The sequence below is a fragment of the Theobroma cacao genome, chromosome 2 (genome assembly GCF_000208745.1).
Source record: "Theobroma cacao cultivar B97-61/B2 chromosome 2, Criollo_cocoa_genome_V2, whole genome shotgun sequence".
NCBI classification, from domain to species: Eukaryota; Viridiplantae; Streptophyta; class Magnoliopsida; order Malvales; family Malvaceae; genus Theobroma; species Theobroma cacao.
In genome coordinates, this window is record NC_030851.1 from 23,987,722 (window position 1) to 24,059,810 (window position 72,089).

Consider the following 72,089-nt stretch of genomic DNA (forward strand, 5'->3'; position numbering starts at 1 on the left):
CCCCCATTATATATTTGCATGAGAGATATGATATGTATGCATCATTAGTGGATATGTGTAGCAATTATCCTTGCGCATTTACAACTGTTTTATGCTCCCACTCACTAAGTACTAGTGTGACTCTACCATTTCAGTTGTATTATGCATATAAATGGATAAGAAGGATCGATGGCTAGCGTTGTCATTTAGACAGACATACGATTGTGACAGCTAATAGGTTTTCCGCTAATGAATACTCCGCTGTGTCATAGTCTGTGTCATAGTTATGTACACTTCCACTATGTATATAAAGTACGTTATAAAAGTAAATATGACGGCACGAAGTTGCCTTGTGATATGTAATGAGATGTTTAATGACTTAGTGAATTATCCAATGTATAGCTACGTGCATGTTATGTTTAAGTCCTGAATGTTATTACGAGCCCAGAAGCTAATGATGAATGCCAAGAGATTTAAGTTTAATGAAATGATGTTGGCTATGAGGCCTTATTATTATGATATATGTTTATCAACACTTAATTATGAAGGCTTGCTCGGGTTTAGTGGGCTTGCCTGTTGGGCTTGTGCGTTGATCATGGTCCTCAGGTTTGGGTCGTGACACTAGCCTAGGCACATACATCTAGGCAAACATATATACATATATATAATCTATTCTAGTACCATGGTAGTGCCTCTAACAAGTGTCATGCATCATATGCATTTTAACTTAACCCATTCATAGTGAGAAAATGGAGATGCTCCCACCACCAAGCTCAACTTCAGCCTCCAATCATCCTCTAGCTCTCCAACGAGTCAAATAACTCTTATTTTCCCTTTAAAACACATCAAAACATCAAATTATTAATCAAATCAGGCTTTCGAAAAATGTCAAATTTTCTAAAAATAACTAAACTCTTAGCAATCCAACATATAAGCTCAAATCCTTTAATAATGAGCTAAACCCATACCTTTGAAGCTGGATTGCATGAATCTAAAGTCCAAATACCAACAAAATTAGGGGAGATTCACCAAAGCTGAAAAAATGGGATTTCTATGTATTTAACCAATTAAATTGAAAATCAATCAATGAAAACATGTAATCTTACCTTTAGAGGAGATTCCTAAGCGTCAATTAGCTCCAAATTGCTCCAAAACTCCATTTGGGACTTAGGGTTTTTAGAGGGTATAGAGAGAGAGAGAGTTAGGGTTTTTACTTAAATGGGTCGATAACCTGAAACCCCTTTTTATTTTGTCCCATACCCAAGAATGTATTGATACATTTGGGAATGTATCGATACATTTACACGTATTTTGACCAAATTTATAGATACATCATGTAAATGTATCGATAAATTTTAGGCAAAATGCTCACTGCCTTAAATGTATCAATACACAAGGGATATTTATCGATAATTTTTTTCCTTGGGTGCTCTTTGCTTCAAATCTATTGATATATTTGGACAATGTATTGATAGATGTTCTTCTTTATTCAAATCTATCAATACATTCTTGAATGTATTGATAGAAAATTTGTTATACGCCTTACATTGTTCATACATTGGGGATGTATCGATACATTTGCCCTTATAGGTAGATTTTCAGCTTTCCTAACTTCCAAAAATCCAAATCTAACACTCTAAATCATCACCTTGCTTAATCCACACCTCAAGGCATCCATTTAACTTAAATCCATATATGTACATCCTCAAATATAATGTCAAATACAAATCAAAACCTCGAATCATAGGATTTAATCACATATTTCTTAATAAAATTACCTAAGTGTCAATATTTTCACTCTTAAACACTTGGCATACATAACATATCATCAAAGTCCTTAAGACTCAATATATTTCATAAATCATTCTCAATTAACTTAGTTCATATTGAAAATCAAAGGTGTTACACTTATGTTTTGGTTGACCTTTGACCTATGGCTACTTATCTGTTTAACATGCAAATTTTATATCTACTATATGGTACATTGCATGAGCGACTCTCAATCTGATGTAACACATGTTTAGATAGTTTTAACAAGTGTAATCTCTTATTTATGCTTTTAATGACTCATTTTATTTATTGAATGACCAGTAATGAAAAATGTTGGGTGAGAGTGAACTAAGAAATAAAAGCTCTATGTTTGCCTCTGTTTCTTATACCAAAAACAAACCTGGTTCTTTATTATTGTGTTATTTCACAACATGTTATCAGAGCAACAAACCAAACCTAAACCACTTATAAAACCCTAATAGTAATCCCAAATACTCTTCACTTTACCTATCAAAAGTAATTCCTCGTAAAAGATGTCAACTTCAATCATTACTCAACAAGCTCCACCAATACTATTTGGGCTGTCAAGATGAAGGCATTCTTGAAAAGTTATAACCTCTAAAATGTAGTTGAAAAGAGATTGAACCACCAACATTAAGAGACAATGCTCCACCAACATAAGTGAAGCAATATGAAAAGGATATAGCAAAGAGATATAGAGCCTTATTCTTCTTACACTCAGTTGTGTTTGAATCGATCGTTAGCAAAATAATAAAGTGTGAGAAGCAAAGCAAGCTTGGAATAAGCTTAAGGAGGAGCTCATAGGGTTTGCTAGGACAAAGCAAATCATATTGTAGATTCTTAAAGGAGAATTTGAACTTCTGACAATGAAAGAAAACCAATCAGTGATAGAGTATACTGATGTGTTGATGAAACTTGTAACACCCCCAATTTCTGATGTAAATTAAGTGAACTAAAGATGATTTATGAAATATTTTAAGTCTTGAACACTTTGATGATATGCTATGTATGCCAAGTGTTTGAGAGTGCATATATTGACACTTTAGCAAATTTTTGAGGAAATCTTTGATAAATCCCATAGTTGGAGGTTTTGATCTAAGGTTGATGTTATGTTTTTGAATTTATGTGTATGGGATTAAGTTAAATGAGTGATTTGAGATGTAATTTAACAAGGAATGATTTTGAGGTGTTAAACATGGACTTTTGGAAGTTTTGCAAGTTTAAAACCACCTACAAGGGAAGATGTATCGATACATCCCTTCAAATATCGATACATTCTTGGCAAGAAGAATAACATGGGGTGTTCTAAAGGAATTCTATCGATACATGTAAGAATGTATCGATAGATTTGGCCAAAGATGAACATGTATTGATACATTGTCCAAATGCATCGATACATTTAAAGTAGAGAGTACTTAGAGAAAAAGTATCAATACATTTCCTTTATGTATCGATACATAGTTGGGCAGTGAGCATTCTATTTGAAATGTATTGATACATTACCTCATTGTATCAATACAGTTACTCGAAATTAAGGCAAATATATCAATACATTGCCAAATGCATTGATACATCACTAAGGAAAGGCAAGAATAAAAAGGTGATCTAGGCCATTCGACCATTTAAAACAAAACCTCTAACTCTTTCTCTCTTTACCATCTTAAATCCCTAAGGCCCTAAATGGATTCTTAGAGCTAATATAAGTTTGGGGAAACGTTATTGAGGTAAAATTAAATGTTTTTATCAATTACTTTTCAATTTAATCAGTTAAATTATAAAAAATCTAATTTTTCCAACTTTGGTGAATCTCTCATGATTCGGCTAGAATTTGAATCTAAAATTCATGCAATCCGGCTTACAAGGTATGGGTTTAGCTCATTATTAAAAGATTTGAGCTTAAATAGTTGGATTGCTAAGATTTGGTTAATTATGGAAAAGCTAGCATTTTTCAAAAGCCAAGATTTATTAACAATTGGATGTTTTGATGTGTTCTAAGGAGGAAATGAAGTAATTTGATGCACTGGTGAGCTAGAGGACAATTGAAGGCCAAAGTTGAGCTTGGCAGTGGGATTACCTCCACTTTGTCACTGTGCGTGGGTTTGAATTAAAATGCATGTGATGCATGACTCCTTGATGAGGGCGCTACCATGGTATTAACATGTGTGTATGTATATATATATGCATATATATGATTGCCTAGATGTAAATGCCTAGGCTAAAGATTTAAATTATGGAATGGGTGTTTGTGTGCTGTGATGTGAGTCACATGGGTGGTCTATGCTGTGTGTACCTAGACTAGGATGTTTAGAGGCTACAATAAACCCTAGGAGTATATTTCCCTAAGTGAAGAATATGTTAAGAAAATTTGATCCAATGATGCCTTGGAGATTTAAAGGCACTTAGAACCTAACCAAGCTAACCAATCTTAAAGACAATTAAAGCTCGATAAATGTGAATTGAGGTTCAATAAGGAAAATGTTAATGATAAAGGCATGATGGCCTTATTTGTGGATTTGTGTTTCCGTTCGAGGGATGATTTTCGAACATTGATCTGATTTGTCGTTGGGTGCAGTTTATTCTCCTGTGACTATGTGTGTGCCTATAGGGATGGTGGCACTAATCTCGCCTATGATTCCCACCTGCAGTGCTTTGATGCCATCAGTTGAGATTACTTCGGGTCATGCCAACCGTCAAAAGATTACTCCAGTCGATGACTTTGATTTGCTGCTAGCTACTTCGGCACTGTGCGAGATTTGTTCTATTCCCATTGCTTCAGCACATGCATGATCTATTCTCTATCAGTGACTTTGCACTGAGCATGATTTGATTCTTGATCGATTGGCCACCGAGAGTGATTTGACTCTATCTAGGGGAGGACCATTTATTGATTTGATTTGTATATGACATGAAATAGCCGTGGAAAGGCTTAGATAAATATTAGATGAACCTGATGCAATGCTTTGGCAACTAGAGTGTGCCGTGGAGAATAATTTGAATAACTTTGATTGGCTTCAAGAGCAAGCCTAATGATGTGCAATAATCATTAGAGATATTAAGGATGGTGATATGCCCTCACATTGAAGACTCTAGGGATAATGATATGCCTTGTATTTGGAGATGTTTGCTAAAACATTTAGATGCTCAAACAGTGCATATGTTTTATATATGTGTTTAATTTATATGATTTTGTTTATCTGCACCACTCACTGAGTATTATAGTACTCACCCATTTGTGTACCATGTGCAGATAAATAGGCCATAATGTTGTGTGGTAAAGGTCATCCAGGGACAGATTGATTTTTGCATCTAGTAGGTTTCCACCTGTTATGTCACTCTGCAGCATCAGTCACGAGCTTTCACTTCACACTTAGTTTGTTGTGTTCGTAATATTTGGTTTTATTACAAATATTTGATTATTAAATCCACTGGATTTGTGTTCTATGATTTTGAATTCTAAGACTTGCTTAAGTCTAGTGGGCTTGCCTGTTGGGCTCATGCGCCAATCACAGACCCCCAGGTAAGGTCATGACAAAGTTGGTATTAGAGTGCCTAGGTTAGAGAGTCCTAGGTAAAATTATGTCTATCAGCAGTGTGTTAGGACTAATGTAGAGTCTTGTTCATAGTTTGTGATTGCAGCACAACTTATGTGCAAAAGGCTACACAAGCTCCCAAGTTCTATTGCGGAACTCAGCAAATTCATGAGCCAAACTTTGTAGCCTTACTACCAAATCTTTTAAAGTGACACCTCCTCTTGTAGGGTAGTCATCCCTAACTCCCACATTCTCATTACCGATGTACATATAACTTGGTTTTGCATTTTGAGTGTATCTCGTTTGTCTACTCCTACCATGACTCCTTGACGCGAATACTCATGGTGGTTCCATAGGCTCATTCAGGGCATCTTGCTCTCCCGTGTCCTTTGAGGTAGCTCTCATCTTAGACGGAATCTTGTATCAAGACGAAGCAATACCAAGTTCAAAATTCAAAATTTCAATAAGTTCAAAAAGTAAGTTAGACGTTACGCCTGCACATGTAACAAAATGAATTTCGAAAGGCTTAGTGGATTAATGTTTCATTCAAAAACAATATTTGCAATATTATTAATGAGCCTACCTCGCACACTCGTCTTTCTTGAAAGCTTCGTATGCTTCCACCATTGAGTTCTTCAAATCCCGACGGCTCACTGACTGGTTGACGTACGGGCTTGCCATGTATTTGCTAGCCATTTTGACTTGTGCCTGTTCAGTTAGGTCTAAAATGAGTGCTTCACCATGATGGACATTAGGTAACTCTAGTGACGACAACTGTGACACGATTCCTTCAAGAGTGTTCTGAGGAACATGGTCCCCTTCAGCCTGAACTAATGCAAGGTTCCCATCCTCTCCTATAGCTGCCTCGACTACTGCATTGGCTTGAGGAACATGGTCTCCTTCAACCTCAACTAAGTGAAGGTCCCCCTCCCCTCCCGTAAATGCATCAACAACCGCATCGGCCTGAGGAACATGCCTCCTTCAACATCAACTGATTGAAAGGTCACATCTCCTGCCACAACATCATCAAGAACGTCATCGACATGAGTTACATTCTCTCCATCAACACTAACAACGTCATGGTGAAAGTGAACACCAGGTTCATCATATTGCCCATCATCAACATCATCGTGGTGCTCACCATCATGGTGAGATGAAGCATCGCTCTACAAAATGAGCAAATGAAAAAATTCGTTAACTCATAAAATACCATAAACCATAAATCGAGAATAGAAAATAGGGCTACACCCCCTAAACATAACCCATCAATATATAAGCGAAGATAGAATAACGTACTTGTGATTTTAAGCCATCCAAAATCTGACCAATAACACAATCCTCAAATCTCTACATTACAAGAGTCAATGACTAGATTGAAGCCTTCAGCTCCAACATGTCTTTTTTATGCTTAAGCATAATCCGTCGCAGCTGACGTTTGGTGACTACATTGTCATTGACTCTTGTCGAATGGGTCAACTTCAATAACATATATTACTATGTTATTCAATAATCATGTATGGAATTGTTGAACATGTACCGTTAGAACTTTAATATCCTTACCGGTGGCTCGTTAGCACTGTGCAGTTGAGCAGGATCAGTCGGTGGTTGAGGAGCTGTCGTCTCCTCCGTCAACTGTAATAACAAAAATTAATGTGTTATTCGATAAACATATGTGGAAATGTTGGTGTAACACCCCGTACCTTTGTATGGAAGCCAATACAACCTTATCAACAAGACGAAAGGTCGATTGACGTAAATCTAAGTGCTAAAGAGCGGTGAAGGGAGAAAGGAATACTTTGAAATAAAATATTTCACACACGAGAAAATAGTAATTAAATAATAATATTTTATCAAGGATGAATTAACAAGTTAAAAAGGTGATTCGGAAGTGAATCGGGACAAAGTGAGACATTTTAGGTCCCAAGGAGACAAGTGGAAAATTTTAAAATAAAATAATAATTTTTGAATAAAATAATATTAAAATAATACTAATGTCAAACTGGTTATATTACACGAAGAATGTGTAATTTGTACAATTTGTCTAAGTGGGAGAGTGGAAGTAAGGAAGAATTTTGAAAAAAAAATGACATTAGTGGGGCCCGTGTGTCTTTATTAAATAAAGTTAGAGCGGGTAAGTATATTTTTAAATATTATGGTAACACCTTGGTGAAGTGCAAAGTTGATATTTTATTTGTACAAGTGCAAAGGAAGAAAGATAGAAGGAAATTGGAATTTAAAAGAAATGATTGAAGGACCAAATTGTAACGGATGAAAAGTATGGAGGATCGAATGGTAAATAAGGAAAAGTTGAAGACTTGTGTGCAATTATAATATTTAAAGCTAAATGGACATTAATTAACCAAGGAAAGTTAGACTTTGTGGGATAATGAATTGTGCATGTAAATTCACTATTACATGCAAGTGATAGCATTTAAAAAAGAGAAAGTTAGTGGGGAACATGTGGGACCCCCACCATGTAAAGTACAAAGAAAAATAAGCTTAAATCTATTTGCATGTAAAGAGATTGGTGCATTAGGTAGCCAAATGAGAAATAAGATGAGAGAATGCATGAAGGACCATTGGTTGGCAAAGTGGTCAAATGAATAAAGGAAGATTGGTGCATGTGTTATGATTGGTTTCAAAGGGTGGCCAAATGAAAACAAAAGAAAATTTGTGCTTGAAATGTGATTGGTTCCAATGGGCGGCCATATAAATACTAAGTTGCAAGAGTGAAAGAGAAAAGTGAAGAGGAGTTTGGTGAGACTTGAGGGCTAGCCATTTAGAGAAGAAAAGAAAGGAAAGGAAGCTTGAGAGGTTCCACACGAAAGGAAGAAAAAGAAGAAAGAAAAGAGAGAAAGGAAGGAAAGGCTCGATTTTGCACAAAATCAAAAGGAACCGTGAGGTTTCTTCCCTCATCTTGTAGATTTGTGCTATTTGATCTCTCAAGGAGTCTTCAATACTCACAAGAGAAGCCATGGAGTGTTGATGGAGGTGTAAAGCTCGGTTTTGTGATTCAAGCAAGGAAAGGTAAGGATTGTGGTTTTAGCTTGAATAATCTTTGAAAATGAGTTGGTGACTATAAGAAATGTCTTGTCGTAGCAAAGATTAGCTTGATTAGAGAGGATTTAGTGACATGCAAAGCTATCAAAACCATGGGTGCATGATGGATTCAAAGTGGAAAAGAAAGGGTAAGCATAATATTGTGTTTTAAGGTCACGGTTGGCAAAAATCTTTAAAGGAATAATTTGTGAATTATGTTGGCAACTTGATGATTAATGTTTTGAAGGAACATTGGAGTGCATGCACAGGTCAAGCAACCATAAAGGTAAAAACGAATGATGTTTTAAGTATAGTTGAAGAGAAATCTTGAGAATGGCTATTGTTGTGTGGTTGAAATCTTGAGAGGTGCATTGTGAGGAATAATGGTTGTTAAAAGAATCTAAAATGCTTGAGCTAGATGGACATGTTAAGTTTGCTTGTTATGTTGTTTGAAAGAAATGAAAAAGGAATAATGTGGATGAAGAATTGGGAAATAAAGCATTGAAAGTTAGATAGACAATTATGCATGTAAACTTGGAAATAATTGAGTGAAATTGAGAACGATTGTTACTGCCATATATGTGGTTTATGTTGTAAAAATATAAGACGGATTTGAATGAAAATTGCTCGAAAAGGTTGAAGTGGGCACTTAATGTTATAAATAAGATGCTGATACATATAGTATAAAGAATTATGCAAATAAATACCTTTAGTAAAAATGTGTCAAGAGATGTCTATGAATATGCAAGGTTAAGTGAGAAAGAATGGTGATTCTAGCAACATGTAAGTCATTAAAACGATGATTGATGTTTAAATAAGAAACAAAAATGGGAATGATGAACACTAAGTATATTAAGCTTGGTTTATTGCTAGGAAGTGTGCAAGTGGAAAAGAATACCGTGGCGATTAACTAAAGGAGGAAACATAACTGGATAAGTGGCGAAGTGATATCTCACCATTGTAAGGTAAGTAGAGGGTGTCTTCTAACACCCTGTACTTTGATATGTTGGCTAATAAGACTCATCGAATGCCAATTGAGGTTAATTAGAGTGTTTAAAAGTGATGAAGGGTGAAAGGCATAGTTAGGAGTAAAATATTTCGCACGTGAAGCAATAGTAATTAAGTAATAATATTTTTATTGAGGATGAATTAACGATATAATAATATTTTTATTGAGGATGAATTAACGATATAAAAAGTAATTCGGAAGTGAATCAGGGCATAATAAGACATTTTGGGTGCCAAGGAGATAAGTAGAAAATTTTAGAATAAAATAATATTTTATTCAATGTCAAAATTTTCCATGAAGGAGTATATGGTCAATCCAAGTGGGGGAGATGAAGAACAAGGAAATTTCAGAGAAAAATAATGTTAATGGGGCTCGCGTGTCTTTATTAAATAAAGTTAGCACGGGTAAGTAAATATTTAAATATTACGATGATACCACGTTGAAGCATAAACTTGATATTTTATTGATACAAGTGTCAACGAAGAAAAATGGAAAGAAATTTGAATTAAAAGATTGTGGGAGGATACAATTAAATATGGTGAAATCCTTGGAGGGCAAAATGATAATTTTGCCATTAGTTTGGTCAAAGCTTCCTTTGGAAGCTTTGACTCTTCATCCTTATCCCATGGCTGGTTCTTATCTCCACCCACAAGATATTTTCTTCTTCTCTTCCATGCTCCCAATGCCATTTTCATGCTCCCATGCCATTTCACCTTGCCACCATGCATTTGAAAAGAAAAATGGCTTTGTTTTGCAAGGAAAACCGTACTCTTGGAAAGAAAATAGATGAAATCAGTTGGAAGAAAGGAGAAAGAAAAAGAGAGAACGAAATAAAAAGCTTGGTTTTGGTGATTCAAGCAAGGAAAGGTAAAAATTCTTGTTTTTAGCTTGAGCAATCTTTGAAAATGAGTTAGTGGCTAAGAAATTGGCTTGATTGGAGAAAATTTGGTGACATACAAGCCAATAAACTAGTGGGTACATGATGGACTCAAAGTGGAAAAGGAAAGTGGTAAGCTTAACACTATGTTTCAAAGCCTACGATTAGTTGAATATTGTGAGGAAATAATTGTGCAAATGTGTGCAGCATATGAGTGTAAATTGTGGTGCATGTAAACTTAGGAAATGCTTGATGAAATTAGATTTATAATTGCTGCCATATATGTGGTTTATGTTGAGAAAACATATGACGAATTTGAATAAAAATCGTTGGAAAGGTTGAAATGGGCACTTGATGTTATAAACAAGTTGCTGATACTTATAATCTAAAGAATTACGCAAGCAAAGGATATGAGGAACCTTAGCAAAAACATGTCAAGATGCAAGTTAGTAGAACGAGGATTCATGATTGAATGAGAAAGAGAAGTGGAAATGATATACACTAAACGTATTAAGTTTAATTTGTTGCCAGAAAAGTTTGTCGTGGTGGCGTATCGGGCGAGGTAATAAGTGATCAGCAAGTAGAAATAGTAAGATACACACCTGAATCAATAGCGATGAAGTGTCCCACTATTGTAAGGTGAGTGGGGGGTGCCTATTTCAAAATTTCCATAGCTATATAATGTTATATGTTTTATAAACGTTGCCGAATTTCATTAAATGCAATTGTGGAAAGCATGAGCTGTTAGCCTCGATAGGCAATTTTTAAATGGATTTATATTGATTTATAAACTGTTATTGTGGAAAGCATGGGCTGGTAGAACTCATAGGTAATTGTGGATGCAAGTTGTTTTGAAAATTGTTTTGGATATATTTATAGATGAGCTATATACGTAAAGTGTTTTTGAAACAGAGAAACAAGCCTTTTATACTATTATGTATTCAAAATATGTGCCTTGTATTTTTGTGGGATATGCATAGTTTAAATGCAATTGTTAAATGATTTAAAGTGCAAGTTTGGAGCACCGGTTTTAGTCCGATCTTGTATAAGAGAATACACCATGCCTTTTTAGGTGAAAAGAAATTTGAAAGCTTATTGAACCTTGCTTTCAAATGGGTTTAAGCAAAAGACTTAGAAACCTCGATTTGATTTTTGAAAATGGTTTTGACAAACCAAGTGCGTTGAGAGTAAGTCGGTTATCACTTCGGTTAATTGTGACCCTCGTGCACGAGTGAGCTCTAGCTAGAGAACCTTTGGGTCACCGACCGGCGGTTAGGCGTGGCGGGGGCCATGACCTGTGATATGTATACGTGGCTAGGCCACAAGTGATCCGGTAGAGTGAGACTCCCGGATGTGCACTGTAGCGACCACTTGATTCTCTGATGTTGGCCAACATCGTGGAAATTGCCATGGCTATAGGAATCCGATGGAGTAAGGCTCCCGGATTGTTATTACATGGAAATGGGTCCACGTGTTGATATTATACTTTCCTACTCGAGAGCCTTGTGAGTTTTCAACGCGTGCTCTCTTGCATAGTGAAGAGTTAAGATTTTCTCTACAGCTCCCATTGTTTAAATAAAAGCTTTCAGTGCTTACTTGACAAACATGAGTTGATTTAGGTGGCCGTACACTTTGATTTCTTTACATGCCACACATTTTGGGAGAGTACTTACCTTTATACTGTATTTCATATTTTGGTGGCAATGATATTTTCGGTGATTAAAACTTTTTCTGTTACACTTATTTTTGGTACTATTTGCCAAAGAAAGCATTGTATTATGACTTTACGATATGATTTTTACAAGGCACAAATATCCTTCTTGTGGTTTGGTTTATAAGATTTGCATTTCGTATTCTTGTTTTATCTTTCAAATGATCTGATTTTTACTTGTTTCCCATCTTCTCCCTACTCACAGAGCTGATGATCACTAAGTTTGTGAGACTCACCCCTTTATTTCCCTTTTGTAGATAGTGATCGGCCTAGCGTGAAATCATCAGCACTTACTGTCCATTGCAGATAGGTAAAGGCATCTCATAGCATTTCATTCCAAGTGACTCCGCTGCTAGAGGTCGAGTCATTATACTTTGTTTTCTTTTGTAAATGAGTACTGGTCTTATTATAAATGTTTAATTGGAGATTCTAGACTATGATGTATTTACATATGATCACATGGATTAAAAGTCAAAATGATTTGTTATGCCTATTGTTCAAATCATGTTCCGAGAGTATATTGTTTAAAGCAATAACATGGATTGGTGAATGAGTATAGTGAATTATCGGGGATCTCTAATAAGGCTTGTTCGAGACTTGGCGGGTTCTTTTGAAGGTCTCAAACGCTAGTAACGGTTGAGGAGCGGTCATTACATGTCTATTTCAAAATCTCCTTACTATATATATGGATTACATTAATAAACGTTATTGGTTAATTGCAATTGTGGATAGCATGAGCTATTAGCCTTGATAGGCAATTTTAAAATGGATTTACAATGATTTGTATATTGTTATTGTGGAAAGCATGGGCTGCTAGAAATGCTAGGCAAATTTGCGGATGCCATGATATTTGAAATTGTTTTGGATATATATATATATATATAGGTAAGCTATATATATGTAAAGTATTTTAGAAACTGGGAAACAAGCCTTTTGTACTATTTTGCATCAAAAATCTGTGCCTTCTACTTTTATGTGATATGCATAGTTAAATGCATTTGCTAAATGATTTATATGTAAGTTTTCGAGAGCCGATTTTAGTCCGATTTTTATACAAGTATTTACACCATGCCTTTTTAATGCAAAAATCAATTTGAATGGTTATCGAACCTTATTTCAACTTATTTAAACAAAGTATTGAAAAAACATGGATTTGGTTTCAAAATCGGTTTTGACAAACTGAGAGTGTCGAGAGTAGGCCGAATGTCACATCGAGATAGTGTGACCTTATGCACGATGAGCTCTAGCTTTAGAACCTTTGGGTTACAGACAGGCTGTTAGACATAGTTGGGGCCATGGTCTGTGATTATACGTGGCAAGGCCATGGGTTATTATATGTGGCTAGGCCACAAGTTGTTATATGCGATTGCAACCGCTTGATTTCTCCAATTTCGGCCAACATCATCAAGACTACCATGGCTGTGGGAATCCGGTGGAATAGAGCTCCCGGATTGTTATTACGTCGAAAAGGGTCCACAGATTGATTATGAATCATTACCTACTCAAGAGCCTTGTGAGTTTTTTGACGCGTACTCTTTTGCATGGTGGAAAGTTAAGGTTTCTCTATAGCTCCTCTTGTTTGAATAAAAGCTTTCAATGCTTAATTGACGATCATCAGTTGGTTTATGTGGGTGTACACGTTGATTTCTTTACATGCCACACATTTTAGGAGTGTGCATACTTTTATACTGTTATTCGTATTTTTATGGAAAGTGATGCTTTCAACGTTTGAAATCTAATTTTGATACATTTGTTTTTGGCATCTTTTGCCAAGTGAAATATTGCATTATGATTTTATGACATTATTTTTACGAGGCACAAACACCCTACTTGCGATTTGATTTTTCTAAGATTATCATTGTTTTTATTCTGGTTTTACTATTCAAAAGATCTACTTAAGCTTGTTTCTCATCTACACCCTACTCACAAAGCCGATGATCACTGAGTCTGTGAGACTCACCCTTTTTTTTCCCTTTTGCAGATAGTAATCGGCCCAGCTTGCAATCATCGGCACTTATGGTCCACCGCGAATAGATAAAGGCATCTCATAGCACTTTCTTCCGAATCGCTCCACTGTTAAAGGTCGAGTCGATCATAGTATAAGCTAATTGTAAATAGTGACAATGTAAATGTGCAGTTGAATATTATAGACTTTAATGTGTCCTTACGATTATGGTGAATAAAGAATAATATGGCTTATTATGATTTATGTCCAAATCTTATTACAAGAGTTATATGGCTCAAGGTAATTTCACAGATTGATGGCATGAATATGAAGTCATAACATGGATTGGTGAACGAGTATAGTGAATTAACGAGAATTTCTAATAAAGCTTGTTCGGGACTTGACGGGTTTTTTCCTGAAGGTCTCGGGTGCCAGTAGCAATCGAGGAGCAATCATTACAGTTGAACACAAACCGTTAAAACCAATCTTACCGACGACTCATTAGCATTGTGCATCTGAAAAGGATCTCTCGGTGGTTGAGGAGCTGTCGTTGCATGGTTCAACTGTAAACACAAATATGTTATTCAAGAATCACATATGGAATTGTTGAACACAAACCATTAGAACCGTCCTTACCAGCTATTCACTAACATTGCCATGGTCGTCCCTTTCCTCCATCAACTTAGGGCCCGACAGCTCATCGTCTCTAAAAGCAATGTTGTGCCTTCGCTTAATAGAACTAGCAGCTCTTTTCTCCTTCAGGTTTTTCCCCCTCGAACCTAAACCTTTGTCTGCCCGACCCTCCATGTGCTCTATTGACACGTACTAGTGCCCCTCAAATAAGGGGACATTGATGTCCACGAAATACTCCATTGTGGCCTCATCTAGGGTGGGCTCCAAGGTTTCGAGTGACCACAACTGCAAAATAGGTATTTTGATTAAATTTTATGATAATTATTCACAACACAAATTAGTAGCTATTCACTCACATGCTAAGATGACTTCAACTTCTCAACCACCTTGCAAAAGTCTTTCGACTTCTAATTGCATTGCCTTTTGCACATACGTGGGTAGACTTTTTCTTTCTGAGCAAATGGGGCAACTATTTTTCAGAAGGCAGGAATCTCTTCCATTGCCTAGAACTGCAAGTCAAATGTAATTGTTATCAGATCGTAAATGATAAACGAGTGCAACCATAAATTATTATGTCAAAAGGAAATTGAAAAATGTTACGTGACAATACCTGTACCACCCACACGAATCCATAAATGTTGTAGCATAAACGATTATCCTTCTGTAAGTTTGGGGCAAGTGTTTTGAACCCTTTTAATAAGTAGTCCTTAATTAGCCTCCAAACATAGTGACCCCAAGGGAAGACATTCCAAGCATCAATGTCCTTCACCAATGACAAGAGCTAAGGCATCACCCGTCTACAGTAGTCTTGACCAAATAAAATGTTATTCGCAATCAAAAAGAGTGCCATCTTGGTCGCGTCTCCTAGTCGTTAAAAGTTGCCTCCTCAGAACATATCATGCAACGCCTGTAGCTTAACGCTTTACTGCCCGTTCTAGTATCTCGCATGAATTTCGTCAGGAACAATCTCGTATGGTCATGTGAATACATCGAGCATTTGGCCAAACTTGAGTCCTTGATAAAGAATAACTCCTGCTTCAATATACGCACCTTGCTCTTGCCAATGGTAAACCACAGCTCATGGTCCATTGACTTTGTCTTAGTGATTCGACGAATCATGATGTTCTGCAGGAGACTAACGCAAAAGTAGCCTAGTGGATATGCGTCCAGCAGCATTCCGAAGCACGTACGCTTAACTACATCGTACTATCCTTTCTCTTAAAGAATCTTGTTGATGTAATGCAATTGTGACCACTTACAATGGGTGTTAATGTAGACCTTGAATGCCCACTTCTCCCTTGGCACAACAAGCAAACTGTTAAGATCATCGTACTATCTGAACTACATCTGCAAAACATGGCACACATGCACAAGTGAGTTAACCCATAATGTGCAACACGGTATACTGAAGAAAGAAATAAATGTTGTTACACGCTATGTATACCACGTAAAATGTTGTTACACACTATGCATACCAAGTAAAATGTTATTACACGCCATGCATACCAAGTAAAATGTTGTTACATGCTAAGCATACCAGGTCAAATATTGTTACACGCTAAGCATATCAAGTCAAATGTTGTTGCATGCCAACGTTGAGAAATGTGGTGACACGTCAACCATGTTATGTCATGACACATCAATCACTATAATTACTGTCTCGTTACATGAATTGCCCTAAAATACCCAATATATTGACATGCCAACCATGTCATGTCGTGACACGCTAATCAATATAATTATTGACTCGTTACATGAACTGTCCTAAAATAGCCAACGTGGTGACACACTAAAAACCCCAAAAACCAGTTAACCCATTACATGCCAGATCAAATATTGTAGTTCGTGTTACACGATATACAGACATAGACCCCCTTCAAAACTTTGTTACAACCATAAATCATGTCAGCAAAAACAATGTTGTAGTTCTCTCTCTCCACAATTTACCCAAAAACCATAAAACCAGGAAGAAAACAGTTAAAACATAACAAATGCAAAAGACACGAACATATCTCAGCAACCTAGCCAAAAATGAACTAACATAAGTAAGTTTTAATTTGAAATTGATTAACCTCTTCACTGATAACCAACATTGTTGCTGTGATGTCATTAAGCTTGCAAAGAACGAAGTCGAACACTCTAGCCCCTTTGGGAATGAGGAATGAATCAAACTCTCTTAGTTCCTTCACATAGACATTTGCAAATTTTGAAAAATATATAATAAAATGCGATGGCTTTATAATATTCATTCAGTGGACGTTCAATCGGTTTCCTTGTTGTTTGGCTGCATTTTTTTTCTATTTCAAACCATGGTGCGTCACATATTCAAGCCATGAAGTGTCACATATGCTCAAAATGTCGTGTCACAAGATTCCAACATGCCTTGTCACAAATTCGCATCATGTTGTGTCACATATTCCCATCATGGCATGTCACAAACTCTAAACCTTGTCATGTCACAGCCATGCCACATATTCTCATCGTGTCGTCTCACACTTTCTCACCTTACAGTGTCACAGATTCTTTCCACGGCGTTTCAAAAACTCTGAATCCTACCATGTTACAAACTCTAAATCCTGCAGTGTCACAGTCATGTCACATATGCTCACCATGATGTCTCACATATTCTCACCATGGCGTGTCACATATTCACACAATGGCGTGTTACATTCTCACACTCGCATGTCACATATTCTCAACATGTCGTCTCACATATTCCCTCCAAGTCGTGTCACATAGTTCACCCTGTCGTGTCACATATTCGCTCTATGGCATGTCACAAACTCTAAACCCTGCCCTGTCACCATTGTGTCACATATTCTCACCATGCCATGTCACACATTCCCACCATGCCATGTCATACATTCCCACCATGCTGTGTCACACATTCCCACCATGGCATTTCACAAACTCTAAACCCTGACGTGACACAGCCATGTCACGTATGGCCTATTGTAACATGACCATTTGGTGCTTTCGATTCACATCTTCCTCCTTTCGATTCACCACTGTATCATGGATTTCTGATTTCATATCATTCACGAAGCTTTGGATTCATCACGGCCGGTTCCTGTTTTGATTTAATATCACCCTTCTCGTATGATCTGAAAGCCATGTCCGAAGTATCTGAAAAACTATCTCCTGTAACATGATTTTGTTTGTTTTGTTTCGCACAAGCTTCCTGGAAACAAAAATGGATGTTTTGCACAAAATTAGAGGGAACAAATTCTTTTCAGATTTATTTTGAATTTTCCCCGATATGTGTGTCTATGAAAGTGTGCATCAATGAAGATGTCTCATGAAGGGCATTTTTGTCCCAAAATATCTTCTCTTGACTTGAAACAATTAAAATTATCTAAAGGGTTATTTCCAAAAACACTTTATATTTTAGGGCTAAAAGAAATTTTCACCCTTTTCTTTTTGGGAAATGGTAATTTCTCATGGAACTCTCGAAAGCAAGAAATTGTTGAAATTGTTGCATAATCGTCTGTAGAAGCTAAATATATTTCAGCTGCCGCAGTGACCAATCATGCCATCTGGATTAGGAAAATCCTTGAAGATCTTGCAATGAAACCTGAAAGAGCAACCAAATTTAAGTTGATAATAAGTCAGCGATAGCCATAGCTATGAATGAGAGCACCAAATGTTGAGGACCAAACCCCTGAAGATCGGACCTAATGTCACGAGTAAGGAGCCTCGATGTGATGACTAATGGCTTGTATGACAATGAATGGTGAGAATGGCGCCAAAGTTCATCCAACGTGCCCTCTATGAGGGAAAGAGTCCTTTTAAATATGAAAAACTAAACTATTTGTATCGGTCACAAATCTCTAGGTGTGAAACACTAACGGCATAGATTGTAGCACGTGTTTTATTCTCAAAGGGATGTAAATCCATCCCTAAGAATGTGCTTTTAAATTATGTCAGAAGAGCAAAGTCTTTTGAAGATTAATTAACTATTATTAACAGAAATCTGGATCAAACATTTAAGCAGGTTGCAGAAAGTCATGGTTTGCTAGAAAATGACCGAAGTGTATGACATTGCTTACTTGAAGCAACGACGTTTCGAATGCCAAGTGCTTAAGAATTTTTTTATTTTTTTTACAGCCGCTTGGTGAATGAAGGCTGTGGGAAGAATTTTACCTATTCAGGGTAGAGGATTATCCATCCTCGTAGAAGTGTCATTATCAAAACCAAACTATGGGACTCTAAAACCAAAGAGATGAGCTATGAACACATATACCCCTGATGAGTTGAGTACAGTTCAGATTCTAAATAGAGATCGGCAATTTACTTACGATACCATCATTTCGATTGTCAATGAGTTGAACGCATGCGTTGTTCTTCATAGAAGGTCCTGGTGGTACTGGAAGAACGCTTTTGTATTGAGCTATTTTGGCGACCATAAGAGGTGATGGTTTGATATAGCATTAGCGACTGTAACATTTGGCATAGGGACAAATCTTTTTCCTAGTGCTCGGACAGCCCATTCAAGGTTAAAATTACCTTTAACTCCAGAAGCTTCTTCAGTCTGTTCCTTTAATAAGCAGTCCAATTTAGCAAAGTTAATAATTAGAAGGGCATCTATACTAATATGGGATAAAACGTCAATGGTGCATCCACGTTCTGTGCAAGCTATCAACAGCACCAGAAAAGATGTCATGGGGAATGATATGGAATTTGGTAGAAAAGTAATAATATTGGGTGGTGATTTCAGATAAATGCTACTTGTCATCTCGAAAGGAACTAAATTAGAGACAGTAGCTGCTTGCTTGGCGAAATCACCATTCTAGAAGAATGTCACTATGCTACAATTGAAATAGGATAAGAGATGTTTAGATGATTAAGACTTGTCTAAATTCTTATTATGTGTTGGGAAAATGAAACAATGATAACTAGCGCCAAAAATACCACCATTGTTGGCGGTGCCTTAGGAGGGTGATCAATGACTTATTAAGCTATATATATTTCCTTATCTCAATAGTTATTCTAAGAATGAAAATTATATGGTTGAGAGAGCTTTACGTACCTTAAGGAATGATGAGGTACACAAGCTTAAGTAAATTTCTTGGAAGAGAGAACACTTACTATATAATCATGTGATTCAATTGAAGATGAGTCACACAACTCTTATCAAGAAGAGTTTATATATTCTCTTTTCCCCAACGACTTGTCACTAAAATACACTATTTTTCTACAAAATATATTAGTCAAAAAACAATGATTTACATCCTGATCCAAGGTGCTGGCAGTCCAATGCTCAAGCCTTGGCTTCGTAATATCTTTGATATTATTAATAAAATGATATCTGATGATTGAGTTAAAAAAAATCAATCATGGTGAACAATTATACGTAGAACTGTTAAGCGGATTCTTGGAGTCACAACAAAGGTTTTAGTGAAGAAAGAAACACAAAAGGAGGAAAATGGTGTTCGCACAAGAAATGTTGTTTACAAATTAAGGTGTTTCAATAAATGCAAATAATTCTAATTGTACAATATCCCGTACAATATTCCGTACAATAAATGCAAAGTCACAATAAATGCAAGTAATAGTACAATATTCCGTACTATTGTCATTTCTAATTGCTATAGCAAAATAATTCTCATTCCATGAACGACATACATTTTAAGAATGTATTGACTTTGCGAAGTCGAAGATCCCACCAAAGTATGACAAGTTACTGGAAATAATTGCATGAAAGAAAAGTTAGAAAAATTGAACATCTTAAGGAAGAAAAGATATGCGATCCATAAAGCGTTTTAATCAGTACATGCATCATAGAAGACTACAATTGTTTATAATCATAATATTACTTTAGATGAAAGGAATTTTCAACGCAAATATGATCATTTGTAACAAATTTCATTATTTACAAAAGCCATAATGATCAAATTAATTTAGTTGTTTTTGTTCTGGGCGCAAAAATCATGCCAAAGAGGAAGGTACCTAGTTAAGGCAAAATATTGACAAATATTAATATTACAAACTAGAATTTATGTTTTTAGCATAGTTAATGTAGTTTTTCAAGCAATATGAAAATATAAGGAGGACAAGACATCTTAAGAATTGTGTAGAATTAATTATTACATGTAGGGATAAGCATTCAGTTAAATTGGTTAATTCAGTTAAGGAATAGCATTAACCAACTTAACCAACTTTCTTAAAAAATTAATCAAACCGAACCGATTAACTAATTTAACTGAATTTTTTTAATTTATTTAATAATATATTAATAATGTATTTTATGTTACCATGCATTACATTATTACTTATAATTTTACTAATATACTAATATACGATATTATTAATATGAAAATATATAGTGTATTAATAAGTATACTGTCTATAGTGTATTAAGATATATATTATATAATGTATAACTACAAACAATATATGCTGTATATATAATTATATAGTATATATGTATATTGTCTTGATATATATTATATATAGTGTATAACTATATACTAATACAACATATTGTGTATTAATATATTACTATATATAGTTAAAATATACTTATATAGTATATAAGTATACTAAGAAGTCATATAACATATATACTATGTAATAGTATGTTGTTATATATAATAGTATATTGTTATTGACTAATTGGTATATTAATAAGTATATTATTTAATATATAATATATTGTTATATATTATAATATAGTTAATTATTAATATAAGTTATATTACTATAGGATGCTAATATTAATATAAGTTACTTTCGTAATATAAGTTATTCTATAGTAACATTAATATATTAACATATATTAATAAGTTACTATATTAAATTATTAATATTAGTTATATTACTATAGTTCACTAATATTAATAATTTAATATAACTTACTATAGTAATGTAAGTTATACTATATTAATATAGTTTATTAATAACTTAAGATAAAAATAAGTTAATATAATAAGTTATATTAATAACTTGAGTTAGAGTATAGCTTTCATTATATTTTGCATTAATTTTACATTAATTTTTGTATGGTTATATTTATATAAATATTTAATAATATTAATGTCTAAATAAAGTGAATTTTATTTTTATTTTTGATGATTAAATCTAAGTCATTTATTTATATACAAGTATAGAAAAAATGTGTGAGTTAATACATGTAAGAAAATCCCTTTGATAATTAAATTTAATCATTCATATATATATATGTGTGTGTATGTGTGTGTGTGTGTGTACGTGTGTATATAAAAAATCAGTGTGAGTGCATACATGTAATACAAACCTTTAAATATACTTATTTCAAAGTCGATTAATTCAGTTAATTGACTTCAAAATTTTTTAACCGATCCGAATCAATAAAACCGATTTAATCGAATTTATCCAAATTAATTGACTTAACTGAAACCGAATTAACCAAATTTATCGATTAATTTTATTTTGACCGAATTTTGGTCACCCCTAATTACATGTACAAAAATAATTTACTTTTCAAGAAATAAAATTAAGGTATAATACTTAAGAAAATCACTGAGTTATGTAGGAAAATTCAATGGTGGATTAACTACTACTAATTAAAATGTTAGTTATCATTTTTATACTACGTGATATTGACGTGACACATTCATGTATCATAATTAATATTGACATAATATGTTGATGTGACATAATAACATGGTCATATTACATTTTTCACCATTCACATCAGTCAACTATTAGTTATAAAAATTAATTTTAATCATATAAAAATATAAAAACTTAATTGAATGTAATAAAAGAATAAAAATTTTTTCAAATAGTTGAAGGAGCTTTCAAGTGTTATGCCTAAAATCTAAAATAATCGAATCTATTCTTTTCTTTTACTTTAAACTTAAAAATTTAGTTTTTTTTTTATCTCAGAAAAGAATATAACGATGCTTCCTAAAAACCAAGCGGAGGGGGAATGAAAATTATCCTCCAAATCTGAAAGACACTTATTCGAATTTTATTTTCCTTTAATTTTATATATACAACATATTCTAAGTTGTTAATATTTAAAAGGTACAATTTAATAACATTTATATTTAAAATTATTATACATATAAATTACAAATTTCTTAAAGTAATTTATTGTTGACTCCAACTCATGTGTGCTGAAATATTTCTGGTTTATTCTACTATGTAAAGTTACAAATTAAGTTTGGTATCACGAGTAAGTAGCACCAATTGGGTAAATTTACGTAAAAACCTTATTAAAGTGATTAAAAATTTATAATACCCCTTAATTCCAAATTAAATATCCACTCTGTATTTTCTAGGTCAAACATAAGAAGCTTTGATCATAATTTTTTGAGTAAAATACTATCATTTTTTAACTTTTAACTATAATTTCACGCAGATCCATTAGTTTTTAAAATGGACGGTCCACTCCAAAAAAATATCTTCCGCTAGACACATAAATTTAACCATTAGTCATGATAATATTAAAAATATAATTTTATCTTTTATTAATTTTAAAAATTACCTTTATATAAATTATAAATTTTTATTTTTTAATTTTTTTTTATTTTGCAAAAAAAAAAATCAATGCTTCCCAAGAGAGGGGAGCACTTGTAGTGAGATTGTCAGCCGACGAATAAGAGCACCGTCGGTCAGTCCCATTGTTTGGAAAAAAATAAATATTTTAGTCTGTTTTTATTTTATATTAACAGTGTTTACACTTTTAAGTCTCATTGTCCATTTCAAAAATAATGGACCCGTGTCAAATTCTTGTAAAAAGTTAATGCGGTGAGAGCATTTTACTTTAATTTTTTATATATCATTTTGAAATTAAAATTTGAAAAATATAAGATTTGCAAATTTTGAGTTTAAGATTTATCAAAAATTGTCTTGATTCGAAATTTTAATTACTCATAAAATTATAATAAATAATAATCAAAAGCTCATTTCGTTCAACATGAAACAGAGAAAGTAATAGAGATTAATTTGTGTTTATTCGTATTAAGCATATGACATTTTTAATCTTTTACTTTGTGGTTTTTTATTTACACTTTAAAGGATTTCTTTTAATAAGCTATGCTGTGAGTCCCACAAATTAACTGTTCCTTTCATTTCAAATTAGAAATTCACATTTGACTTTGCACAAAAAATAAGAACAACATTTTGCCTTTAATATTTTTTGGTATTAAAAAACACATTATAATATTGATAAATTAGAGTTTTTAATATCAAAAAGTAAAATATACCTACAAAAAATTGAAGTCGTATATATGTAAAAAAGAAATGTCTAAAAAGAAGATAAAAACATTCAATTTAGTGAACATTAAGTACGACCGCCGCTAATCTCCATCAAAGGCTCTTTGAGATTAGGTACTATTCGCACGGCTACCCAAATGGACTATACCATGTAGAGTGAGAGAGACGACGAAGACGAAAGGCAATCAATGAAGGAACCAGCCTTGGAGTTTTATCAAGGAGGCCTGGGCACCCACGTACGTATAACCCCCAAAAAGCAACCCCTTGGTCCCGAATTTGTCCTGCATTAGCTTGAGTACCCAACCTTATCGCAGCGGAGGCTCTTGATTGGCAATTGACAAAATGTCGGCGACGGCTTAAACTATAAAGCAATTGGATTAAGAATTAAAAGGGAAAAGCCCGATAAAAGTCAACATGGAGGTTTGTTGCTCTGTTTGTTTTTTTAATCACAAAATAAATCCAACTTTAAGGTGCATCCCACCGGTGGAAAGCTAAAATCCTTCTTCGCACTGATAGAATGCTAACTAACTTCTTACTTTATTCATTATCACAAGCTTCATGAATTAAAGCATTCCTTAAGAAATTGTTTTCTTGTAAATAAGCCCGCAGCATAATCAGTTATCAACCTTGACCGATTGATCGCAATAATTGTGGAATCCTTGTTTATGGAGGCGTCTATTTCTGTCTTGTGTCTTTTTTTGTCAACGAAGTTGGGTTTGAAAACGATAAGGTTTAGAGTTTGGACTTGGTCCTGTTTATCCTGCGGTGCCCAACTGTCCATGTCATTTTACCACCTGTCAATACAAATTAGTGTAATACACTTTGATTTGCACTGAAAATTAAGGGCACTTCCCCAAATAGCCCTCCATTTTTCGAAGCGGTAAAAATACCATTAGTGAACACCCGAGAGGTCAGAACGATTGGAATGGGAACTCTGCCTTAAAGTCAAGTCAATAATACGCCAACCTTCTCTTTGATAAAAAGGGTCAGAAAACCAAAGCTTCTTCACCATTAACGTTTAGGGTTCTTGACAAGAGGAACTTTTGCAACTGGCTGCTACTTATTTCTGCAACAGAAGATAAAGAGATGGTCCGGCTGTGGAAAGAGGTGGCGAGAACGGATGGAGGGGTAAGCAGTCAAGACTTGAGCAGTATGGTTTTTTTCTTTTGGGCAGCTTTAGCAGCCCTTTCTCTCATTACAGCAATCATGTTATCCTGTGCTGGTGGCGCATCCAAAGATAAAGCCTCCGCCACCCATACAGATGCCTATGGTTCCACCTGCGCAGCTGGATGCGGTGCTGGCTGCGGTGGATGAACTCTTGCCACCAGTTAGCTTTCATGCATGCACGAGAATGGAACCCTACCGACAAGGCATTAATTTCCATGTCTGTTAATTATCCTCGATCGCTTCCCACTGTTGAACAAAATGTTAGTGCCGTGATGTAGAGCGCATATCGACTTTCATGTTTTTGTAATAAGCTAGCTGTTGACATGCTAATGAAGGGATTCATCGCAACCACAGCTTCGTTATCTACTTTCCACGTTCTAGTTGGTTGAAGATTTTCTCAACTAGTAAAAATGTGTAATAAGCTGCACGCATTATTTCCAACTTCTCCTCCATGTTCGATTACAATTCCATCGCACTCCATCAGGGCATAAATAAGTTACATATTCCTATTTAAGTACCTCAGTAGTGCAGTCCTGAACACGATAGGGGAAGGAAAAAGCACAAAATCCTGGCAACAAATATTTTTCTTAAAAATGTAAGCTTAATTCATATTATTCCAGACCAAGGGAAACTTGCACCCGACAACAACCCCAGCGCAAACTTCCAATCACAGAAGAAAATTTTCAAATAATCTTTAAATATTTTATTTATTGCTCTAAAGAAATATCCAACATGATACTTTCACATGCTTTCAGATCGAGGCAAACGTGTAGCTCTTACATATTACTCTTTCAATGCACCTCGGAACCAACGCTGGGGTCCCGGAAATAATACATACAAGAATAACAAGGAAGAAGCTGTATATGTATTTATCATCCTTTATTGTTATTGAAAAGATATATATCCTAAAACTCATGTTTAAGTTTGATCTCATTATGGGATTTACATTCCACGGCTTTTCCTTATTTCGCTGGAGGATATATCCATTCTGAACCTTTCAGCTGGTATTGAGACAAACATATCTCTTAACGCTTCAGGTATGTCAAAATCCTCAAGCACCTGTAGGAAAAACCGAAAGTTAGACAAAATATAGCAATAAAAGATGAAAAACAAGCAGTTGTTTTCACAGGTGTCTGATGCTTGGCACACCTTAAAAGCACCTTCTACATTCCGACCAGCCACAATGAAGGTGCATCCTGTTCTTTTGCATCCAGTAAGCGTTTCTAGCATCTTATCATATCTTCCATCATAGTATTTAGGCTGTAAAGTAAGAGAAATAACTGACAAAACTCAACTAACATATTATTCAATGCTTCCAACCAAACTAGAACATGTTGCATCCACACGCATGCAGAATATGCATACCACATTAATTATTTAGGTCATAATTTAAAGACTCACTGTTCTATCACAGAAAATTCATCACGATTTTGAGGACTGGAATGGGGGTCCACAATATTTGGTTTCTAAAAAGAAGCCAATTACAATCAGGATTAGCATACTTTTCATCTGCACTATTGCCAACAGCAAAATCAAGAAAGGAAGGACAGAGAAGAAGATGGCAAAGGGATAGGTTGAGGCAGTAGCAGAGCAATTACCAGACACCAAGTTATGTTTGTCCACTCTATCTGATACCAAAGCATGCTGCCCCTAAACCATGCCTAGAGGAATAATTATATACAAACTAGTTCTGCTGCAACATTTTCATTTAATCACATATCCATTATAGCTACTTTGACATCCAAGAAGGCAAAGTAGACATTTATTTTTCCCTGTTTTTGCACCTATAAAGTTTATAGCCATCCTTCTTATAAGAATATCTCAACACATGTTACTCACTAATTATGCAACAAACCGTTTTGAGCCTATAAGCTGCTAGTATTCTCTTATTACAGAGGTGCTTCACCAGCTATTCCAGCTAGAAAATATAATAGGGTAATATTTTTCTTAAATCAAAATAACAGTAATTGTACTTGAAACTCTTAGCATCATTTTCTCAAACTTTCTCAAATAAGTTTCATTGCAAATGACTTTGTATGATATATGTGAATGTTTACACATTGGCACAATTAGTAGATAACAAAAAAGAACTTCTGTGACAGAGGAACATTTCATGATATGAGATCAAAAGATACAGCCAATTCAACAAGTCATATTTAGATAATGAAATGATAACTGAAGCTGTGGTTGAGACAATCCAAAATTCATTTCTATATATTGTTTATGTGGCTCAAATATGCCTATAAGAGTACAAAGTTCCCGTAACAGTCAGGTCTTGCGCCTTAATTATCAGAGTAAACACACAAGGAAACTTTGCACTTACAAGAAAAGAGGTTTATTCACCATGAAGATTGCAATTCAAGATATTATGCATAAATATTTTAATTCGAAACTTTGAACTTAAAACGATCTATTAAACATTCTATGACTCAACATCTACCAAGCATAGCAAACAAAATCATGATCTAATGCCATAAATTTAAAGCAATTCGAAGTTTCATACATTAATAAGCCTCACTGCAGTGTCTGCACCAATAACAAAAGCACTGCCTGGAAAAAGTTCAGCTTTCTTGTAGAAATAAGGCTGATTGGAAACTATTACCGTCTTTTCTGCCATTAGGGAAACACAAGCCTCATCTCAATTCTTAAAAAAAAAAAAAAAAAAAAAAAAAAGAATACTAACATCAAAATGGAGGCAGATAGGAAAAACCAACCCTGCCCAGATTATATATAACAGATACAACAAAAAGTGATGCAACATACTTTTATTTAAATATATAAATTGTTAAAAGAGAGAAATTCACCCAAAAAAACCAGCAAGCACCTTGACTACAGCTACTTGTATCCTTTCCCACTTAATTACCATGCATCAATAATCCCCCCGTAATTTTCAAAAAATAAATAAATAAATAATCCCCCGGCATATGACAAAGTTGTGATTAAATGTCCTATGTGAAAGAGCATATGTCCAGTGTAGTTAATGAACAAACACATGATACTTATAACATGTTATAAACTTAAAATGTTAATTTCACATGCACTCAACATGGACGTGACTTCTGAGAACACCAACTGCTATTAATATGCATGCTATAAACTAACATTTTAAGCATAACTCTTCACAACAAAAAACATCTTGCCTATTTCCATCTCATGATCCATGCTCACTTATGCAACAAATTATATAATACACACAAAGTTTTAACATTCAAGGCATCACAATTGACACCAGATATACATTATACGCATAAAGGCATATACAGAGAGTTGATAAAAGTACTCAGCCTCACCGACTTTTTCAAACTGCAAAACACGATCTTTTATTTGTGATATCAACAGTGGAGGTTTGTCAGCATTGATGGCAGATAATTCAAAGCACGGATATCCATTGCCACAAATGCTGCATCAGGGTGAACCTTTAATGAGAAATTGGTTATGTATGGCTTACAAAACAAACACTAACTCATGAAAATAAGTGTTGGAATGTGTGATAAATAATGAAGAAATGAGAGGCCTGTGAGATCCTTGATCTTAACCTTTTTAACAGGTTTCCCAACAGCAAAACTTACCTTTGTTTGCAAAACTCATATAGACAGCCCTCTGAATTTCATTTCGGAGATTTTCAACAAATAGGCAAATTCATCCACTTGCCAGATAGAACTAGTTTGATGAATATGACCAAAACAAATAATTTCTAAGACAGAAGATATGTCAAATAAATCATAAGTGAGTTAAAATCTTTAGAAATTTAAGTTTCTAAACACATTCACATACCTAGTGGCAACTTCCAAGAGCTTCAGATGACCATCATGTAATGGATTAAAGGATCCAGACAGTATTATCTTCCTATCAGCATTTGATGTATCTGTCTCAGCAAAGCAGTTTCCATACTGTAAATAATAGATTAAAGATATACTTATAAAAGAAAAGAACCAGAGCGCCAAACTGTTATTATCGTTAATTCAGCCAAGGGTAGAACCATACCACTTGAAAACGGATAAACCTTAAAGCAAATTTGCCCATTTATAAGTTGCTCTAACTCCTGATCTTCACTGAAGAACCTTTCACATTCATCAGCAACTTCAGATTCAGTCAACTCAGAATCAAATGTGGAAGGGACTTTGCATGCATTAGCAATTGCCTATAGCCACATTTCCAAAGCATTAAAATCAACAAGGAAAGAAGTTCGAAAAGAAATTAAACTATAGCATTTATCAAAGAGATGCAATATGACAAAGTTGACAACTCAAGAGCCATCAGATACTTTTCTTTTTACCTTTCCTACATTTTTTAAGTCTCAATAATTTTTAGAAAACATTATTGGACAAAATAAGCATTAAATATAAATTCTTAAGATATATCTTTAAATAACACAAATGTATACATTACAAACCTTCAGTAGGAAGCAACTTGAGACCTTTTCTTCTTGATCTCGACTCCTCAAGCCCTAGATGACTCAGTATCAGATTACAAAAATGCACAGCCAGTTGAAAAGAGCATTTAAATAAAGAAAAAGTAATCATATGGTAATTACCTTTGACAGAGAAACTGTAGATGCCCAATGTCGATCATGCGTTCTTGTTGACAAGTGAAACCTAGACAATTAAAAAGGGGGATTAACAACCTCCTTGCAAACAAGGAAAAATCTGCAAATCCAAAGATGCATGAGAATAAAACATTAACTCTGCCGAAGTGTACTGATATAACTGCTTTAGCACTCCAAAATGGCATTTAGTATATACGTTTATAATTTTTTTTATTTGCCTGCATGCACACTCTAACATGTAGTCAAGGCTTCTGATTTGTACCTTTGATTTATAAGTATTTTACGACTTGTCAATGAGCAATGAAATCATGATCTAACAGAAATGCAGCCCAAGTATGTATACATAGGGCAGAGCACCGGTTGGCCAACACCGCATGGCCAACCGGTTCCAATGATCAGGCCAATTATTCAGCGCCGGTTGTGATGCCGGTTGAGGGCGTTGGCTACCATGGTTGTTCAGCTCGGTCATCAGCAGGGAACCCTTTCCCCCAACACCGACCGAATAACCGACCCCCTTTTTTATTATTATATTTATATGGGGAGGGAATTACATATTTACCCCTCACCCTCCACATTAATACCCCAAACACCCCCCCCCCCCCCCCCCACCCATCAAAACCCTCCTTCCCCCTTCCCGCACTGCACCGCAGCCACACCGTCCCCTGGCCTTCCTCACCTCGCCTGAGTCACCTCCTCGCCTCACTGCACAACCGACCTCAACCAACCAACCGTGGTTGGTCATGCTTTGGTCGGTTCCCCCACTAATGTCCGTCGGCGGCAGTCGGTTCCCCCACCCTAGTTGGCTTGGTCAGTTGCGGCCTCCTCCATGACTGAAACCAACCACACTGACCGATGCTCAGCCCTATGTCCACACCTATACTTGAAAATCCTGGGATTGAGATTAGGCATCAAGGATTGAAGCTAAAGTATCATCACAATCTACAATATTTATATCTTTTCAAAAAAAATGAATGAATTTGGAACACCACCTCCACCACCTCTTAAAATTCAAAAAACAAAAAAAAAAAAAAAGAGAGAGGGAGAGAGACACTAACTTAGTCATCGGTTCAGACATTTGGCTGATTTTTATGTTCTTATTTAATTGTAATGAAAACTAAATATTGATCCAAGTGGCAAGCACAAATCAAAAGGCTATCATTACAACTTGCAATAGCATTATCCAATTAAAATTAACATAACCACTTAACCAAACTGCAAACGGATCACTACGTATCACATAACCAAGGATACAAATGGAAGAAACATACCTATGGTCCCCAAGTTTAGGACGCGTGGTAGCCAAAGAACCAGTAAACCCCACACCAAGAACTGGAGAACCTATTCAAATAGTTAAATACAACCCATGTCACACAAAATTGGCCGCAATCCCATTTGGGACAAACAATTAAAGTACCTTAAGCCCTGTTTAGTTTTGCAAAATGTCTTACATTTTCCACTAGACTTTTACTCCAAATATGATCAATAAAATAGGGTCAATCTCTAAATTTGGAAAATTGAAAAACAAGGGTTTCCAAAGTTTAATAAAACAATTTAAAACAATTGTTCAGTCTTCTAAAAAATTGGAGAACAAGCATCTCCAAACTTAAGAATTTTCCATATTCAATTGATCATATGTATAGCAAAAGTGGAGATGGAAAATAAAAGGCATATTCCAAAACTAAATGTAGCCTTATGTTCTTAAGCATAAAAAGCAATGACAATTTAAGTTTTTGTCCAAACTAAACAAGTGATTTAATTAACGATCGAGAAAAGAGCAAAAATGAAATTGAAATTACGAACCTGGAGAAGATAGCTTCAGCGCCCGATTATAAGCAAGCAAAGCCATTTCATCGGCAGTTTGTTGGCCACAATACTGAGCAGGAATCTACACCGCCAACGCTGGTTAAGCGATTGCTTTATAAAACCAAAAATACAAAAGGTGGAATTTGTTCTTTGTTTTCAAATAAAGAGAACAGAAAGAAGAGAACCTTGGTGAGTAATTGGATCATTGACATTCTGGAGTATGGTACGACAGCTTCCAGCACCGTATTTGAAGCTCCGGGAACTGACATTAACCATCCTAGAGCCTGCTTAAAATTTTAAATTAATCGCTGTAATTAGTGACAATAATTCAGATTAAAATGTCAATTTTTTTAATAAAAAAAGAAAGCAATTTTGCAGAGTTAAAAGAAAGAGAGAGACGAGAGAGGCGCCGCCGGAGAGGTAGAGGACGGCCTGGGTGGGGGAAGAGTGTATAGATTCGACGACTGCTCTTATGCAAGCGTCAGTCATTTCTTTGTCTCTGTATTCCCCCTTTCCTGCTTCTTCATGAATCATCTCCCCTTTCGTCCTTTTTCATTACTCCCGAATATTTTACTTTAACGTTGTCGTTTCTGTACCCCACTTTGCGTAGAATTGCAGTCCCCGAATCTCCGACCAATTCACCTCACACAATTCGGACCAGTCGAAAAATGCCAATTGCTCGAGACCAGCTAATCTAAAATCCGAAATGATTTTTTTAATAATCATATTTTATTTATTTGAAAGGAGTGGGAAAATCTTCTACAAAAAAATCAGAGAAACTTGTAATTCACCAAACTAAAATAAAATCCCGTAATGATTTGGTTTGGAATCAAAATACTAAAAATTTATTTATGTATATGCCGAAGTCCTTCTTATAAGGAGAAAGATAGTGCTATAATAAATAAATTGAGATGCCTTAAAAGATAATAAAAAAGAAGATTATAGTAGTTCTTGAAGTATTAAATGTTTTGTCACTAGAGGTGAGGAATATAAATTAAGAAAGTGTAATAAGAGATACATTAGAGAATAAGGTGGAAAAAGATAATACGAGAGAGAATGTGTTTTGGAAAGAGTTTAAAGTGAGCTTTTTAAAGAAAATATCTAAGTTTTTATATTTCGATTGTGTCATCTATGAATTGTCATGACTCCTAAATATATATACCAAGTAGAAGCAGTTTTTAAGAAGCATTTGTAATTCAAGGGAAAGTTAAGAGGAAAATCTCTTAATTGCTTCAATATCCGAGCTATCAAATCAAACTCTTGAGAATATCCAAATGGTGAAACTAACTCATGAACTTAACGACTTATTTTGAGTTACTTTCACTATTGTTCATGTGACATAATTTTTAATACTTGTTCTTCTTTTGTAAGACAACTCTTAAGGAAAAAATAAGTTCGTCAAAATTAGACAGGTATAGTTTGCCCCTTGCATGAGATTTCTTGCTAAAAGAAATTCTCATGCATAAGTAGTAAAAATAAAGTAGAATAAAAAAGTAATTTAATATGTGTAAGCTTGTTATGCAATTGCTATTGTATTGCATGTGAAGTGTAACACCCCGTGACCTAAAACAGTGGTTAATACGACTTTAAGAACAAGATTAAGACCAATAGAGGTCAATTTAAGAGTTTAGAAGTGGTAGAGGAGGAATGAAAAATTTTAGAATTTAATAATATTTTATTAGTAAAATATTATTAAAATAATATCGAGATATTTCTATTGTGAGTGGTGGACAAACTCACATAATATAAGCATTGAGCTTATGTGAAACCTCGTCCTTTATAGATGTGTGACGGAGGTAGACAATGACATAGATTAAGGGTAGTTTTGTCATTTTCTTGATGAGCTCCTAGAAGTGAGTTTTTCTAATATTATTAAGGTCTAAGTAGACCTAAGGAATAAATAAATGATGTATATAATAATGAATTAAACGAAGAAAATAGAAATAATGATAATTTTCATGGTAGGGGCAAAATGGTCATTTTGGGTTTCGGGTCTAAATTTTCAAGTTTTCATGAACTTGAGTACCTTTAATCTATTGTGGACCTTTTCTCAGTGTCAAAAGAGTAAAAGGTTTGAGCCAAAGGGAAGAAAAAGGCAAAGTCAACTATGCAATGGCATTTTTGTAAATAAGTGAAACTTTAGTCAACTATAAGATAAGTATCAAATTTTTCTAACACTTTCTCCTCACTTCCAGCGGCTTCTTCTTCTTCTTCCCATCCTTCTTCCTCACTAAACGTTTACCATCTTCCATGAAAATCATCCCTTGAAACCTCCATAGCTTTCTCAAAGTAACTTCAATTCTCATGCTTTGATACACTTTTTCATAGGATTCTTTGTGTTCTTTCACTTCTACACCTCAAGAACCCTCAAAAGTCTTTCCTCAATACTTTCTCTCACTAGATGGATGTTTTAGAGAAAGAGAGAGGCTTTCCAAATAGCTTGAGAAAAACTCTTGAAAAGGAATTCAACTACAAATTCACCAAGGTGAGTATTGAGTTAGGGTTGATTTTTAAGTTTTTGATGATGGTCAATAATTAAATTGTAGATTGTTTTATTTTTTACGGTTATTTATTTATTTCTAGTGTGACTAGAGTAGTGTGAATAAATAGCCAATCAAATGGTAATTAGAAGCTAGTTAGGAATAACTAGCAAAACTTGATTTAGGAAAATAGCTTTTGGAATAACATTCATGTCAATTGAGTTGGTGTGATGTTATTGTGTGTGATAGGTTTCAACGAGACCCCACATCTCCACTTGGAGCATTAGTGAAAGTTGGAGTCGATTAAAGAACCAACAAAGACAAGTGAGTGAACTTGCATCTAAATTGTTTTGGGAAATGCATATGTGTTTGAATTAATCATTTAAAAATTTTATTTGTTTTTGCTTTAAAATAAACCTAGGGAACAAGCCCTTGATAAAATGTTCTTATATTGTGAAATGTGCAATGTGATTAGTTCGTGTGTTCCTACATTATGTTGATGTGTATGTTATGCATTAGATGGTATTATTGTGTGATAATTATAATCGTGCGTGTGCGGTGTGGGAGTGCACATGACGGTGCTGATAGTGTGCAGTGTGGGAGTGCACATGCTGATGATATATACCATGTGCGGTGTAGGAGAGCACATGATGATGATATATGCCATGTGCGGTGTGAGAGTGCACATGACAGTGATGGTGAGGTGCGGTGCGGGAGTGCACCTGATGATGATATTGTAATGTGCAGTGTGGGAGTGCACATGAGCCGAGGGAGAGTGGGGTGATGCCGATAGTTGTATATAAGCTTATATATGTTATATAGAGGTTTTGGAAATAAAATGTGATTGTTTTGAGTGTTGAATGTTAAAAATTGTTAAATATGTTCAAATTGATTTTCATTGTAGCAAAAATGGATTTTCATTGTGACAAGAATTCTTCTAACTTAGTTGCCCTGTTTCTCGCTACAGCGAAATTCATTCTCATTGCAGCGAGAAACTCTCAGGTGGTTGGTTCAAAATTTTTCCTAAATTTCGCTGTAACGAAGTTGCAGTGAGAATGCCTTTTCACTGCAGCGAGATTCACTTTGCCATGCTTGCCTTGCTTGGACTTTACCATAGTTTTCACTCTTTAACTTCATTGTTGATCATGGATCTTTCAATACTAAGGCACTAAATAATCAAGGGTTGAATTGAGGGGTTTTTAACAAGAAATTAAGCTAAATTGCATTGTTTTCAACATAAGTGCATCATGTTTTCTAAAACTTTGCGTATTGATGCTTGTTCCCTTCTTATGTTCACTCACTAGGTTTATACTCTCTTTTCAACTTCATGTTTTCAAATTCAAAGGCAGTTGGGACCTAGGTTGAGATGTCCACATATGTCCATCTTTTTGGTAGGTACCATGACATTCAGTAGCTGTACCTTCACCCAAGGTCTTTTCGTTGAAAGTGAATGAGTCTTTTTACCTTTGTATACATACACGTGATGTAAATCACTAAAATACATGTCATAAACAATATATGTTTATTTTGATTAACGTTGCCACTATGAGTTGGCAATGGGTGACATTATTTTGGATGATATAAATGTAAGTAGTTGGTTGCCATGTTATATTGTTGAAATAATTATACTTGAGAATTACAAAATATGGCATTTAAAGTGATGGATAGAATGATGAACAGGATAAATTAAAAAAAAAGCTTGCTTGGGCTTAATGGGCTATGCCCATTGGGCTCATGCGCTGGTCATGGCTTGAAAATTGGGCTGTGACAGCTTAAGTGGGGGAGTTATAACATAATTTTGATGATTTGATGAATAAAATATTATTTTATTGGTTCTAGAATATTAATGTAATGAGTGAAATTTTAGTGATATAAGTATTAATAATAATATATGTGAGTTTGGAAGGAATGGAGACATGTAAAATTAATTGAGATAATAAGGATATGTGGGATAATGAAATGTGCATGTGGGTTCACTATTACAAGCAAATTATTGCATGCAAAAGGAGAAAGTTAAGGGGAACATGTGGGAACCCCACCATGTGAAGTAAAAAGAAGAATAAGAGTAAATCTTATTGCATGTAATAAGATTGATGCATTAGGTGTCTAAATGAGGAAAGAAAAATGTGAGATGCCTGTGACTTGAATAGTTTAATGAATGACCAAATAAAATACAAAGTAAAGGTTGTGCATGAAATATGATTGGAGGAATAAGGTGGTGCACGAAATAAAGAATGAAGAAAGAAAGAATAAGATAGTGAAGGTTGCGGATGGAGCGAATAAATGAGGATATATATTGGGCCAATGAACAAGGGAGAAAATTGGTGCATGAAAATTAAGTGGGTGATAAATTGGTCCAATGAGAAGTAAGGAATAAAACAAAGAGAGGGAAAAGACAAGGAAAGGCTTAGAGAACATTGGCAAAATTGTACCTTTGATAGAAAAGAAAGAGAATCGGTTTTGAAAGCAAAAAGAAGGAAGAAAGGAGAAAGAAGGAAAGAAAAAGGCGAGAGAAGAAAGAAGAAAAGCTAGAAGGAGGTTTGGTTTTGGAGAAATTGGAGAAAAATCAAAAGGTTTTCTCCCATACGCCATTGTTGAAGCTTGAAAGAGAAATTGGTGGTTCAGCTTAGTGATTCCAAGGTAAGAAAGGTAAAAGCATTCATTTTGTTTGAATGCATGCCTTGTGAACCAGTTGTGATGTGAAATTATGCTTGTGGTAGCAAGGATCTTCAAGGATTCAAAGAGCCGAGTGCATGCATGTGGGTTGATCTTTGAAGTATGGTGATTTTGAGCAAGACAAATGATGGGTAAGTGTTTTTAACCTTGAGATCATAAATAGAAAGGAAAAATAAGATATGTATTGATTATTTGTACTTGTGGTAGCAATGGTAACCGAGGATGTGAGGAGTTTGTGAGTTGTATGTGGAAATCAAGGTACAAATCGGAAGGTAAGCATGCAATGTGGGTACATTATGTTATATTGGACTTGGTTGGTTGAAAGTTCATAGATTGCATGTTAGATTATTGTGAATAATAAGGATGGAAAAAATGTGAAATTAGATTAAAGATATATTGATTAAGGTGCTGCCCATATATGTGTACAATTAAATATAAATACGGAAGAAGACATAATAAAAGAGGCCGATTATTGTAAGGATTCTTGAAAATAAAACAAACCAAAAATATGGTATATAGAGTAGTAAATATGAGCCGAATTGTGGTGACGTTCACTAAGTACATTAAGTTTAATTTGCTGCTAATAAGTGTATAAGTGAGGAAGGAATGCCGTGGTGGTGTACCGTAGGAGGTGATGGGTGACCGGCAAGTAAAATTAGCAAGGGACACACCTGAATCAATGGCGAAGTAACATCCCACTATTGTGAGGTGAGTAGGGGGTGTCTATTTCAAAAGTTCCATAAACTATATAATGATATATGTATAATAAACGTTGCCAGTTTTCTTTAAATGCAATTGTGGATAGCATGAGTTGTTAGTTTCAGTAGGTGATCTTTAAATGGATTTGCAATCGGATTGTACTATTTTTGTGAAAAGTATGAGTTGGTAGAATGCTAGGCACTTGTGAATGCCATGTTTTTATAAATGTTTGTGTATATATATATATATATATATATATATAACAACATTTAAAATAAGTTTTTGAAAACCCAACTTTGTTATAAATGGTTTTGTCAAACCGGGAGATTTGAGGGTAGGCCGAATGTCACATTGGGGATAGTGTGACCTTTGTGCACAAGTGAGCTTTAGCTAGAGAACCTTTGGGTCATCGACAGGCTGTTAGACGTGTCTAGGCCACGGTCTGTGATATATATATGTGACAAGGCCACGGGTTAATATACGTGGCTAGGCCACAAGTTAATATACATGGTTGCGACCACATGATTTCTCCAATGTCGGCCAACATCGTCGAGACTGCCATGGCTGTGGGAATTCGGTGGAGGGGGGCCTCCTGAATGTTATTATGTGGAAGCGGGTCCATGAGTTGATTACTATGATTACCTACTCGAGAGTGATATCGTTTTCAAACATGAATTCTTTTGCATGGTGAGAATTACAAGTTTTTCCGTAGCTCCTTTATTTATGCGATGATTTTGTGTTTAATACCTTGAGGATGAGATGGTTTATGAGCTTGTGTATAGGCTTTGATAATGTTTGATTTTATGGGAGTGTGTGTGCTTATGTTAGTTCGATTTTAAGTAAAGGACATTAAATGATTTCGACGGTAGAAATCTTTCACTTGCACTGGTTTTAATACATTACTTGAAATGGTTATTTTGCATCACAATTCTTGGGTTTATATGTAAGGCACAAATGTTCCATTTGAGTTTAAATTGTTTATATATATATATATATATATATATATATATATATATATTCTTATGTTTTTAATACTCAAATTTTCTATCCTTGGCTTATTTCCCATCTATGCCCTGCTCACAAAGCCGATGATCACTGAGTCTGTGAGACTCACCCCCTTATCTTCCCCTTTTTTTAGATAAGTGTCAGCTTAAGTGTATTGCCTCAGCACATTTTGACTCATTGCGACGTAAGTAATGGCATCTCTTAGACTTTCACTCTGAGTCACTCCACTGAATAGAGGTCATGTTGTGTAGAACGGTTAGAATTATAAAAAAATATTAGTTTATCGAAATTGTATTGCTGAAAACCTTGAGGTTGTGTTATGGATTCTAAGTGTGATGCTTGAATTTGTCTTGAAGTTTACTAGAATTGGCTATTGTTATCTAGTTGCCACATCTTAATTATAGCTTCTTATTCGATTTAAGTAAACGGTAGTATTATTACAAGTCGACAGAATTTTTAATAGTCGTCACAAAGTGGAACGTTATAACAAAATCCAAGTCGATTCATTTGCACATTAAAAGATTCGATTTAGTTAATAAGAATCTCAACTAAGGCTTGTTCAGAATTTGATGTGTTTTCCTACAAGTCTCGAACGCTAGTAACAATCAGGAAGAGGGTCGTTACATGAAGTATTATTATTATTATTATTATGATGATGATGATGATTATTATTATTATTAGAAGAAGAAATTGTAAGAAATAACCTTTTTCATAAGCTCATTTTAGAAATAACTTTTAATATCAAGTTAACTGTTTTTACCCAATTTTAGCCATGAGATGACAAAAATACCCTTAAAATCATTTTAGAAAAATTAAATGCTCTCAATTTCTCTCCCGCCATTCATTTGCTGTACTCCCCATTTTTCTCTCTCACCATCTAGCTCTTTTCAATTTTACCACCATCACCATCTCTTTTTGTCTATCTCACCATATCATTATCGATCTACAAATCAAAAAACATGAAAATGAAATGTAACAGCATATTTTTGGGTTTATTGGTCTATATTCACAAAACTCTCTCTATGTCTATCTCTCACCATCTCATCGTCGATCTACAGATCAAAAAGCATGACATGGTGAGTAACAATAGGTTCTTAGTTATTGGTGTTGAGTTTTTCAATGATTCAAATCTAGTTTAACATGCTTTGGGGTTTAGGGACACATGCTTTAGCAAGTAACATCAGTAGGAAGAAAGAAGTTTTGATATGTAATAAATGGTGCTAAAGCTTTGGCCTTGGCATGTAACGTCTAGTGCTGAAGTTGGCCTTGGCATGTAATGTCTAGTGCTAAAGCTTTGGCCTTAGCATGTAACGTCTAGTGTTGAACCTTTGGCCTTAGCATGTAACATCTAATGCTGAAGTTTTGACCTTGGTGTGTAACATTTGCTGTTAGAGTTTTGGTATGTAACATCTTCTATTCAAATGTGTAATATTTTTTAAAACATGGCACGTAACAACAACTTTTATTAAACATAGCATGTAACTTCCTCCTTTGTATTTCACTACAATATAAACTTGGAGTTAAAATGTGTAACAACTTTTTTTCTCAACTATAACAATATTTTTTTGAACATGGCATGTAATAACAACATTATTTAAACATAGCGTGTAATTTGTTCTTTATCTTTGTATTTCATGAGGATATCAATTCTTGGAGTTAAACACCTTCATGATAGAAATAAAGTTTAAAATCAAAAAGGAATTTGACATACAAATGAAGATGTATTAAAAAATTATTCAACGTCAAATTGGGATAAAATAGATTTCGACAAAAAGATATTATCTTGAAAATTATTCAACATCAAATTGGGATAAAATGGATTTAGGCAAAAACATATTATCCAAAGTCCTCTAATTCAAATAATTAACTTTTAGGTTATTTTATTTGTTATATTTCTTGTAAGTATAAAAAAAACATAACATTTAGCATCAGTAGGAAGAAGAAAGCTAAAAACAGAGAATACGACACTTAAATATGAGGAAGTTTCATTAATGACAATTTTGTTCAAAAATCTTTTCTCTTGGATATAAATAGTTAAAATTAAAAAGAATGTTATTTTCGAAAACACCTTATCTTTAAAGGCTAAAAAAAATTGTCCCTTATTATTATTAATATTATTATTATTATTATCATTATTTACGTAGCATTATATGAGGTATGCCAACATGTTGCTAGCAAAATAATTTCTAAATAATTAAATGAGAGTAATGCATTATCTTATAAATATTATTGTGAAAATACAATTTTTCATATTGTGGAGATTTGTAAATATTTGAACTCTTTATGAATTATTTTTGGTGATGATTACCAATGAAAATTTCTTGTCATTTGATGTTCAATCTCTCCATAAAGTTACATTGATGATTGCAAGAATGGGTGAAAAATAGGAAACCAAAGATTTCCAAGTCTGAGCTTGAAAGTTTGATTCTAGAGTAAGAAACGTTGATCTCAAGGTGTACAATAACCTTAAATAGATACTAGAAGTGTCAAGAATCGATCTCAAGCAAGGAAGGGTTATGTCACAACCCGGTACTCCCCTCCAGCCCGTGACAACCACCACGACGTCCCAATAGATATTCATTGCCCAAAATGCCAACCGGAACCTCGCAAGGCTTTAATATCAGTTTTCGCACCTTCCCTGTGAGCAACAGTTGTTAAGTATCATATTTTGAGAGATTATAAACCATTTCCAAATCAAAACAATAGAAAAATAATTTTTTTCTCACAGGGGCATTTTGGTCATTTTTCTTTAAAAATCTCAAAACCAGCTAAAAATGTAGTATGCAAGTGGAAAACGCATATTTCATAATCAAAAATAAGTTTAGATATCTAAAACAATCATTTAAAGTGAATCTATACCTATTTGAATATAATAAAAATATTCAATAAAATATTCTATTTTCTTATAAAACAATATTTATAGAGTTACCGGTAGATAATTTTTATAGTGTAAAAGCTAAATAAATTCATACATACTGTAATACAGATAACCAAAGCATAAGATTTAATTTACAGTGACACATGGGCCCACGAACAACCAAAAGTATCAAAAGCGGTAAACCTACAGTTTTTAAGGATGCAAGTTCAACTGTAGCCCTCAACGAAATGAGCTATCTACTGACTATCCTGAGCCTGAAAGGGGTGAAAAGGAGGGTGATGAGATTATAAAATCCTAGTGAGTAAACAAATACCATCTAAAATATCTAAAGCTGAGTAAATAGAGACAGATAAAATAGATTAGCATAAAAATGATTCATAGCATTTTGAACTCATTTTAATAAAATAAAATAGATTCATTTCACCCAAATAAACAACGAGGCTTATGATTTCCTGAAAAGCTTGGCTCGTGCCAAAATCATTCTCATACTCAGTTATCAGGGATACCTTGGCCTGGGACTATCCCAACCGAGTCCGCCAAGGCTGTTAAAAAGTCATGTACGCATAAATTATGTTTTTATTTTGAAAACATAGTCATTCCTTGGCGTTGGTTGAGTTCACCCTCACGTGGTGGTTTAACGTGAAGTGAACTCTAAAGTTGTACCTCAGGAGTTACTCTACGGGCCTCCCTAATCGAGGTAAGAATATAACGGGATTTCGTGCCCCTCAAAAAGGTCGGTCCACAGAACCCGCCCACTGCAGAAAGCTAAACCCACCATATAATAAAATTTGTAATAGCATGACATGGCAATTATTTTATTTTACAGCCTCTCAAGGTAAATCAACAGTTCATACATTTTCAGCACATTTACCAATTCAACCATTCATGCCAATATTATCATAAGCCATTCAATTCAAACCATGATTTATAACACAACAATTTGTCTCCAATTACTCCATTTTCAAAACCATCTTTCAATTTCAAAACAATTTTATAAAATCATTTCATTAATCACATTTTGCTTATAAAACATAAAGATTTACCATTTAAACTCATTTTCCATAAAATCACAAAAACGAATTAAAATTCACTTCAAATAATCAAGATGATGATAAGGTTACTCACTGTATCAGGAGTTTGAAATACTCCTATTCTCAGTCCTCTGACACAACATCTTTACCCTTGTTAGAAGGCTCACCACGTATATACAATACACGACACATAATTCAATATACTGTGTCATACCATTATAAATCTATTTCAGGCTCTTTACTAATGCATGAAATGGGATGTGAAACCCTCGGGTAACCATCTAAATACGATGTTCAATATAAGTCCAATTGTGTACCTAAATAAAATAGTATTGGCCTAATTCGATCTATCACTCGATTAATTGGCCAATACGTCCAATTCAACTCCAAATAATTCCATTTTTCTCCCAATACTCCAAATCATCAAACACAAATTAAATAACTTGAAATATGGCAAAACCATCTTCACATTTTCTCTTGAGAATTTCGGTCATGGTGGGTGCATCAACACTATGATTTTCCCTAATTGATTTTCTCACCGTAGTTCATCATTTCCTAACCAATTCACTTGAAATAAAATCAAATCCACCATCCACACTCTACATGGAAGATTCGGCCAATGATGGGTGATGGGAGAAAATGAATTTTTCTTGTTTATTTTTCATGCTACACATCACTAATCAACTAAAAACACTAGAATATCTTAAAATCTAACCAAAACAACCATCAAAATCTCTCTCTAAGTGTTCAGCCAGCAAGATACCCATCATGAAATCATGTGATTCAACCATGGAAAATGCAAAAGAATGTATGGGAAAGGTAGATCACAAGTCAAAATCAAGAAATTTTACCTTTGATTGCTTGATTACTTGAAATCCACCAATTTTCTCTTGAATTTTCACTCTAGGGTTTTTGTTCTTTCTTTTCTTCCTTTGTTCTTACTTTGGCCGGCCATAAGAATGAATGTGGAAGAGTTCAAATTGGCTTTATAAAGGAAAATATTAAATGGACAAAAATTTGCCATGTGTCACCATTCCATTGGTCCATGTGTCATACTTACCCATTAAGCAATCTCTCTCCACCACTTAAATTTTCTAAATTATCCATGATAATATTGGGTAAAATCCATGTGCTGGACAGGTGTTGCGTGGTGTAAAATTATGATTTTGGCCTTGGGCGGCAAAATGACTATTTTACCCCTATGCTCGAAAAAATGTCGAAATTAAAATTCTTCACTTCTCAAACTCAAATTATACTCCAAATTATCAATCTTAGTAAAAAATTTCATCCAACACTCACATCTTAACCTTGGGTGGCAAAATGACCATTTTACCCCTAGGTCATGAAAATTCCAATTTGACTCCAAATTGGTCCTCAAACTCCGAATCACCATTTTAAGTTATTTTGAGGTTTTAAAATGCTCAATTTCATCTTAAAATCTCTATTTGGACTAGTTCGAGGCTTAATTCAACTTAATTATACCATTTGGTACATTGTCGTCCTTTAACGATTTCGAGGTATCCAAGTAATAAAATATGCATTCTTATGTAAAAATGGCATAATAAACATATTGTAGAGCTAGGCTTGACAGCACTACCCCCCTTAAAATAAAATTTTGACCTCAAAATTTCATTTACTAAACTTAGAGAAAATGTGAGGGTATTGTTTTCTCATCTAATGCTCGACTTCTTATGTCTTCCCTTTTAGAGGGAATTTCAATTTGTTCACCTCATTTACCTCCAATTCAACTCGAGTACTTTACTTATGTCTATTATTATCCTTTAAAATCAGATCAACAGTAACCCTCACAATTATGATCTCTTATATCGAGACACCAAGTATGCTTCTGTTACTATCATTAAACTTGAACCATAACTCCATCTCAATCATATCAATTTCGATCGCATTTTATACTTATTTAGGTATACCAATCACTATCTTATTACTTCATTCCATAACAAACTTCTTGACTTTCGTTCATTCATCCTATCCTCATACACTATTGTGTAGTTTACGGTATCATTAACACGCCATACTCAGTCTTGTACATATCTTCAGCGTTAGGGAAGATTAATGGCTTCAATTATTTCCACATACTTCATGTTTACCTTGCATTTAGGAAATTTCAATCTTCTTAATCTTATTAGTCCATCTCATATAGCTTAATCGCACTATAGATTACATTCCCTTAACTATTTCCCCAAAATTCCTTAGGTCGCCATAAATCGAGTTCTGATAAGATTCTTGATCGTTACATTATCTATATAACTCATCAAATATATTGAGTTCAAATCTCGAACCACTAAAACCATTCTTCATTTTAGTTGGGTACATCACTAACTCCACACATACGTATATACGCACATTCAAATGTCCATATTCCTCATTATGTATATGGGTCTCTGTTTTCAAATGCCTTCAGACTAATTTCTCTTTGTTCATTCCCATCCATAACCAAGATTTAATAGAATAATCTTCATAATTCATACAAATTCTCATCATGCCTGTGCATAGTTCCACATCATTTACATACTTATACTCTATTCTTATCATTTCCAATTATATGCTTAAATTTTCTTGTACTATATATCATTGCATCACAATGTCATCTCCATTGAATTAAAATCTATTATGCATGTATGCTTTATAATCCCATTGATGCCTCAAAGATTTATCTTAACTTGATCATTGCATCTTATGCAATACCACAATTCCTAAGAGTCATCCTTTTCCTCGATTATCCTTCATGCCTCTACATTACCTTGTATCCTTCTTGCATTCTGATATTGATTTGTCACTTAAAACTCAGACTCATTTGAATCATGTATGCCTCAAGCATTTTCGAATTCCAATTTCCATAATATATTAGGAAAGTTTCATTATCCGACTTCATTATCAAGGTCAACTTCTATCATCCTTTGTTCCACTCTTTCATATGAATATAACATCATTCTTCCTTAACCAATTTACAAATTGTACTTGAAATTGCAAGACTTGAAACTAGATTCTCCTCAAGTACTTTTCAATATTAATACTAATATCACTCTCAACTTACAGCTTCCTTTTTATAACCGCATAACTTAGTGCTTGCTTTCACGAGATCTAGGGCAGAGCTTCTCTTGAGTGTTTCATTGGGGATATCTATCTTAAACTTATGTCTCACAGCATGTGTTCACTTAACTCGTGACTTAGCCGTTTGGCTTCTTAGCAAGTTTCAAAATCATACATCTTATACTCATCACGTATAACTTATAATTCTTTCTCAAAGGCGTTTAAACATTCTTGAAACACTTAATCACTTATTTGCTCTTTCATACTCCGAGCATATCATTTCCATAAAGGCATGCCCAATTACTGATGCTTCAATTTATCTCCAAGGGTTTCTAGCATGTCACCTAGTTTACTTGTGTTGTGACTAATCCTTTCCTTTCAACAAAGTCAAGACAAGATTAGTATATTCTCGTAACAATATTCTATATAAACTCATTTGCTATATCATTCTTGAAATCTTCATTCACACTCTTATCACTTGGTATTGACATCTCTTATCAATATCTCATACATTCATCTAACCTTTCCTTCACTTTCTTTTTAACCTTTTACAAGGTTTACTTTATTTCTTAAGATTTGACTTTAGTCAACATATTATTCATCTTAACACTCCCCCAATGCACTTAAGACTCCCAATAACGAAACTCGACATCAAAACCAATGACCATTTTCCAACTCGTGAGTCCAATCTTTATGCTGCTCACAGTTTGCTCATGCTTTCTAGCCATTAGGGGTTCTTAATGCGACAGCGTCTGCTAGTCAGTACTGTGGTGTTGCAACTGTTTGAATTCACTTTATCCCAGCAACTCTTCTACCTTTAAACCTACTACCTCAATTATTCACAATCGTGTGGCTTCCCTCTAAGTCTATACCACAATTAGTATGACTAACTTTCTATCACAAGTGTGCAATCAGAACATTAATTTAAAGTATTTATTTTGCCACTAACATTGATATATCTTTACCATAACATTTAGTACGAGTTTGCTTAAGCAAAAATCTCCAAATTTATTCATAGCTACATGTATCTCAGTGCACATCACTTATCATCGGTCAATAAATCCCACTTGAGAATACTCTTTCCATATTGTATAGTGACTTCACCATATACGTATGACACCACACACATAATTATTTGTTGTTTTTCTAGTGTTCCACAATTCCTTAGTATTCACAACTACTAGTCTTCTTTGTCTTACAACTCATATAGTTCAATCACTTCAACTTAAAATCATCATGAAATTAATCCAGCTGAATCAACATCTTATGCTTATCTTATTATTAGTTCGAGAGTTTGATGATCATGGAAACTACAATTTACAAAACTAGCTTTCTATCATATGTACTTTATTAGAACACTAATTTCAACATATTTAATCTACCCTTGGTGGTATGTCAAAATCATCCCTGTCTCGGTTGTAATCCAGAGGAATCTCTCATTTTCATATTCGTACAAGCTGGTAGAGATGGAGCAGCTACCATAGCCCGTCCTAACTGTGGGCAATCTCTCCTAATATGACTTGGCTGACCACAATAAAAACATCGTATAGGCCCTCTACACGGCCCGACATGATATCTTCCACAATTTTTGCATCTATCAAAACCTCCGAAACTCTTCCCAGAAATAGTCATCGTAGATTTTTTAAATCTCGGAGGCCTCTGCTGTGTTTGTGAAAATAGAGGTCGAGAAGATGTTACTGAAACAGTAGTAGTACTTCCTGAAACAAATGAGTCTTTGCCCCTTTTTGGTGGCTGACTAGAAGATACACTTAAATTTCTCTTTTTTGCTAACTCAGTTCGCATTTTCCTATTTTCATTCGCAAGCTTTTCAGCTCTTAAAGCCATTTGCACCACCTTTTTAGCTACGGTTGCGTCCGACTCACCCATAAAAGAAATGCAACCATGTTGCCTAGCCTCTTTAAGCTTCTTAGAAATAGAAACATCCAGCACTGGTGGTGGGACAAGAGGTGGGGGTGGTGGTACTAAAGGAGCAGTTGGAAGAATTGTAGGAAGAGCTTGACAAGCCTGAGCTTGGCCAGCAATAGCAATAAAGAAGGCTGCCAATGCCTGAACTGCCTTAGGAGGCATGACAGGAATACTAGTAGGTGGCAAAAGAGGTGGAGGATGTGGAGGAGTCTCGGTCTGCTCAGCAGCAGGTGCTGCCCGAATAGTAGACGAAGCCGATTCCCCCTCTATAGGATCTAGTTGACGATGTTGAGAACGACCTCTTCCCCTCCCAACCGATCTAGTGAGAGGTGGGTGTTCACGTCGAGGAGGCATGATAATCTTTAAGAAGGAATAAGGCAAGTTTAAACAACCTCAGGCTCTACAAGCAAATACATGCATTCTATTCAGTCTAACCTAACTTAACTCGGGGCCACACTGACATTGTAAATTTTTAAAATAACTTTAAAACCAAAAACTCTGTGCTCTGATCTTTGAAACCAAAAGCTTTCATACCACTATAATGGTCACGACCCGGTACTCCCTTCGAGCCCGTGACAACCGTCGTGACGTCCCCATAGACATTCATTACCCGAAATGCCAACTGGAACCTTGCAAGGCTTTAATATCAGTTTTCGCAACTCCCCTGTGAGCAACAGTTATTAAGTATCATGTTTTGAGAGATTACAAACTATTTCCAAATCAAAACAAAAAAAAAAAATTTTTTTTCTCATAGGGTCATTTTTGTCATTTTTCCTCAAAAATCTCAAAACCAGCTAAAAATGTAGTATGCGAGTGGAAAACACATATTTCATAATCAAAAATAAGTTTAGATGCCTAAAACTTTCATTTAAAGTGAATCTATACCTATTTGAATATAATAAAAGAATTCAATAAAATATTCTATTTTCTTATAAAACAATATTTATAGAGTTACTGGTAAATAATTTTTGTAGCATAAAAGCTAAATAAATTCATACATACTGTAATACAGATAACCAAAGCATAAGATTTAATTTACAGTGACACGTGGACCCACGAACGACCAAAAGTATCAAAAGCGGTAAACCTATAGTTTTTGAGGATGCAAATCCAACTGTAGCCCTCAACGAAATGAGCTATCTACCGACTATCCTGAGCCTGAAAGGGGTGGAAAGGAGGGTGATGAGATTATATAATCCCAGTGAGTAAACAAATACCATATAAAATATCTAAAACTGAGTAAATGAAGATAGATAAAATAGATTATCATAAAAATGATTCACAGCATTTTGAACTCATTTTAATAAGATAAAATATATTCATTTCACCCAAATAAACAACGAGGCTTATGATTTCCTGAAAAGCTTGGCTCGTGCCAAAATCATTCTCATACTCAGTTATTAGGGATACCTTGGCCTAGGGCTATCCCAACCGAGTCCGCCAAGGCTGTTAAAAAGTCATGTACGCATAAATCATGTTTTTATTTTAAAAACATAGTTGTTCCTTGGCGTTGGCTGAGTTCACCCTCACGTGGTGGTTTAACGTGAAGTGAACTCTAAAGTTGTACCTCAGGAGTTACCCTACGCGCCTCCTTAACCGAGGTAAGAATAGAATCGGATTTCGTGCCCCTTAAAAAGGATGGTCCACAGAACCCGCCCACTGCAGCAAGCTAAACCCACCATACAATAAAATTTGTAATAGCATGACATCGGAATTATTTTATTTTACAGTCCCTCAAGGCAAATCAACAGTTCATACATTTTCAGCACATTTACCAATTCAACCATTCATGCCAATATTATCATAAGCCATTCAATTCAAACCATGATTTATAACACAACAATTAGTCTCCAATTACTCCATTTTCAAAACCATCTTTCAATTTCAAGACAATTTTATAAAATCATTTCATTTAATCACATTTTGCTTATAAAACATAAAGATTTGCCATTTAAACTCATTTTCTATAAAATCACAAAAACGAATTAAAATTTACTTCAGATAATTAAGATGATGATAAGGTTACTCACTGTATCAGGAGTTTGAAATACTCCTATTCTCAGTCTTCTGACACAACGTCTTTACTTTTGTTAGAAGGCTCACCACCTATATACAATACACGACACATAATTCAATATACTGTGTCATACCATTATAAATCTATTTCAGGCTCTTTACTAATGCATGAAATGGGATGTGAAACGCTCGGGTAACCATCTAAATACGGTGTTTAATATAAGTTCAATTGTGTACCTAAATAAAATGGTATTGGCCTAATTCGATCTATAACTCGATTAATTGGCTAATACGTCCAATTCAACTCCAAATAATTCCATTTTCTCCCAATACTCCAAATCATCAAACACAATTTAAATAACTTGAAATATGGCAAAATCATCTTCACATTTTCTCTTGAGAATTTCGGTCATGGTGGGTGCATTAACACTATGATTTTTCCTACTTGATTTTTCTCACCGTAATTCATCATTTCCTAACCAATTCACTTCAAATAAAATAAAATCCACCATCCACACTCTACATGGAGGATTCGGCCAATGATGGGTGATGGGAGAAAATGAATTTTTCTTGTTTGTTTTTCATGCTACACATCACTAATCAACTAAAAACACTAGAATATCTTAAAATCTAACCAAAACAACCATCAAAATCTCTCTCTAAGTGTTCGGCCAGCAAGATACCCATCATGAAATCATGTGATTCAACCATGGAAAATGCAAAAGAATGTATGGGAAAGGTAGATCACAAGTCAAAATCAAGAAAATTTACCTTTGATTGCTTGATTACTTGAAATCCACCAATTTTCTCTTGAATTTTCACTCTAGGGTTTTTGTTCTTTCTTTTCTTCCTTTGTTCTTACTTTGGCCGGCAATAAGAATGAATGTGGAAGAGTTCAAATTGGCTTTATAAAGGAAAATATTAAATGGACAAAAATTTGCCATGTGTCACAATTCAATTGGTCCATGTGTCATACTTACCCATTAAGCAATCTCTCTCCACCACTTAAATTTTCTCAATTATCCATGATAATATTGGGTAAAATCCATGTGCTGGACAAGTGTTGGGTGGTGTAAAATTACGATTTTGCCCTTAGGTGACAAAATGACTCTTTTACCCCTATGCTCGAAAAAATGTCGAAATTAAAATTCTTCACTTCTTAAACTCAAATTATACTCCAAATGATCAATCTTAGTCAAAAATTTCATCCAACACTCATATCTTAACCTCAGGTGGCAAAATGACCATTTTACCCTTAGGTCATGAAAATTTTAATTTGACTCTAAATCGGTCCTTGAACTCCGAATCACCATTTTAAGTTATTCTAGGGTTTTAAAATGCTCAATTTCATCTTAAAATCTCTATTTGGATTAGTTCGAGGCTTAATTCAACTTAATTGTATCATTTGGTACATTACCGTCCTTTAACGATTTTTGAGGTATCCAAGTAATCAAACATGCACTCTTATATAAGAATGGCATAATGAACATATTGTAGAGCTGGGCTTGACAAGTTATTGCAAGATGGAACACTTAGAATAGCTTCTAGCAACTCAAGAATCGATCACAAATTGCTAAAAGGTCGATTCCTACAAGTTAATTAGAATTTTTAAACGAAGTACTAGAACTTAAAGAATTGATGTCTAGGAGTTAAGAGATTGATTTTCTCAAGTCTAGAATCATACTGGAACTTCAAGAATTGATGTTTAGGAGTCAAGAATTTGATTCTCGCAAGTCTTGAACTTCAAGAATTGATGTTTGGGAATTAAGAAATCGATTCTCAAGCTCCAATGTGGAAAAAATATAAAACCTAACTCAAACTCTAAAATTCATTGTTCACTTTTCCAACTTCTAACTCGTCCCCAACAACATTCAACCCTTTCCCAACCTCTTAAGACTCCATTGGACAAGGGTTCAACCTTCTAGCTAAAATTTAGTGTAAGATTAGGCATTTTTTAGTATAAATCTCATAGGTATGACCTAACTCTAGGATATTACAAATTTCAGCCCATTTATTCTATTTTTGAGCCAAGAATTTTGGGGGGTTTTGCTTTTTGAGGAGGTTGTAAAGGTAAGGACAATTAAGGCTAATCATTTTATGGATTGGGTTTCAAGTTTAGAAATTTATTGGAACTTAAAGGAAGGTCTTTTTGATAAAGCCACTAGTTTCAAAAATGGGTTTTTGATAGAAACTAGGAACTTATCATAGGATTTATTTTGTTAAGTGATTGTTAGAGCTTAAGATCATTGATGAGTAAGAAATTAGTGACTCGAAGCTTAGGAAAAGAATACACTTCTTGTCAAGGTAAGTGGGTTCACTTTTTCAAGTATTTTGAATACGTAAAGTGAACATATTTTGACAAGTTATTTACCACTGCATGTTTAAAATGACTTTAGTAAAAATATTAGTTTGAATACCTATCCAAATGTTTTGAAAGAATTTTTCAATCTATTATGTAAGTAATTATATCACTATGTAGTAGTTTTAAACACGGGGGGACAAACACTTTCAAATAATTTCTCTTTAAAATATCTTTTCATGTTTGGTAAAGTTGAAATGACATGTATTAGAAACATTAGCTCAATAGATAAGCAACAAGAATTCCCAATAGGGGGTGAATTGGACTTTAAAATTTTGAAAGACTTAAATTAAACTATTATAGTCGATTATGAAGATATGAGAGTCGACTATTGAGATGTTTTTGCTTGTGGTATTTTCAAGAGACTTTTTCAAAGTTGTTTGAGCAAACTTAGAGTTGACTATGATAATTCAATAGTCGATTCTTGGCTACAATATTTGTCTCAAAAGATGTAAGAGAAGTTTCTTAAACAAAATGATGAGTATGCCAAACTAGATCAAGTCTTTTAGAACTGAAGATACACAATTGAAGATAAGCTAAAAATTCCTTTTGGTATGGTTGAAATATTTTCAAGTGTAAATCAATGAAAAATAAATCAAGAACTATTTTCAAAACTTCCTTCAACATGAAATGTATATGCTAACAAAATAAAAGAAAAGTAAACAAAGACATAAACAAATTTATAGAAGTTTGGCTTTCTCCAATGCCTATGTCTTTTCCCTTAGCAAGCTAAGGTGTTTAAATTTGTTGGGATAGGTCGGCCATGCATCACAATGCAGTAAAAAATAAAATTACACAATGGAAATAAATAAAAACATACAATACCGGCCTTACCCACCTAATGTCATCTTTGAAGGTTTCTTGATTGTCTTCAAGCATTCATATAGCAAACATATGATCATAGATCATTACCTTTATAGGTAAAGAAAGCTGGATTCTTTATCTAAATCCCCAAACAGCCCATTTGATTGATCTCACACTTAGCTCATTTGTAACAAACCAAAGTTGTCCAAGAGGTTTTTGTGTAGCTTCTAGCTAAAATCCACACAATGATTATGAGAAACCCTATGTCATGGTGGGATTGCTAAGCCTTACAATGTGCTGGCAAAGTAGTGTTCATGACACTTTTCTTTAAAAAAACAAAAAACTTTAGGTCGAATAGTCAAGAAGAAAATTGATTTTCTCTTTTGTACTCAACAAAGGTGACACACACTAGTTGGCTAGTTTTTTTTCCTTTTTCTTTTTTTTAGAAATTAGGCTCGTAGCCAGGTTTATATACTTAGATTAATTTCATCCCTAATTAGGTTAATTATGTAACTTTTATGTATTTACAATTTAATCCACTAACTTAATATATAATTTAGTGAAGTCCTTAAAAACTTACAACTCATTAATCAAATAATGGTTACATTAATTGATAACATTAAACGCATAAATGTTCTTAATCGATTAAGTCTAAAAGCTTTTAAGTCTTTAATTGATTAAGTCCAACTTAATCACTTTTCCCAATTTAATCTCAATAATCACCTTTTGTGTGTGTGACTCATTAGGCTTTCAACATGTTGGTAATGGAATTAAATTGTAATCTTAATTAATTTAAGTCCATAGACCAAGATTGGCATTTAGTAATGCATCATGACCACCAAAATGTCAAAAGAGTTAAGATAGTTCGACTCAACCTTTCAGTGGTCAGTCTCTTAGTGTAATTCATTCCTTCATTGTATATCCCAAAGATGACAAAAGCATGGCGCAGTGTCTACTCTCATAGATCTTCATATTGCTCTTAAGGTTAGATCATTAGCTCAATAGAGACTTATGAAACTCTTTTCTATGATCTCCAAGTTGCCTAAGCCAAGGATTTCAATAAGCTAATATAAACCAAGAATTATTAGGATATGTCCTTTTTCTCACTTGGGGTGATGATTTCCATCTTGATCACTCATTTGCCTTCACATGCTTTATGCTATACCTAAAAGTATCCTAATTTGGAATCCTTGGTTAGGCACCCGTTGGGATATAATCAAAGCATAGTACTCTAGATGTAAGACAACTTGGTGTCTCAAGTCTAAAGAGTATTTACATAATCATTACATAAGAAGTATTGCATAAACACAAGAGTAAGAAGCCAAATGCACTTCTTATGTCAGTTAGTGAAGTTAGAGGCTGTAACGACCAAGGTGCATCATGGCACTCATACAAAAACTCGAGAATCCAGTGCTGTAGCACCTAATGAGGAGTACCATGGCTTCAATTTGAAAATGGAAAAAATTATGTATAAGTCAGGAGCACCCTGATGCCCTTAAAGCAAGGCCTCGACGCTTAAACATGGATAATTAATGTGTAGCCAATTAGAAAATGAGTTTTTAAGGTTTTTGGAGCCTATAAATAGGTTTTTTTCAAAAACTGAGAGAAGGGGGTTTAGAGAGGCATTGAATGGTAGTTTTTGGGAGAAAAGAAAAGGCTCTCTAATCAGAGAAATGAGAAGAAATTGAAGGAATTAAGGATCAAGAATCGAAAAAGGCTTTGATATTTCTTTACTCTTCATTTCCTTCTTGTTATTTTACTATAGAAATGATATTTTCTCTTGATTTAATTATGTTTGCTGTGAAAGCGATGATTGTTGTTGATTTTTAACGCAAGTGCACTTATCGTTAACAAGTAATATAGTAATGAAGTAGAGCAACGTTCCCACGGAGAATTGTTTAATTCCTACTGTTAACTACTAAAATTATAACACCCTAATTTTATTCAACAATTAAAATAAAAAAAAATTAAAACTAATAAACTAAAACTAAAACTAAAATTAAATAGTAAATAAAACCCATTTAACTACCAGACCTAAGATTATAATATCCCTCAAATACTTCATCGATTATTGTCTCTCTCTTTTAATTCAATTTAATTGTTTAAGTTGCTAACCCAGAGTCTTAAAGTATTTTCAAGTCTCTATCAAGTTTCTCATAAAAATACCTATCTCAATTAATTTACTATATGTCTATACAAATTAAATTGAAGAAAGATTCATTAAGTTTGTGCTCTAATCCTGGCTACGTATAGCTTATAGATGTATGTATACCCTATATGCAAATCAAACCACCTAATCAACTAAGTGTATTCGATCATACGCTATTTTATTCAAGGTCTACCTAAATCTCCTTCGTCAAGGTTTAACTTAGGTTTCCAATTCAATCTAATTGGTGGCCAGTCAACTAGAAGCATTAAGCACAGAATAAAATAAACAACTTAAATCTATCAAACATAAGTAAAAGAGAGATAAATAATTTAGACTATATATTGAGTTCAATAATAATCTTAGATTAACAATTTAGCTCCCCATCAAGTCACGCATCATCATTGAATAAATTTTAAACAATAAAAACAAACTAAGAAAATAAGAGAATAATCAAAAAGATAAAACTCAAGAATTATAATCTTGATCTTCCAAGTCTTTTTGAATCCTTCAAAATCTTCTCAGCTTCAATGACTTTGTGGCTTGACTCTCAGCTTTCAATCTGGTGGTTTTTTCGTTCTCTTGTTCCCCCCTCTTAAGTCCTCCAAAAGGTTGTTTTTATAGGCTTTGAAGTTAGACCAAGTTGGATGAAGAAAAAAGTCAATTTCAGTTGGGATTTCCTTATTAGACTATGTAAGTCGCAGCCTTGCCCAATTTATTAATAGAAATCACAATTGCTCTAGGACTACTGCAGTGCGTCAACTTTGACAAGATTTTTGACCATCTTCCAAACTGAACTGGGTGAAGTGGTAAACATGAAAGTTGTAGATATCTTTCCAATGGTCCAAGAATCGCTTCATTTGAAGCTCTATAGAGAAAGTTATGGCCAAAATACCAAAGCATATGCAATGGAAGTATGCATATTGAAATTGCTCTTCTTCTTCCATTAAAATTCTTCTTTCAAACACCTACAAAAGAACAAAAAAATCAATAACAACCTATCTTAACCACATTAACACCAAATTAAGCATAAAATTAACTATGGTTAGATTGACTCACCTAAAATAACTAATTTAAAATAATTAAATAAAATCTACTAATTTTTATGCATTACTACAAAAACTAAGCTAAATTATTATCAAAATTAAGCTCAAATAACTCTATATTATAGAGTTATCAATGATGAACTAATTTTGTTTTCTAGGATCATGGTTATTTCATTATGTAGATTGAATATTTTATTTTTCCTTACTTGGTATTAATGGAAATTGCATGGTTTATTCAATTATGCATTTATTGACTTTCACTGCTTGATCACCAGTTGAAATATATTGGGTCTCTAAATGGAACTCGATAGAAGGAGTTTAGAATAAATCATTGTTTTGAATAGCTTTTGTTCGATTCACTTCGGAGTTAGGTGATAGTTTCATGTTTAAGACAGACATATACCTAAATACCTTAGGTAGCCATATTAGAATACAAACGTAATGAACGTTTTCTAATTAATTTGCATAGACATATGAGATGAATTACGAAAGGTATGTGTGCATGATTTCGACAAAGATATATACATAATATGGATTTTAGGTTATCCACGTATTCCATTAATCTAAATTAAGGAGAATGTTTTGAAAAGCATTATAATCCTAGGTTTTGAGTAAATATTTCTGTTAGTGACATTTTTTTTATTTATTAATTATTTAGTTAATTAATTATTTTTAGTTTAATTAATCATTTGAAATTGAGTGCTTGGATAAGGTTACTTTGTTATAAATTTAATACTTAACAAGAATAAGTACAAATCTCTATGGGAAACAATATTTTACTTAACTTTATATTACTTGTATGCCATGTGCACTTGCGTGTATTAAACTGATAACAAGTTTTTGACACTGTTGACAGGGTTTTGTTTCCTATTTATATTCAATGTAATTAAATTAAACAAATTATCTAAGACCAAGCTTTTTCTTTTTCTCTTGTGTTTTTTAGGTGTGTTTTGACATGTAACACCCCGTGACCTAAAATGGTAGTTAATACAACTTTAAGGACAAGATTCAGCCTAATTGAGGTCATTTAAGGAGTTTAGGAGTGGTAAAGGAGGATAAGAATATTTTGAAATAAAATATTTCATGCGTAATAAAATAATAATATTTTATTAAGGTCGTCATTATAAAGTAAAAAAGAGCAATGGAGCTAAACCAAGATAAATTAAAATGTTTTGGAACCTCGAAAGCCAAATGAAAAATTTTAGAATTAAAAATATTTTATTAATAAAATATTATTAAAGTGATATTGAGATATTTCCATTGTGAGTGATGGACAAACTCACATAAATTAAGCATTTAACTTAAATGGGAGAGTTATAATATAATTTTGATGATTTGATTAATAAAATATTATTTTAATGAGTGAAATTTTAGTGATATAAGTATTAATAATAGTATATGTGAGTTTGGAAGGAATGGAGACATGGCAAATTAATTGAGATAACGAGGATATATAGGATAATGAAATGTACATGTGGATTCACTATTACATGAAAATTATTGTATGAAAAAGGAGAAAGTTAGTGGAGAACATGTGAGACCCCCACCATGTGAAGTAAAAAGAAGAATAAGAATAAATCCTATTACATGTAATAAGATTGGTGCATTAAGTGGCTAAATGAGGAAAAAAAATGTGGGATGCATGTCACTTGAATAGTTTAGTGAATGACCAAATACAATATAAAGTAAAGGTTGTGCATGAAATATGATTGGATGAATAAGGTGGTGCATGAAATAAAGAATGAAGAAAGAAAGGATGAGGTGGTGAAGGTGGCGAATGCAGAAGATATATGGGGATAGATATTGGGCTAATGAACAAGGGAGAAAATTGGTGCATGAAAATTGAGTGGGTGATGAGTTGGTCCAACAAGAAGTGAGGAATAAAAGAAAAAAGAAAAAGGTGGGCAAAGGCTTGGGAAAACCATGCCTTTGAGAGGAAAAAAAAAAGAGAATCGATTTTGCAAGCTTCACCAGAGAAGAAAGAAAAAAAAAAGAGAAAGGAAAGGTGTCAAGCCCAGCTCTATTATATACTTGCCATGTCATTCATGTATTTGATAGCATGTCTGCATACTTGGATGCCTCGGAGAATCGTTAAAAGTCGGTACCGTACCTAGTGGTATAATTAAGTCGATTAAAATCTCGAACTAGTTTGAATGGAGATTTTAGGATGTATTTGAGAGTTATTGAACCTTAGAATGTCATAATATGGTGATTCGGAGTTCGAGGATTAACTTGGAGTCAAATTAGGAATTTTTATAACGTAAGGGCAAAATGGTCATTTTGACACCCGAGGGCAAAATTGGAATGTTGGATAAAATTTATGACCAAGTTTGACTAATTGGAGCATGATTTGAATTTTAAAAGTGAAAAATTTTAATTTCGACATTTTTTCAAACATAAGGGCAAAACAGTCATTTTATGTGTCCATTGGGACGTAATTGGAATTTTTAGAATTTTACACCACCATATGTCACGACCCGGAACCTCCCTCAGGCCCATGACAATCGCCGCGACGTCCCGATTGACACTCATTATCCGGAATGCCAACCGGAACCCCGCAAGGCTTACATATCAGTTTCTTTCCTTTCCTGTGAGCAATCATTGTTAAATATCGAGTTTTTAGAGAATATATACTATTTTAGATCAAAAACAATCAAAATAAAATTTTCGCCACACAGGGGTATTTTGGTCATTTTTTTCTCAAAAATTTCGAAACTGGCTAAAACGTAATATACAAGTACAAAACACATAATTCATATTCAAAATGAGTTTAAAAGTCTAAAATCTTCATTTAAAACGAAATTACGGTTATTTGAATATAATAAGAAAATAAAAGAAATATTAAGGAAAATATTCTATTTTCTTATAAAACAATATTTATAGAGTTATACGTGAATAATTTTTATAGCGTAAAAGCTAAATAAATTTATACATACTGAAATACAGTAAGCCAAAATATTTAATTTAATTTACAATAACAAGAGGGCCCCCGAATAAACAAAAGTAAAGAGGACTGTGAACCTACGGTTTGGAAAATGCAGATCCAATGGTAGTCCTCGATGAGATCAGCTATCTACAGTCTATACTGAACCTGAAATGGGTGGAAAGGAGTTGGGTGAGATTTTGCAATCCCAATGAGTAAACAGACATTATCATAAATATCTAAAGGCGAGTAAAATGGAGGCAAGTTTAAACAACAAATTTCAACCCATTTCATAATGTTTTCAATTTATTTCTTAAACCATAAAATATTTGTAATTTACCAAAACAGTTGTTAAGGCTTATGTCTTTTATTAAAACAAGGCTCAAGCCAAAACTAATCCTCGGGGATACCTTGGCCGAGGCATCTAACCGAGTCCGCCAAGGGTGTTAAAATATTCACACGTGAAACACATTTTTATTTTTAAAACCAGCCGTTCCTTGGCGTTGGCCGAGTTACACATTCACGTGGGGGTTCGACGTGAAGTGAGCTCTAATACTACCCCGGGAGTTACCCTCCTCGCCTCTACAACCGGAGTAACTATATAACTGGGTTTACCGTGCCCCTCTAATAGGCAGTCCACGGAAACCCGTCACTGCAGTGACTAACCCACCAATTTTAATAAAATTTCGACAGTATAACGTGGCTTTTATTTATTTATCCAGCCTGCATAGTAAAAACAACTTACATAAATTTCCCAATGCACTCACAAAATATAGCCACATATACTCATTTCTCATAAGCCATTCCTAGGAAAATATATATTTTTCAAGTCAATTTGCAGCCTCCAATTACTCAATTTCATAATCAATACAATATATTTTTATTTGTCACATTTATTCCTAAAACATCAAAAATCCCGTTTTAATCTCGTTTTCATTTCATAAAATACATAAAGGGCATTTAAAAATAAACTCTAGATAATTTACAATAATAATAAGTTTACTCACCGTTTGTACAAACTAAAAGCTTTCTAAGCGCCCCGATCACTACTCGTCGGGTACGACTTCTTTGCCTTTTCCGGAAGGCTCTCCTCCTAGACACATTACAAAAATTTACACAATTCATCACATTGATGCTAAATCACTATATAATTAACTTAAATCCTATACTAATGCATGGTATGAAATGCAATAGCCTAAAACGGCTTAAACGCGGTATTAACCTATTTTTGGCACTTTGCCCGATAAATTGCTAACGCGCTCCATTTTAGCTCTAAATCATCCCATTCTCTCTCCAACATTTCTAACCATTAAATATCAGCCAATAACCTTCTAAAAACAACAAAATCAGCTCACTCCCTTCCTTGGAAAATTCGGCCAAAAATGGGACATTAACTCGGTTAATTTTCTACTTTGTTTTTCTATCACGTTTAATCGTTTTTCATCATTTTCTCTTCATTTTCCTTAGAATAAAATCAATTCATCATCATTGTACAGCATTGAGCATCCAGCCAAGAGTGGGTATTGTGAAAATTTAATGATTTCTTGCCCAATTTAATTTCTAAACACATTTAACTAACTAAAACTATCAATTTAACTAAAAATCAAAACCTAAAAATTTCAATTTCTCTCCCCTAGAATTTCGTCCAGCCCTTGATATCACTTTTTGATCTCTCTCCTCAAGCATGCTAAATGGAAATAAAGGCATAGGAAAGGTAGAAATCAAGCTAAAATCGAAAAATCTTACCGTTAGACGCGTAAACGGTCGAAAACCGCGAATTTCCCTTTGAATTTTCTTGTTTCTCTTTGGTTTTTCTTTTTTTCTTCCTTTCCTCTCTATTTCCTCTCTTGTTCTTCCTTATGGCCGGCCAGCACTTAAAAATTGGGTTTAAATGGGCTGACTTTTCATTAAAATAATATTATTTCATTAAAAAATGCCACATGTCACTTTCCCATTGGCCCATTTTTAAAATTTCATCCATTTGTTTCCAAATTTTCACCATACACTTGTCTCATATATTCATAGCTTAGATAAAATTCTCAGACTCATCCAAAGTCTCGGTGGAGTAATTTTTGAAATTTACACTTTTGCCCCCGTAAAAGTCAAAAATTACATTTTTGCCCCAAAAATTGAAAAATTGCCCATAGACATATTTTTCATCCCTTATACTCATACCATTCTCCAATTTGTCAAATTTGATCTAAATTCTCTCAAAATCTCAAATTTTGTCCGTGGGTGGCAAAATTACGATTTTGCCCCTACACTCCAAAAATCACCAGAATTAAACTTTTTCACTTCCTATCATTAAATTATACTCCAAATAGTTAATCTTGGTCAAAAATTTCACTCCATGATCAAATTATTATCTTAGGTGGTAAAATAACGATTTTGCCCTTGAATATCAAAATTTCTAATTTTACCCCAAATGAACCCTCGAACTCCGAACAATCATTTTTAGTCATTCCTGGACTATAAAATATTAAATTTCATCCTACAATTCCTATTTGAACTAGTTCGAGGTTAAATCAACTCAAGTGTACCATTAGGTACAATACCGAGTTTCGTCTATTCTTAAGTGTTTTTCCTAGCATAATAACATACTACTCAGTGCATGTATGTCATGACATGTATTTATGGGTCGGGTTTTACACCATAACACTTTTCAAACTCATGAATTTCACCTATTATCATTTTATACTTTGGATAATTAAGAAATGACATGTGGTGGTGAGCAAATACTTAATTGTTAAGTTATTAACCATGGACCAATTACATGGTGACACGTGGTAAATTTTAATCCTTTTATAATTCCCTTTAAAAACCAGCACACACTTCTCCCAAATCACTCTCTCTTGGCCGGCCAAAGCAAGGAACAAAGAGCAAAGAATAAGAACAAACCCTAGAAAAGAAAATCCAAGAGAAAGTTATTGAATTTCAAGGAACAAAACAATCAAAGGTAAGATTTTTAATTTTAGCTTAAAATCTACCTTACCCATGCTTTCTTTTTCATTTTCTATGGATGAAACGCAAGTTTTCATGAAGGAAAGTTTGCTAGCCGAACCTAGGGGGAGAGGTTTTGATCACGGGTTTTGTTTGATTTCATGCTACATACTCGTTTTTAGTTGTTTTGTGATACTCAGTGTGAAAAACAAGCTTGAAAACAACATATTTTTCATCAAAGTCTCCTTGGCTGAATTTACTAAAGGACATATTGATGATGAATCTTGTTATATCTCATGTTATTTAGCTCATATTTGATGAATTGTGGTGCCGGATATTGAAAACGGTTATGGAAACGTATGGTTCCTTTAGTAAACTATTTGAACAACAATGAGAAATTAAGTTCATTGAGGTACTTTGGGTGTAATTGGAGTATTGGAAGTGTAATGAATATAGTTGGAGTTGAATTGGATGTTTTGGTTGATTTAACAGTGTATAGTTTGAGTTAGGTCGAATAAAAATTCAGTCCAATCATAATTGAACCCACGTAGAACACCGTCTTTAAGTAATTATTCGAACAATTCTCATTCAATTTCATGCATTCATATAGAGCCTGAAATAGTTTTATAATAGTTTGGCATAAATATATTGAATTACGTGTCGTGTATTATGTATAAGTGGTGAGCCCTCTGATAAGGGTAAAGATATTGTACCCGAGGATCAAGAATAGAAGTACTCCAAACTCCCGCTATTGTGAGTAACAGACTTTCATCTTAACTATCTAAAGTTGTTTTTACTCGTTCTTATGTTTTAAAGAATAATGAGTTTAAATGGTAAATTATTATGTTTTAAAATTGAATTGTTGGTTAAATGAAATGAGTTTTATAAGTTGTTTTGAAATTGAATACTAGTTTTGGAAATTGAGTAAGTGGAGACTATATACTCATGTTTTGATATATAGTTTGAATTGGTGGCTTATGACAATGTGATGGCATGAATGGCTGGATTTGTGTTTTGTGTGGAATATATAAACTGTTTTATTTTACTGTGACACAGGCTGGGTAATATTATATTAGCCATGTCATGCTGTCGAAATGTTTATTGATTTGGTGGGTTATTTGATTAGCTTACTGCAGTGGGCGGGTTTTGTGGATCAACTTATTAGAGGGGCACAGTAAACCCCATTATATTTTACCTTAGTATGAGAGGCGAGGAAGGTATCTCCTAAGGTATATTTAGAGTTCACTTCATGCCAAACCACCACGTGAGGGTGAAACTCAGCCAACGCCGAGGAACGGCTACGTTTTTAAACGTAAAACATGTTTTATGTGTATATATCGTTTTAACAGCCTTGGCTAACTCAGTTGGATGCCCAAGCTAAGGTGTCACCGAGTACGAGTTTTGGCATGAGCCAAGTTTTAAGAGAATCATAAGCCTTACTGATTATTTTTGATGAAATGTAATTGTTTTATAAGAATTGAAATGAGTTTTGAATGTTATGAATTATATTATGATAGGATGATTTAACTGTCTCCATTTACTCTGCTTTAGATGTTATAGATGAATTTTGCTTACTCACTGGGTTTATAAAAACTCACCCTTGTTTTTTCCACCCATTTCAGGCTCAAGATAGTCTATAGACAACCGATTTGTCGATGATTGCTTTTGGATTTGCATCTTTAGAAATCGAAGGTCTACAGTCTTGCATATTTTTGGTTATATCGGGGTCCACATGTCATTGTAGAATATTTTGTATACCTAGCTGCGTGTGCCACTGTATATAGGAATTTATTTTGCTTTTACGCTACAAAAATTATTTACGCAGAGTTCTATAAATATTGTTTTATAAGAAAATGGAATATTTTATTTAGTTTGAATAGCCATAATTTCATTTCAAATGGATGATTTAGATTGCCAAAATTATTTTAGATAAGAAATATATATTTTTCGATCGTATACTGTATTTTCACCAGGTTTCAAAATTTTCGGGTAAAAATGACCAAAATACCCCTGTGTGGCAGAAATTATTTTTTTTGTTTGTTTTGATTTAAAAATAGTTTATATCCCCTAAAACATGATATTTAGTAACTATTGCTTACAAGGGAGATGTAAAACTGATGTGAGAGCCTTGCGAGGTTTCGATTGACATTCCGGGTAATGAATGTCTATCGAGACATTGCAGCGGATGTCACGGGCTCGAAGGGAGTTTCGGGTTGTGACAAAAGGAGAAAAAGAAAAAGGGTCGGCTTGGAGAAGTTGGAGAAAAATCGAAAGGTTTTCTCCCATACGCCATTGTTAAAGCTTGAAGGAAAAATTGGTGGTTCGACTTAGTGATTCATGGGTAAGGAAGGTCAAAGCTGTCATTTTGCATGAATGCATGCCTTGTGAATCAGTTGCGATGTGAGATTATGCTTGTGGTAGCAAGGATCTTCAAGGATTCAAAAAATCGGGTGCATGCATATGGGTTAATCTTAGAAGTATGGTGATTTAAAGCAAGACAAATGATGGGCAAGTGTTTTTAACCTTGAGATCATAAGTGGAAAGGAAAAATGAAATGTGTATTGATTATTTGTGCTTGTGGCAACAATGGTGACCGAGGATGTGAGGAGTTATTAAGTTGCATGTGGAATTCAAGGTAAAAACGGAAGGTAAGCATGCAATGTGGGAATGCGATGTTATATTGGATTTGGTTAGTTAAAAGTTTATAGATTGCATGTTAGATTATTGTAAATAATAAGGGTGAAAAATGTGAATTTAGATTAAAGATTCATTGATTAAGGTGTTACCTATATATGTGTACAATTGAATATAAACACGAAAGTAGACATAATGAGAGAGGTCAACTATTGTGAAGGATTCTTGAAAATAAAGAGAACTAAGAATATGGTATATAGAGCAGAAAATATGAGCCAAATTGTGGTGACGTTCACTAAGTATATTAAGTTTAATTTACTGCTAGGAAGTGTATAAGTGAGGAAGGATTGCCATGGTGGTGTACTAAAGGAGGTTACGGGTGATCGGAAAGTAAAATTAGCTAGAGATGCACCCGAATCAATGGCGAAGTAGCATCCCACCATTGTGAGGTGAGTAGGGGGTGTCTATTTTTAAAAGTTGCATAAATTATATAATGATATACGTATAATAAACATTGCCGATTTTCTTTAGATGCAATTATGGATGGCATGAGTTGCTAGAAAACAATAAGTGGTTTAAATACCTTTTTGCAAAAAGATTTATACACTGTTATTGTGGAAAACATAAGCTGGTAGAAATGACAAGCGATTGTGAATGCCATGATTTTTGAATTAGCATTATATATAACATATAAGCTATATATGAAAAGGGTTTTAGAAATTAGGAAACAAGCTCTTTACCACGGTTTATGTCAAAACGCGCCTTACTTGTTTTTGTGATGTGCATTCATGAATAGGCTTTATGTTCACCATGCTTTGATTAATACTTAAACCTCATGCAAAGGTTTTACATCATGAATTCTTACAAATGGATTTATAACATTGCCATGGATTGTTTTTGAAATGGGTTGGTAATAAGCTTTTAAAAACCCAATTTGGTTATAAATGTTTTGTCAAACTGGGAGATTCGAGAGTAGGCTAAATGTCACATCAGAATGGTGTGACCCTTGTGCACAAGTGAGCTCTACCTAGAGAACCTTTAGGTCACCAACGAGCTGTTAGATGTGGCTTGACCATGGTCTATGATATATACATGGCCAGGTCAAGGGTTGATACACGTGGCTAGGCCACGAGTTGATATACGTGGTTGTGACCACATGATTTCTTCGATGTCAACCAACATCGTCGAGACTGCCATGGTTGTGGGAATCCGGTGGAGGGGGGCCTCTCGGATGTTATTACGTGGAAGAGGGTCCACGGGTTGATTATTTATGATTACCTACTCGAGAGTGATATCTCTCTGGGTTTTCAAATACGTATTTTTTTGCACGGTGAGAAATATAGGTTTTTCCATAGCTCCCTTATTTATACGATGGTTTTGTGTTTAATACCTTGAGTATGAGTTCGTTTATATGCTTGTGTATAAGCATTGACATTGCTTGATTTTACAAGAGCATGTGTGCTTATGTTAGTTCGATTTTGAGTAAAGGCCACTAAATGATTTTGACAGTAGAAATCTTTTAATTACATCGGTTTTAATATATTACTTGAAATGATTACTTTGCATCACAATTCTTTGGTATATATTTAAGGCACAAATGTTCCATTTAAGTTTAAATTGTTTATATATTCATATGATTTTAATATTCAAATTTTTTATCCCCAACTCGTTTCCCATCTATGCCCTACTCATGGAGACGATGATCACTGAGTCTGTGAGACTCACCTCCCTTATTTTCCACTTTTTTACATATAAGTGATCAGCTCGTGTGTATCACCTCAGCACATTTTGACTCGTTGCGACGTAAGTAATGGCATCTTTTAGACTTCCACTCTGAGTAGCTCCGCTGCATAGAAGTAGTCATGTTTGTGTAGAATGGTATGTAGTGCGACATTACAAAGTGAACAGGGAAATCATTGGGATATGAGACATTTACATAGAGCATATACACACTGAGGATAATGTTGCTAATCTTCTCACTAAAACACTATCCTTGCAGAAACATAATCATCATGTTGAGAACATTAGTATTAGATACATAATCAATTAGCTTTAGTATTAGTGAGAGATTGTTAGTATGAGCCCTACAAGATAATCTGTGGTTGTATGGGAATTGTATTTTTGAGATATTCAAATATGATATTTTGCTATTCATAATAACATTGAGGTAGTTCTTTATCCATAAGTTTGTGATTTAATTACTATTTATATGTTATATATGATGTGTATGTGTGCCTTAGTGCGAGCCATGTAATGGCATATGGTTGAACCTAGACTAAGAGGTTTAATGATAACTCTATTATATAGAGTTATTTTGACACATTTTGGAGGGCTTAAGTAATTAGATCGTGGAGATTTTAGGTTTGAATTGTAGCATTTTAGGTGTTTTTTCTAGTTTAAATTTGATTACATGTTAAGTAGTTAATTTAAGTTATTTTATTTTGTTTTAAATTACTTAAGAGTAGTATTGGTAATTTCTCTTATTGCTTTGTAGGAAATTTGATGAAAAAGGCTCATTTGATGAAAATCTGTACAAGTATGGTGATGGCTTTATTCATATATGTTGTGTTATTTTCACCATATCTCTGTCTAAAGAACTCCAAATGAAGTGATTCTTACACCACTAGACTTCTAAGAGAAAGGGCTACAACTTTTATGTTTACCACATCATCCAATTCGGATTGGATCATGATCAAAATATTTGTCAAATTCGGAGCACTGCAATAGTACGCATGGACTGAACATGATGCAGTATTTGGAGCATATCTTTCAATCCATAAGTCCAATTGACATGATTCTTAAGCCATTGGAAAGTTAAGAGATAGGGATACAACTTTATGTTTACCATTTTCCCAGTTCCGATCAGATTAGGGTAAACATCAAGTTTGAAGTTGATAGATGGCCACAATAATGGGAAAATAAGGTTGCAGCACTAGTCACAACCATAATTTTTCCAAGAGCTCAGCACCACAGTAGTAAAGAAGTAACATTACAATGCTACTGTAGCAAAAAACCTAGTGCCACGGTGCCAAGAAACCAAGGCCACGGCGCTAGGTGATTTTCTAAAAATAAAAATTTGACGGGGATTTTGGAAATTAGATTACTTGGAGCCTATTTAAGGGACCTTTTCAAAGCTTTTAAGGAAGATGCAGCGACCAACTATTCTGGAGATTTGGAGCCAAGAACAAAGAAAGAAAACAAGAGAATTTGAGAGACAATTGAGCTCATAAAGCTTCTATAATTTGTTTTTTTCTCTACTTCTGTGTTTTTCTTATTTTCTTTGACTTGGATTCATGGTTAAATTTCTTTAGATGTTGTTTTTATTAGTTATTATTAGCTAAATTATTTTTTCTAGGATTGTGGTGGATTTCAACATATAATTTGAATATTAGTTTTTCTTTTATTTATCATGAATGGGTGTAGTTTTGCTTATTCGAATCTGTTCTTAATGCTTTTAATTGTCTAGTCAACAATTAACTAATTTGTGAATCTAATTGAGACTGGAAAAAAAGATTTTAGATTGGACTAAGGTTTGAATAGTATATGTTTACATCGCTTAGGTGATTTGATTCGCGATTCGAGTAGACATATGCCACTTGCCATACATAGCCACATTAGGACACTTGCTTAATGAACTTAATTTAATTAAATCCTATTGACATATAGTGAACTAATTAAGTTAGGTATTTGTATAAGTAACTCGACAGAGACTTGTCTATAACTTTGGATTCTAGGTTAGTAAAACCGCCCAGGAAAGATAAATAACAAGAAAAGCTGGTATCAAATGAAATGTTGAATGAATCCATAACCGTAGGTCTTTAATATTCTGCTTTTCTCAACTTATTTAGTTTGTTAGTTTATTTAGTATTGAATTTTAATTGTTTTTAATTCATTTTTCTTAAATTTTTGGATTACTTAAATAAGATTAATTTGTTTTATAATTTTAGTACTTAGTGAAACTTTAGAAACAAATTTTCGTGGGAACAATACTCTTCTTCATCACTATATTACTTGTTCAATACGTATACTTGCATGTGCAAAATTAACAACATCTAACAAAAATAATGAATGTCTTGGAGTAGTTGACTTTAAACAATTAACCTCTTGAAGGATTATGAATGTTTGATGCCTTGTAGAATTAAAGGCATTTAGTAATGATAATGAGCTAAGTAAAATCTAAAGCTCATTAAGTGTGATCTTTGTTGTGAATGGTAAACAAATGTGATATCAAAAGCATGATAACCTTATTTGAGAATTTGTATTCTATCCGATGATGACAATTCTAAATGTGGATTTGATTTGAGGTTGTCAGTGGAGTCTTATTCCCTATGACTATGTTCTATGCCTACAAGGATGGTGGTAAATAGGGACGGTGGTAGAAATCTTGCCTATGATTTCCACCTATAGCGCTTTTATGCCATCTTTTAATTAATTTCAGATGATAACTTTTGTCACGACCCGGTACTCCCCTCGAGCCCGTGACAACCGCCGCGACGTCCCGATAGACATTCATTGCCCGAAATGCCAACCGGAACCTCGCAAGGCTTTAATATCAGTTTTCGCACCTCTCCTGTGAGCAACAGTTGTTAAGTATCATGTTTTGAGAGATTATAAACTATTTCCAAATCAAAACAATAGAAAAATAATTTTTTTCTCACAGGGGCATTTTGGTTATTTTTCCTCAAAAATCTCGAAACTAGCTAAAAATGTAATATGCGAGTGGAAAACACATATTTCATAATAAAAAATAAGTTTAGATGTCTAAAACATTCATTTAAAGTGAAACTATGACTATTTGAATAAAATAAAAATATTCTATTTTCTTATAAAACAATATTTACAAAGTTACCAGTAAATAATTTTTGTAGCGTAAAAGCTAAATAAATTCATACATACTATAATACAGATAACCAAAGTATAAAATTTAATTTACAGTGACACGTGGGCCCACGAACGATCAACAGTATCAAAAGTGGTAAACCTACAGTTTTTGAGGATGCAAGTCCAATTGTAGCTCTCAACAAAATGAGCTATCTACCGACTATCCTGAGCCTGAAATGGGTGAAAAAGAGTGTGGTGAGATTATATAATCCCAGTGAGTAAACAAATACCATCTAAAATATCTAAAGCTGAGCAAATGGAGACAGATAAAATAGTTTAACATACTATAATTCATCACCTTTCAACTCATTTCAACCAAATAAAATCAATTCATGTAAATCGAGTAATTAACATGGCTTATGAATTTCTTAAAACTTTGGCTTGTGCCAAAATCATTCTCTTACTCAGTTATCAGGGATACCTTGGCCGAGGGCTATCCTAACCGAGTCCGCCAATGCTGTTAAAAAGTTATGTACGCATAAATCATGTTTTTATTTTGAAAACATAGTCATTCCTTGGCGTTGGCTGAGTTCACCCTCACATGGTGGTTTGGCATGAAGTGAACTCTAAAGTTTTATGTAAAACCCGACCCTATAAACACATGTCATGATATACATGCACTAAGTAGCATGTTATTACGCTAGGAAAGTCATAAGAATAGACGAAACTCGGTATTGTACCTAACGGTACACTTGAGTTGATTTAACCTCGAACTAGTTCAAATAGGAATCGTAGGATGAAATTTAATATTTTACAGTCCAAGAATGACTAAAAATGATTGTTCGGAGTTCGAGGGTTCATTAGGGGTAAAATTGAAAATTTTGATGTTTAATGGTAAAATCGTCATTTTGCCACCAACTATAATAATTTGATAATGGAGTGACATTTTTGACCAAGATTAACTATTTGGAGTATAATTTAATGATAGGAAGTGAAAAAGTTTAATTCTGGTGATTTCTGGAGTGTAGGGGTAAAATCGTAATTTGACCACCCGCGGACAAAATTTGAGATTTTGAGAGAATTTAGATCAAATTTGCCAAATTGGAGAATGGTATGAGTATAAGGGATGAAAAATATGTCTATGGGCAATTTTTCAATTTTTTTGGGAAAAAATGTAATTTTTTATTTTTACGGGGGTAAAAGTGTAAATTTCAAAAATTACTCCACCGAGACTTTGGATAAGTCTGAGAATTTTATCTAAGCTATGAATATATGAGACAAGTGTATGGTGAAAATTTGGAAACAAATGGATGAAATTTTAAAAATGGGCCAATGGGAAAGTGACATGTGGCATTTTTTAATGATATAATATTATTTTAATGAAAAGTCAGCCCATTTAAACCCAAATTTTAAGTGCTGGCCGGCCATAAGGAAGAACAAGAGAGGAAATAGAGAGGAAAGGAAGAAAAAAAGAAAAACCAAAGAGAAACAAGAAAATTCAAAGGGAAATTCGCGGTTTTCGACCGTTTACGCGTCTAACGGTAAGATTTTTCGATTTTAGCTTGATTTCTACCTTTCCTATGCCTTTATTTCCATTTAGCATGCTTGAGGAGAGAGATCAAAAAGTGATATCAAGGGCTGGACGAAATTCTAGGGGAGAGAAATTGAAATTTTTAGGTTTTGATTTTTAGTTAAATTGATAGTTTTAGTTAGTTAAATGTGTTTAGAAATTAAATTGGGCAAGAAATCATTAAATTTTCACAATACCCACTCTTGGCTGGATGCTCAATGCTGTACAATGATGATGAATTGATTTTATTCTAAGGGAAATGAAGAGAAAATGATGAAAAACGATTAAACGTGATAGAAAAACAAAGTAGAAAATTAACCGAGTTAATGTCCCATTTTTGGCCGAATTTTCCAAGGAAGGGAGTGAGCTGATTTTGTTGTTTTTAGAAGGTTATTGGCTGATATTTAATGGTTAGAAATGTTGGAGAGAGAATGGGATGATTTAGAGCTAAAATGGAGCGCGTTAGCAATTTATCGGGCAAAGTGCCAAAAATAGGTTAATACCGCGTTTAAGCCGTTTTAGGCTATTGCATTTCATACCATGCATTAGTATAGGATTTAAGTTAATTATATAGTGATTTAGCATCAATGTGATGAATTGTGTAAATTTTTGTAATGTGTCTAGGAGGAGAGCCTTCCGGAAAAGGCAAAGAAGTCGTACCCGACGAGTAGTGATCGGGGCGCTTAGAAAGCTTTTAGTTTGTACAAACGGTGAGTAAACTTATTATTATTGTAAATTATCTAGAGTTTATTTTAAATGCCCTTTATGTATTTTATGAAATGAGAACGAGATTAAAACGGGATTTTTGATGTTTTAGGAATAAATGTGACAAATAAAAATATATTGTATTGATTATGAAATTGAGTAATTGGAGGCTACAAATTGACTTGAAAAATATATATTTTCCTAGGAATGGCTTATGAGAAATGAGTATATGTGGCTATATTTTGTGAATGCATTGGGAAATTTATGTAAGTTGTTTTACTATGCAGGCTGGATAAATAAATAAAAGCCACGTTATATTGTCGAAATTTTATTAAAATTGGTGGGTTAGTCACTGCAGTGACAGGTTTTCGTGGACTGCCTATTAGAGGAGCACGGTAAACCCGGTTATATAGTTACTCCGGTTGTAGAGGCGATGAGGGTAACTCCTGGGGTAGTATTAGAGCTCACTTCACGTCGAACCCCCACGTGAATGTGTAACTCGGCCAACGCAAAGGAACGGCTTGTTTTAAAAATAAAAATGTGTTTCACATGTAAATGTTATAACAACCTTGGCGGACTTGGTTAGATGCCTCGACCAAGGTATCCCCGAGGATTAGTTTTGGCTTGAGCCTTATTTTCTTTTATAAAAAACATAAGCCTTAACAACTGTTTTGGTAAATTACAAATATTTTATGGTTTAAGAAATAAATTGAAAACATTATGAAATGATTTGTGATTTGTTGTTTAAACTTGCCTCCCTGTTACTCGCCTTTAGATATTGATGATAATGTCTGTTTACTCATTGGGATTGCAAAATCTCACCCACCTCCTTTCCAAACATTTCAGGTCTGTGGTAGCTTGTAGATACCCTATTTTGTCGAGGATTCCGGTTGACATCTCTACCACACAGACAGTAGGTTTCTAACACCAACACTGGGTGTATTTTGGGCCACTTGTCATTGTAACTATTATTGTACATTATAACTTAGTAAATTTTTGTATGTATGAATTTATTTTACTTACATATTACAAAAGATTTCTTACACGTGTTTCTATAAATATTGTTTTATATAAAAATGCTATATTTTAATCAATATTTTGAATAGTGATATTTGTCTATAAATCCTTTTAAAAAAAATTTCTTT

At 34.0% G+C, this 72,089-nt stretch overlaps 1 protein-coding gene and 1 long non-coding RNA gene across 5 annotated transcripts; both read right to left on the reverse strand.

The window, feature by feature from the left end:
- On the reverse strand, positions 25,566-31,948 carry LOC18609159. 4 transcript variants are annotated; one of them, XR_001926776.1, is made up of 13 exons: positions 31,634-31,942; positions 31,420-31,518; positions 31,232-31,316; positions 30,700-30,769; positions 29,420-29,480; positions 29,279-29,332; positions 28,870-29,026; positions 28,660-28,750; positions 28,176-28,285; positions 27,389-27,495; positions 26,287-26,351; positions 26,035-26,145; positions 25,566-25,944 (listed from the first exon to the last, which is right to left on the reverse strand). XR_001926776.1 is itself a non-coding variant. In XM_018116185.1 (12 exons), the coding sequence occupies exons 1-12, from the start codon at positions 31,766-31,768 to the stop codon at positions 25,828-25,830; spliced, it is 1,188 nt and encodes a 395-aa protein (XP_017971674.1). In that variant the 5' UTR covers positions 31,769-31,937; the 3' UTR covers positions 25,566-25,827. The 4 variants fall into 4 exon arrangements, 3 of the variants coding, with proteins under 3 accessions (XP_017971674.1, XP_007044228.2, XP_017971675.1); XM_018116185.1 differs by lacking the exon at positions 26,287-26,351 and having other exon boundaries at positions 27,389-27,490; positions 28,180-28,285; positions 31,634-31,937; XM_007044166.2 differs by lacking the exon at positions 26,287-26,351 and having other exon boundaries at positions 31,634-31,936.
- Positions 48,103-49,806, reverse strand: LOC108660901. The gene is made up of 3 exons (XR_001926604.1): positions 49,768-49,806; positions 49,011-49,086; positions 48,103-48,138 (listed from the first exon to the last, which is right to left on the reverse strand). It is a non-coding gene; the product is annotated as an uncharacterized LOC108660901 (long non-coding RNA).

Bases quoted from the DNA above. Each gene is read 5' to 3' on its own strand.
- LOC18609159 (XM_007044166.2), bottom strand. From the start codon at position 31,768: ATGATTCATGAAGAAGCAGGAAAGGGGGAATACAGAGACAAAGAAATG. The intron at 28,751-28,869 runs GTATGGTTCTAC...TTGCTGAGACAG, and splicing joins GGTTTATCCGTTTTCAAGTG to ATACATCAAATGCTGATAGG. The intron at 25,945-26,034 runs GTGTGCCAAGCA...TTTTTCCTACAG, and splicing joins ATGTAGAAGGTGCTTTTAAG to GTGCTTGAGGATTTTGACAT.